At 37.6% G+C, this 61,154-nt stretch overlaps 4 protein-coding genes, 1 long non-coding RNA gene and 2 pseudogenes across 29 annotated transcripts; all 7 read right to left on the bottom strand.

The window, feature by feature from the left end:
• Positions 1-16,344: 16,344 nt before the first annotated feature.
• On the bottom strand, positions 16,345-19,575 carry LOC112170568 (disease resistance protein RUN1). The gene is made up of 3 exons (XM_024307903.1): positions 19,562-19,575; positions 18,298-18,910; positions 16,345-16,767 (listed from the first exon to the last, which is right to left on the bottom strand). Exons 1-3 carry the CDS (start codon positions 19,573-19,575, stop codon positions 16,345-16,347), a joined length of 1,050 nt encoding a protein of 349 aa, XP_024163671.1.
• Positions 19,576-23,243: 3,668 nt separating this feature from the next.
• LOC112174164 (TMV resistance protein N-like) lies at positions 23,244-26,126 on the bottom strand. Its single transcript, XM_024311894.2, has 4 exons — positions 26,046-26,126; positions 25,221-25,705; positions 24,087-24,731; positions 23,244-23,880 (listed from the first exon to the last, which is right to left on the bottom strand). Exons 3-4 carry the CDS (start codon positions 24,278-24,280, stop codon positions 23,292-23,294), a joined length of 783 nt encoding a protein of 260 aa, XP_024167662.1. The 5' UTR covers positions 24,281-24,731; positions 25,221-25,705; positions 26,046-26,126; the 3' UTR covers positions 23,244-23,291.
• A 246-nt stretch (positions 26,127-26,372) lies between these two features.
• On the bottom strand, positions 26,373-28,859 carry LOC112169057. Of its 21 annotated transcripts, none has more exons than XR_005801945.1 (4): positions 28,433-28,847; positions 28,300-28,346; positions 27,324-27,370; positions 26,373-27,095 (listed from the first exon to the last, which is right to left on the bottom strand). XR_005801945.1 is itself a non-coding variant. In XM_024305999.2 (3 exons), the coding sequence occupies exons 1-3, from the start codon at positions 28,743-28,745 to the stop codon at positions 26,873-26,875; spliced, it is 384 nt and encodes a 127-aa protein (XP_024161767.1). In that variant the 5' UTR covers positions 28,746-28,852; the 3' UTR covers positions 26,373-26,872. The 21 variants fall into 21 exon arrangements, 2 of the variants coding, with proteins under 2 accessions (XP_024161767.1, XP_024161766.1); XR_005801943.1 differs by having other exon boundaries at positions 26,373-27,090; XR_002924521.2 differs by having other exon boundaries at positions 28,304-28,346.
• Positions 28,860-30,545: 1,686 nt separating this feature from the next.
• LOC121048884 lies at positions 30,546-30,983 on the bottom strand. The gene is made up of 2 exons (XR_005801948.1): positions 30,902-30,983; positions 30,546-30,802 (listed from the first exon to the last, which is right to left on the bottom strand). It is a non-coding gene; the product is annotated as an uncharacterized LOC121048884 (long non-coding RNA).
• A 589-nt stretch (positions 30,984-31,572) lies between these two features.
• LOC112170567 lies at positions 31,573-39,174 on the bottom strand (annotated as a pseudogene).
• Positions 39,175-41,192: 2,018 nt separating this feature from the next.
• LOC112169507 (TMV resistance protein N-like) lies at positions 41,193-48,577 on the bottom strand. 5 transcript variants are annotated; one of them, XM_024306544.2, is made up of 7 exons: positions 48,054-48,577; positions 47,841-47,933; positions 46,755-47,403; positions 45,041-45,685; positions 43,745-44,834; positions 43,357-43,635; positions 41,193-43,256 (listed from the first exon to the last, which is right to left on the bottom strand). In XM_024306544.2, exons 4-7 carry the CDS (start codon positions 45,532-45,534, stop codon positions 41,304-41,306), a joined length of 3,816 nt encoding a protein of 1,271 aa, XP_024162312.1. In that variant the 5' UTR covers positions 45,535-45,685; positions 46,755-47,403; positions 47,841-47,933; positions 48,054-48,577; the 3' UTR covers positions 41,193-41,303. The 5 variants fall into 5 exon arrangements, with proteins under 5 accessions (XP_024162312.1, XP_040363844.1, XP_040363845.1 ...); XM_040507910.1 differs by having other exon boundaries at positions 45,041-45,682; XM_040507911.1 differs by having other exon boundaries at positions 46,755-47,400.
• Positions 48,578-55,717: 7,140 nt separating this feature from the next.
• LOC112168720 lies at positions 55,718-56,814 on the bottom strand (annotated as a pseudogene).
• Positions 56,815-61,154: the final 4,340 nt, after the last annotated feature.

Genomic DNA, 61,154 nt, shown 5'->3' with positions numbered 1-61,154 from the left:
GAAACATTGGTTATGGTAGAGCAAGTTGCATACAATATAATGTGTACGTTAGTAATTTCTAAACGGATGTACAGAATAACATAAATAAATTTGAATTTCAAACCTCATTTAATATTCTTTAAAAAAAAAAAATTATAAAAAGAACTCCTAAACAACCATACTAGTTAGTGCACTGTTTGTCTTATGCCAAGTGATCTAGAGAGTTTCCGTTGTTATCATTGTTTTCTTATGAAAAAGAAAAGTTACCATTTCAATGATAAAAATAGGGTCTTCGAGGACGAGGAGCATGACCCATACGTCCCTGTGTTTTTCTGTTATAATTTTAATGCAGTGATGAGTGCATGCCTGCATGGTAAGAGTGATGTCTACGTACACATGCCAATGAATTTAAAATTCCAGTCAAAAGAGTTGCACTGCTGCCACTGAAGCTTAGCTAGCTAGGGTTTACCAGCTCTCCATTTGCGACTAATTTTGGTCAAACAAGCCTTCCCTGCATACGTTGTCGTTGTCGTTGTCGTTGTCGTTGTCTGTTGTCATTCCATTTCCAAGCAAGTCAACCATACCAACCAACCAACTAGGGCATTCTCTTTCCAGGTTTTGAAAAACCGTGGGAATCGAAATAACCGGGAGCTCTTCCTCTGATTCTTTCCCTACCTTTAAATTACGAAAACTCAGATATTCATAAATAAATACGAAGCTCTTATATTTTAAGCTGGGAAACAAAATATGGAGGACTATATTTTAAGTTAAATTAACGCTTCTGTGTTCTGAAATTTCAAATTTCATTGTTTTGCAGTACTATAAACAACTTCAAAATGTAAACTGAAAATGGAACTTGTAAAACAGCATACAAGAGAACATAAATACAATATCAATCAAACTATATATAATAAACACACAATGATACATATATGCATACGATGTGTGTTCTTTAGAAAATCAACAAACCTGAAGAGGCCATTGATCTCAAGACACTGATCTTCTGCACTGCTCACTTCTCTTAGCTCTCTATGGGACGAGTATGAATGTATGATGATGAAATGAGAGTGCAGGGACCAGGGTTAAATATGATTCAATCTAGGCTTTGACCCCCTCCCATAAAGGAGGTCATTCAATACAGAATCACTTGATTGTAGGTGTATATCATTAACATTTGGTTTTGTTACCAAGTTTATCAGATTCCATGCCTTACACATTTCGATACTTAAATGGATAGGCAATCTGGATTTAAGCCACATGATTTCCATTGCTTATTCTGCGAGTAGATTGACAAGTTGTTAAATGCTTGATTGAACTTAAATGATGATGTCCATATTAATCTTACACAAAATTCATAAAAAAAATACGGAGCTCTTATATTTTAAGTTTAGAAAACAACCGATGGAAGAGCCAGACTTGTGGCATAGAGTGAAACTGAGGAGTAAGGGGCAGCGTGGAGGTTGGGTCAAGTCGTCATCGCTATGGAGCAATACCTTGTCAAATCCTCGATCTTTATCAGATCAGATATCTATTATACCTTGACTCTTTTTTCTATTTGGCTTTGTGTTTGTCTTTTTCAGATAGTTATACCAACCACTATAAGATAGCTAGGTTTAGTAAACTCTCATTGTCCTTTCTATTATATTAATCACACTAACGTATTCCATATATTAATTGTTATAGATAAACAAGTTATATTTTGGGTCCAAACATGCACATTGTTGTTAATTTTGATATGTTGAAGTTTCATGTTAATAATTTGATATGGAAGATATAATTTTATTTTCTTTTGGATCGGTTTTTTAAAAGCATTGATTGCATGCGTAAGATATTGATGCATGTGATAAACTTTCTTCTCAATTTGTTATGCATCTAATTAAGTTATGGAAACAGCAAAGAAAATGACAATGGCAGCAATTTTTTTATTTTTTTTTATTTTTATCTTTTATTAATTTCTGTCAACAATGGCAGCAAAGAAAATGACAATGACAGTGGATATATGGAGTGTAAAAGCCATCATCATTTCTCAATTTGAAAGCAAATTCCACAAAACCTAATTCAAACAAGAAAAGCCAAGTCAATAATGTACATCATAGATGTAAGGGGGAAAAAATATTTTTTGGCTACTTGTATTTAAAAAAAAAAAAAAAAAAAAAAAAAGAGGATCAAAGGATTTCACTCCTACCTCCATGATGAATTGAATCCATGACTTCGTACATAGGTAGTGGGTGCTCTAACTACTAAGCTAACACCACATCGTCACGTGTATGTTTCTTCCAAAGTTTTAAATTTCTCCAAAACTATCAAAATTTCCATTAAAATTTCTGTAATTTGGAAGTACCGAAACGAAATTCATATGCTATATCATTTTCGTCAGGAGTTTTCCGAAATTTTTGAAATTTTCCGTACATTTCTGCGAAATTCTTAGTTTTAGAAGTATGTACTCACACAAAATATATTTAAAAGTTCACACCAAAATTTTGTCCAAAATTTCTCTAAATTTATGTGAAATTTGTATGCCACCGACAACGAAGTTTTTCACTCATATTTTCATTTTTTGTAGAGCAAATAAGAAAATATGAAATTTTGATTTTTTTTTCCCAATCAAGTTGAATACATAAAACCTTTTTGCTTTTATCTGCTACCAAAATCGTAGTTCAACCATATGATACTAAATGGAAGCAGTTCAACCATATGGATCGAACCACATCGGAGTATAACATTTATTCTTAATACTTTATATTGCTTTTATTCTACTTGTTCATTTTCATTCACGGGGTTTTGGTATTGCATCCCCTCTGATTACATGCATTTTTATATGTGTAATTATATATAAAATACTAGAATTAAGCTAATCCTCAAGTTAATTAATATATAGTTAATGCATTTTTATTTATTTTGTAGGAAATAAACGGAGTTACAGAAATCGTGAAAAAGTGGTGCAAAAAGTGGAGCAAATTGGAGTTTCGACAAGATGACAAATTCTCGACATGGTCAACTATGATCAATGCCAAGAAAGAAAAGAAATGATGATAATAGAAATGGGATTAAAGCTGCATGGCTTAATTAACCTAAACTTTGGTTAGTTAATGCAAACATGCACATGCAATTGGGTTTAATTGATTGGTGCCCCATGATTGGAATAGAGCAAAAGAGAAAGAAATAAGCATTAATTAAACAAATATTTAATTATTTAAACATTTTGTTTAATTACTCATGGTGGCACGTGGGTTGTGTGAGAAATGGCAAGGGCTTGATTAACATTAATCATCTCCACCATCCATCATGTGACACGTGGCAGAAAAAAGAAAAAATCATAGTTTCCTCTTAAATCCCAGCAATACGTCACTGACCATATTTTTTCCTCTTGAATTTGAGACATCAATTCCTCATCCGTTTTTCTTCCTTGTCGCTCAGCCAACCACAATTAAAAAACCCATAGCATTGGCATAGAACAGTGGCCGCACACCCATATATATAGATCTACCTACTGTAGCCGCAGCTGATTCTCCACCGCCACAACCCACCTCCCCACACTCTCTCCTCCATTTTTAAATCTCTTATCATTTTCTCTCAAAAATTGGAAGGAGCAATTAAGAGTCTTTCACTTCACATCATCAAGGCTTCATCACCACAAGGGATTTTGGTTTTGGTAAAGAATGGGGGCTTCATTTCAAGTTGGGTTCATATTTGCCTATAGCAAATTGTGAGCTTAGCTTGTGTTCCCTCTCTCATTTATCATTTCTCTTAATTTCTTATGTATTTGATGATGTATTTGATAATGGGTTGTGAGTAGTTCAATTTTGGAGTTAGGGTTGTGAAGCCCTAACTCATTTTGTATAAATATTGATGTTTTACTCTTAATAAGTGCAATTTCCATTGTGTATGCTTTAAATCCGAATTTATTGGTCCTTAGAAGCATGTTTCTAGGCTTTGTCACCCTTTGAAATTATGTTGTGGGAAATTGTGATGAATAGATTGATAAATTGACAACTTATTAGTCTTGTGGCATCTAGGATTTAAGTGTGGTAACCATTAGCTAGCTTAATTGTAGCTAAGCTTGCTTGGGTCTCTATTATCTTGCTCTCTAGGCCTCTAATTTTGGATTTTAAGGCCTTAACCGGCGTAATGCTCAAATTAGAGAGTTGATTGTGGCCTTAACCGGCATAATCAATACACCGAAAGGATAATTGGTTTAGTAGCCTTAACCGGTACTAGATACGGGACTTGACACATAGGAAATGCATGCATTTGTGAAATTGACATCGATATTTGCAAGAGAGTTAGTGTGAATCACCCGACACTCCCATGTTCCCATTAATTTAAAAATCCAAATTTAATTTCTTGCTTGATAATTAGTTGTTTGCTTTTATTTTAGTTTGCATTTAATTTAGTTAATTCTCAATTCAAAACTCCAAAACAAAATTCTATCTTCCATTGTGATAACTCATTTGGACTACAAGTTAGTGGCTTTGATTAGGCTTAGTGTGAGCTAAGCTGAGCATTGCAGAGGTTTGGTGCCTTGTGAATATTACTTTATTTTATTGTTATTTTTATTTTTCATTGTATGCTTTTGAGTTATTCTAGCGCCAATTACCTCGCTTAGGTTCAACACCTAATCCCCGAGGTACGATAATCAAGGTTTTAATACTTCCCTTACTTGACAACGATTCGTACGCTTGCGAGAGTTTATGAGTCAAGCCACCCCCTCCCCCCGGCCGAGGTTGTATTTTTTTAATTATTAGTGAAAAAGGTGTGATGGTCAAGCCTCCCACTAGATTCCAGCCATAAAAAAAATTTAAATAAATAAATCACACTCACATTATCAATATACATCACAATTATAATTACATACAGATAAAAACACTAGTTTGGCAACCTACTACAGTACTAGCTAGTTAATTACTCAGACATATTAAATATCACAATTCTATTATAAATGTATAAATTTAGAGAGGCTATATGGTAAATAGGTTTATTATAGGTTTTTTGTTTTGGTGAATAGGTTTATTATAGGTTGCTTTAGTATATGTAAAAGTTTTATTTAAAAATATTGTTTCATAAATACAATTAATATGATTTCTTTATTTTTAAGGGAAATGATGGAAAATGTCACATTAGGGTGTGAAATGATAAAAATGTCCATTATGAATTGTTAGTAACATTAATTTAGTCCTTATGAATAATGAGGTTGTAATGACCTGGCCCGAAACTTGAACCAAAACATCATTAACTACTAATAAAGCAAGTAAGAAGTTTACTGTAACAAGATTACCGACCAAACCACAACTAGTACTCAAAAAGATATTTACAACCCAAATCAAAATGGTTTTGTTTTTACAAAAGAAAACGATAAAGATATCCTACTCTCGACTATACTCAGCCCAAACTCATCTCAATGGAAATCTAATATGACCTACAAACACAAATAAAAGAGTAGTGAGCAAAAACACACTCAGTGAATGACTTGAATAATAAAGAAACAATCTCAGTGTCAAATGCAGCCACAAAATTCACAAACTTTTCAAGTACGCACTTATATAAGAAAAATCATCCCACAACATAACACCGAACTATAATCAGTTAGCAACCAAACACTCTCACTTGAAGCATGATCAACACAATGATCAAAACAATTCACCGAAAGGAACCAAGCTGCCACTGCAAGCTCATAAATCAATTCGAGATGTCACTGCATACCCACCGTTTATTATATGGGAATGCCACTGCAAACCGGTTAACTAAACTAATATTGAGAATGCCACTGCAAACCCGTTAACTAAAAAAATATTAGGAATCTCATTGCAAACCTGTTAGCTAAAATGGGTTACCACAACCCAAATGATCGTGCCACACATGTCACGTTATAATATTAATGTGCACATTGCCAGTACCACTCTCCTACTAACTAGAGGATTCCAAAATAATATATAGTTTTTGTGCTCCCACCGCGCAAATCGGGAAATCAAAAGTAGACATCGTTTCACCACACACACATCGAAAACACAATATGACGAACACTAGCATAGTAACTAAATTCGAAACATAAATACTTTTATGTAAACTGACAAGTCCAAGGGCATAAGAATGGAATTCTAACACATGGAGCTTTCACTCAATATCCAAAGACATAAATCATATAATCTCTTTCTCACTTATTTAAGAAACGAACTTATCACAACCATCACAAACAACCTAATAACAAAGACTAAAGATGTACCCAAGAATGTAATAGTTATATTCATAAAACCACATCTAGAACAATGTATTATAGTATCAAGTATATAACAAAAAGTAAGACTTACGAAATACATGTAAAAGGCATCATAAAATAAGGGGAGGGGGGGGGGGGGGTGAAATTTACACACCCAAAATTTCAAACCACACACCCTTTCATTTTTTAAATAATATTTCATGTCACCACTTTGTGCACTTCCTAAAACACCCTCAAAGTCATATATATATATATATATATATATATATATTTTTTTTTTTTTTTGGGTCTTTTCTTCTCTCTCTCTCTCTCTCTCTCTCTCTCTCTTTCTCCCCCTCTCTCTTCTAGACCACGGCCAAAACTCTCACTTTTCTCCCTTTCTTCTCTAAACAACATACCAGAAAGTAATAGGCCTAGGATCAGTTCTGATCTAGTTGAAATGTCAAGGAAAAATAACCGAAATCATTTTATGAAATCTGTTGTTTGACGCTAAAAATTTCCGGAATCGAACCGAAGCTAATCGGTTCAGTTGTTGCCATTTTCCAGTTCCTAACAGCCACCACCAAGACGGTAGCAGGGCGCTCCAACGACAACCTTCTCTCTCTGCCCGTTCTAGCTGTTAGGATCCCAAATGTTCGTCTTCCTCTTCGACTCAGAGATTTCGATCCTACAGACCGACGTGGACAGAGATTGCTACTCGTCTCTAAGAAGCTGGGAACCAATGGTGTTGATGAGTAGGCGGCAGTGGCGTAGGTGACAGAGGCATCTTAGACTAAGATGATGTCGAAGCAAGTACATCGATGTAGGAGGCTTTACACTTTTACAGCAATTTGGGGTGTTTGTCACGAGATAGGGTTTTTGGGTTTCAGTCTTTGAGAGATGAGTTTGAGAGAGTTCATTAGTTTTAGGCATTTCATTGAAGGGAGGAGTCCAATTCTATTTGCACTTCAAATTTTGTCGTGGTTTTGGAAGAGAGAGAGAGAGAGAGAGAGAGAGAGAGAGAGAGAGAGAGAGAGAGAGAGAGAGAGAGGACCCAAAAAAAAAATCTGACTTTGAGGGTGTTTTAGGAAGTGCAAAAAAAGGTGATATGAAATATTATTAAAAAAAAAAAGGGTGTATAGTTTGCAATTTTGGGTGTGTAAATTTCACCCCCCTAAAATAAACTACCCAAACTGAACAACAATAACTTCACATGATATCAAGCACCCAATATAATCCTTAATTAATACCAGACTCTCAATTTCCAAAGTAACATCAGTGGGGAAATTGATATAATGAAAAGAAAATATCAAAGCAGAGAAGTCCTTTGCATCAATCCTAAGAAGAAGAAAAATAGGAACAACTAAGAACAATCCGTAAAACTTCTAGAGACCTATAAATTTCAGAAACTTTACCTTGCACTAGAACCCCCAAAAATCTTCCTTCCAAACACACTTACCTCCCAAACCTCATAGTTTACCAACCCTAATCAAGCTTTAGAGATTTAACTGAGAGTGATGCAGGAGCATATGTGGCAATATCAAATGATGCATTTGATATTTAATTATGGATATGTAATCGTCGATAATTATTGTCTAGACAATTTTAGGGCATCTTTTTTGCATCTAATTTGAGATTTACTTTTAATTCTCTTTCCAATTTAGTTTAAATCTATTTATTATCCAAGAATTGTGAACCCTATAAATATGGGTATTGTAATTGTTGTCAGACAGCTTATAGTTTATGAATAATATCAGTTTATTTGCGGCATGGATTTGCCATACTCTACGAGTTTACTACTCCTTATTTCTGGTGTCTGTTGAGTGATTATTGGAGGCCTTTGTTCGATACCATTTCCCCATCAATTGGTATCAGAGCTTTGGCAAGAGCTTGGTGGATTCCATGTCTCAGGTCGGGCGAAGAAGGGGAGGTTTTCGAATGGAGGATCGTGACATCAACAACGACATGGCTGAAATTAAAAGGTTGCTTCAGCAACTTGCAGTACATATTGATAGCATCGAAGCTCGACGACGGAGTCGTAAGAGTTCCGACAGGGAGAGAAACGTTACCACCTATAATCAACGTGTTGCTCGCATCGAAACTTTCTACCAAGATGGTGACGGTTCCGACGGGGAGATATATATGCGTTGGCCCAATTCATAATTGTGCTCCGTTGTGTGAGTCAAATGAAGAGGGACATAGTACTTTCAACTATTCCGGTTGTAAGTCCACTATCTTTAATTTTCCATTTGTTGAGGAAGTATTTTTAGAAAAAGAAAAAAAAAAATTTCATGAGTTTTGATATACCACCGAAGTATGATTGTTATGAAGATTCTGAAGTTTGTGATGGTGGTGTGGAGGACCAAAGGAAGAATGAATTAGTTCCTAGAAATTGTGATGATGAAGACAACAATAAAGCCGCAATCAAGTCAATATTGTGGAAAGATATTGAGCATAAATTTGTTGATTTTGTTGGAGTTAATGCATTCATTATGCATATTCCCAAAGAATTAGTTAATCTTGTCACTCAAATAAAAGATGGCGAGAAAAATTTTGGGATTGCGAAGTTAATGTCGAAGAGAAAATTTATGGGGTCAAGGTTAATCATTTATTCCAAATATCTATTTGTTTGGAAAGGAAGAATTCAATTACAAGTTAAAGGTTCAACAAAAGATCTGAAGTAATGGAAGACTTTGTCAGATTTCTTCAATCAATGACTCGAATTCGAGGGCGAATTCTTTCCTACCAGGGGAGTCTGATGCAGGAGCATATATGGCAATATCAAAAGATGCATTTGATATTTAATTATGGATATATAATCGTCGATAATTATTGTCTAGACAATTTTAGGGCATCTTTTTTGCATCTAATTTGGGATTTACTTTTAATTCTCTTTCCAATTTAGTTTAAATCTACTTAATAACCAAGAATTGTGAGCCCTATAAATATGGGTATTGTAATCATTGTCAGACAGCTTATAGTTTATAAATAATATCAATTTATTTGAGGCATGCATTTGCCATACTCTACGAGTTTGCTACTCCTTATTTCTGGTGTCTGTTGAGTGATTATTGGAGGCCTTTGTTCGATACCATTTCCCCATCAGAGAGACAAACCATGATACCAAAGAGGAAAACAACTTTCTCATGTAAACAAATAGGTAACCGAATAAAGAAATACGTACTAGAAAAATAGGTTTTTAAAACTATCCGATTCAAAATCAAACCTCCACAAGCAAAGAAACCACATCACCGATCATATACTCGATCGCCACAAATGAAATACTAACAGAACACATCGTTGTTCATCATCTACAGATTTTAAAAACTACGGTCGTCCGTAACTGAGCAACGTTGTATATATATATATATATATATATATATATATATATATATATATATATATGCTACAACATAAGTTCTAAATAAAGAAAAATATGACAATAAAAGATCTAACTCAGACAATAAATCAAAATCGGGTGCAGGATATCACAATTCTTGCCCTGGGCTTTAACAATATCCATGTGTTGCTGGTGGTTCTCCTGAGTTTGGCAAGCCATGTGATCTATCTACTCTTTAGTTTGCCGAGCAGCTCGGTCAATTTTCTGAGTAAGTTCACGCTTCGTCTCTGCAATCGATTCCAGAATCTATCATTGTTAATCTTCAAGATGGCCAACTTTTCCTCCACGCTCACATCTTCGGGGATAGGGAAAGGAACATACTCATCATTGCTGACAGTATCGCCCGCGGCGACTGCATCGACAATAGTAGAAGTGGCAACAACCTTAGTAGGTTGGACACCGGCCTTCTTGCCCTCAGTGACGGGCTGGGGATTTCCTCCCAATACGGAACTCGACATCATAGATGAGGGAGGTTGAGAGAAAATCTTTGAATAACCTGTTCTTCCGAAAGACCACGACAGTCAGCACAAAGGTGTGGCTTATAACTGGAGGTCTCGTGTTTTGGACAATTCACATAAACCTTTTGATAAGGATTACTGCCTGACTTCCCAATGGTTGCTAATGTGAAGAAACTCTAATTCAAGTCCCACTAGGCATGCCAAAATGTTTGGCTCCAAAACCAATATGGCTAGCAAATAGTCTCTTTTGAGTGCGCAAGCATGCCAATACCGTGTGGTGTAGTCGTCGGGGCGTCCCTTATCCTGACTTCTTACCAAATGTTGTGGACGAGGAGAGCATCAACCTCGTCATAAGGTTCTTTTCTCTGCCTTATAGATAAGGACTTCTGCCTTACGAATAAGGACTTTAGGTGTGATCTTTTAAGTCACCAAACTGATACTTAGTGTTGTATGCTAAGCACAACAATCACTGGGAAGTAGGAGAAAACACGAGTTTTACTAAAGCGTGACTTTAGCTTCGCTAGGTTACGAGGGTGTTACCCTTACTTCGCTGGTTTCAACTAGGTTGAAGGTAGGTTGCTTCAAAGAGACTTTTGATAACTTGAGAGATTAGTTGATTGAGGAGTTGTTGTCTGTTTACCCTTGAAACCTGGTATTTATACTCAGGGTTTTGGCAGTTCCTTGGCATAGAAGGATTATTGATTGAAGATTCATATTCGGTCTCTGATACTTGAATCCCATAAGGGCTCATTTTCCTTATAGACTCCGGAATAGGCGAAGCTATAACCCAAAACCAAGTAGACTCATTTTTAGGCCACAGGTATCGGCCCGCTATGGTAAATCCTCTAAAGGATATTACCAAAAATAACAAATTCAATTGAAACTCACACAATTCTATAGGTTCACTCTCCTCCAATTTAGAAATACCCAAAAATCACAGCCTTTTAGAAAAGCCCCAAATTCTTCAATTCTCTCTTCTCATTCACTCTCTTGTCCCTCTTTCTTTTTCCTTTAGTCATGCTCCCCTCCCCGTTGTTTTCTTTCTTCCTCTTTTTTTTTTTTCTTTGCATCTTCCCTCTGATCTGCCCCTTATTTTTTCTTTCTTTCTTTCTTTTCCTCTCCTCATCTCCCTCTTCTTCCCGTCTCCTCCTCTCTTCTTTCTTTTCTTTTTGTCGGCAACCATTAGCGCTTCTTGACTCAAATTAAAAAAAAAAAACCCAATAATAAAACAATAAATGAATAAAAAAAACAAATGTCTGATAACCAAATAAAAATTAATATGTGTGTGTGTGTGTGAATACGGGCCGAATCAAAAGCAGACGTCCTCACAGATGCAAAAGTGCGGGCATCCATCCTTAGGCCTCGATCAACACTACTTAGAAATCAACCAAGGAAAGATACCACAATAGAAAAAGAAAAATAAGAATAAATCAACAAAAGGTCACGGGGTGGCCGTGGCGGCTCGTTTTGCTGGGTGTGAGCGGGTGTTTGCACTGGTTGGACTGGGCTGGGCCATGGGTTGGACCTTAGGCTAAGGTTCATTTTTGAGCCTTAGGGTTTTTAAGGTTTAGTTTTTAAGTTCCAATAACTCCCTAATGTGTTTGGGGAAGACAATGGATTTAGGCCCAATTTTAGGCTTGCTATTTTAGCGGGCTTTAGTTTACATCGTTATGATTTCTTTTTACACCAAATTAATGAATCTCTTGGAGTATCACATTTGAGTGCATTAACGAAGAGAGATTCAAGATTGTCTTCTTAGTTTACGTTGAGATTTGTAGTTGTGTAGGCTCTGGAATATTTGAGCGAAAATGTATTAGTGGATGGTACACTTTTTTCTTATGTGCTTGACCACTGATGTAGGGTACAAGCATATGGAGATTATTTGTAACTACCATTTTAGATTTGGGATTGAATGGATCTCTATTACTATGTCAAAGAAAAAAAAAATCAATAAAAGGTCTAACTCAAAAAAAAAAAATATATATATATATAAATCAAAATCAGATGCGGGGTATCATACTAGATCTCATATATTACACACATGTTGAAATTACTTTGATGCAATTGTTATGCAGCTGTATCCCACAGAGCCATTACATGTTCAATTTCCCACTTTGATATGTGTGAGTGAGTGTGTACTACTAGAAAGAAGGTTCTTTTGATTCTCTATGTCATAAACAAACCATGTGCAAATTGTATGATTTTATAATACTACAATTTGATGATGGATAACTTAACTTACGTACATATCCATGGTTTATGGAATTTCTAGTTATTAAAGACTTAAAGTTGTATTGGGTAGATAAATGTATTTAGAAATTGAGAAAAATTTAGTCATCGTCTCTAAACTATGCTGGCAAGACCAATTTGATACCCGAACTCTAAAAAGTATCAATGTGATACCCAAACACGTATTTTGACATCAACGTGATACTTCCGTCAAAAATCTCTAACGGCTCCGTTTGTTTGCTGACGTGGCAAGCATGTGAGTCCCCTGTGATATTTTTATCAAGGGCAGAATGGTCTTTCACTAGAACTAATTAAAAAAAAAAAAACTGGATCGGTTCAACTACACACTCTCTCGACTCTCATTTTCCCCAAATCATCTGAGAGAGAGAGAGTGAGAGAGTCAATTCAATGTCAGACTTCAACCCCTGATGAGATGATCCTCCAAATTCGCTCAATCCCACTTCAAATCGGCCTATATGAACCAAACCCTAACCTGCTCACTCCTCCTTTCAATCTCCACTGAAACCGATATGGGGTTTCTTGAATTCGATCTGGGGAGGGTGCTGTTCGGTATATGTAACACTCACCCATGGCTCGGCGATGGCGGTCCGGCAGCGGTCTGCAGATACTGGCGGGGCAGAACACTTGGCGGTCAAGCGACGGTGGCCGTGGTGGGGATGGGCCAGGCATGGCTGGAGGCTTATGGTCTTCCTCTTTCCTTGCAGCTATCATCCCTAGAACTGGATCGGCTTCCTTTCGGAGACAGTAATTCCGCCGTAAAGCTCACCTCCCCTTTAACCCGACCCGACTGCAACGTCTTGCTATTAGGCTCCTGCAATGGGCTCCGTTTCTCCCAAAAAGAAGATCGGTGAAAGAACGTGTTCAAGTTCGAGCATAGATTTGCCGAGATAGGCACAATTATGTATTATTCGATGTGAAAGGTAATTAAGCAAGGGGAGAAACAGAATGCTGGGTCGCCGGAAAGAAGTGAATCCGAATAAAGTCCAAGCATCCCTGTCGACAATGATGCTAACGAACGGTGGGCAAGAGGTGTTGTTTTGCACTGATGCTACGCTGGGGGATTTGAGGAGGAGTTGGTGTTGTCATTGTTGTTATTTTTTTTCCTTTTTTTTTTTGCAATCTGAGATTGGTGCTCACCGGATTGGAGTGCGTTGATGTCCGGATTGGGTGATTGAGGTATCAAGGTCTTATTGTAAACGAGAAGCTGCATTGGGAAATTGAGGACTACAATCTCAAGTTTGATGATGATGAGGATCCTATTGTTGTCTTTGATTTGGAGATGGAGGAGTTTCGGAGACTGCGGCTTCCGTTTCCTAAGGTTGAAGGAGGTGACAATGTGAATTTCAGTGTTGCGGTTTTTGCAGTGAAGGGTGTCTGTGTCTATGGCATTATAGAAGTTTTGCTGCCTCTAGTTCTGTTGATTTTTGGGTCATGGAAAGGTATAGAAACAATGACTCGTGAGATGTTCTGCTACAGAGCTGGAGTTGGTAAGGATTCGTGGACAAGAAGAGGAGGAGCGTGGTACCTATATGAATGAAGCCGAGCAAATGTTATGGACATGAATGTATGATGATTTTATATGACCACAGTCTACTTTTGCTTGGGATGGGGAGAGAGATTGAAAGTCTGGAAAATAGAAAACTAGATCGATCGGCTTTATCGGCTCGGGCAGTAATAATGAAAGTAATATTGAAAAAAAAAAATTAATTAACAAAAGAAAAGGGTAAATTGGTCATTTAACCTTTTTTGGGACCCATGTGCTTGCCACGTCAGCAAACAAACGGAGTCGTTAGAGATTTTTGACAGAAGTATCACGTTGATGTGAAAATACATGTTTGGGTATCATATTGATACTTTTGAGAGAGTTCGGGTATCAAATTGGCCTTGGCAGCATAGTTTGGGGACGGTGACTGAATTTTTCTCTTAGAAATTTGATTGACCTTCTTTTTCTTGTAAAGCAAGATGAATGGCTTTTTCATTTATAGTAATGACTAATTCTATGCCAATTTATTTTTGGGAAAATGATCATTTACCCAATTTTAGCTTAAAAATTGCCCACTTACCCAAACACTCTAAGAGATTGTCCACTTACCCAAACATTCTAAGAGATTGCCCACTTACCCAAACACTCTAAGAGATTATTTATCTAACGAAAATGTTCACCTGGTCAGTTATTGACCAAGAAAATAATGCTCAACCACCCTTGGATGTAAATCCAATGGCAGAGAGAATTATTATTAAGTTGAAGTGTTTTGTTTTCCACCCTTTGATGTAAAACTAAGGGTTATTGAACATAAATTCTTTGGTCAGCAATTGACCAAGTGAACACCATTAATTTCACCCAATTAAGTATTTTTTTATTCTTTTTTATTTATTTTTGGGACAAGTTTGCCCTATCCTTCTTTGTCACTTAGTGAGAGTAGTCATTGGAGACCTTGCCGGACTCCGGTGACCAATGGCCGACCCCAGACTCCGGTGACCGGTGACCGGAATCCGGCAATCGGTGACCGGATTCCGGAGTCTGATTTTATTGCCCCTAGTAATATCTAATAATCATATTATTACTCCCCAATAAACATATTATTGCCCCCCCAATAACAAGTTTATTAGGGATCAATAATTAGTGAAAAATGAAGATGTTTTTAATTTTGAAAGTTTTAGTAGGTTTATCCAAATAAATAATCTTATTACTGCCCCCTAATAATCTTATTATTGCTCCATAATAACCATATTATTGCCCAATAAATATTTTATTGCCCCCCAATAATCTTTTTACTGCCCCCAATAATCTCATTATTATCTTCCAATAATCATTTCCACACATTTAATCAAACGCCTTCTAGTTTATGCTTATCTTAATTTTTCTTGAATGAAAAGTACATGTGCTCTGCTTCCACCCCAAGTTCCCAAACTAAGATTTGATTCAGGAGTTCCATATTGAATTTCATGGCGGAGATGAGCTCAAAAGCACATGCGTTGCTAGTCCCAAGCCCCGACATGGGCCACCTCATCCCCTTAATGGAGCTTGCCAGCTCCCTGGTCACCCACCACAACTGCCACGCCACACTTGTCGTCGTCGTTTCATCCAACACCTCTCCAGCACAATCCCAACTCATCTGATCAGCCATGACCTAGAAGCTCTACGACATAGTTGAGCTCCCAGCACCCTTCGGCCACGACTCGCCCAACATGATAAAGCTGATGACGTGGTCGAAAATTCCACCGGCTCGCCGCCTTCTCCCACTCTCAACCTCCCTCCGGTCCGCAAAGGCGATCACCCGCCGCCAAATCCTCCTCCCCACACCACCTCTCCCACCTCCACTTCCACTCGTCGTCTCGCTCCACCATTTCGACCACTCCTCACCTCTGCACCTCCACGGTGGCATGGACTACATGGACGGCGGTGGCCAAGACTTCGAGGCTGACGGTGGTTGCTGAGTTGACTAGGCCGGGAAGGAAGAGAGAGAGAGAGAGAGAGAGATCAGTTCCTTTGGAAGGCTGGGGTTCCGGGGCTTCAGCAGCGGTGGTATGTTTGCTAATGTCAACACCACTAGGCAACAATGCTATCTGATCCAATCCGATTGTTTGGAGGCGACTCGGTGGAGGAGTTGCTTTGGTGGATCAATATTGGGGGGAGCAAGAGGCTGCACGGTGATGATGAATCACGAGGAGGGGGGAGGAAAGAGAGAATAGATCGGAGAGGGGAGGGGAGAGAGAGAGATGAGTGTAATTTATTAATTAAAAAGGGGGCAATACTGTCAATAGATGTTAGATTAGGCAAATGAGAGTAAAAAACTCTTAGTGGAGTAAGTGAGGAATTTTTATGCTAAAATTGTGTAAATGGTCATTATCATTTTTCATGATATATAGCAATAAAATAAAACAGACATTCAAAATGTTGGACTAACTAAATACTGCTGCTTCATCGAGCCACCAGTAGGCAGGATTTTACAATCAAGTTTTCCCTTCTTTTAAAGAAAAAAAAAACACTAACCATGTTTCTGGACCTTTTGGTCAAGAATATAAGGGGTTCCACTGGGTCTAGCACCGTCAAGGTGGTGATGTTAAATTGTTTTTGGATAAGCTTGACATGCACTACTAGATGTTGCATCATCATCATCATATTGTTGAAGGCCTCGCTTGGTATTAAAGCCAACATTGCTCTGCTTCAATAATGTTTCCCAAAGCTCCTCTGAATCTTCCTCATATACGATGCGGACCCCACACTTCTTCAATTGCACAGTTTCCTCATTTAGCCGGTAATGGAAATGAAATGAGAATACAAGCTGACAGTAGATATCCTGCCACTCATATTTACCGCAATAATCATGGGGCACATACGAGAACCAAATGTGATCTGACATAGGTTGACCCCAGTCTTCCGTAAACCTTAGACCAAGGCCGGGCACCTGGTTTCCATCGGCCCAACGTTGACACTTCATTTCCAACCCAACCCCAGGCATGACTGCATGAGTGGTTTGCGGAGTCTAAAAACGAGACACAAGGCGAATCCCATAAACTTGGAATTAAACCAACCTGGATGCAGATTTACAGTTATATCAGACCCCACATTTTGGTGACTATACCACTCATTTCCAGGAGCAACATAGTAATATCTTTTATGGCCAGGAAATGCTTTACTCTTTTAAGGTAGCGTGTTAGCAGTGAAAGTGCTACACTCCCACAGCTTTCATTCTCCACCATTTTCAAAACAATTAACAAAATATCCTTCTAGCACCTGATTGCATTTTTTGCTTTGATTGGCCAATGTATCTATTGAAATGCAGTTGCTAACGTCTACATAAACATGAGTTGTAAGCTCTGGTAATGTCTGAAGTTTGTAGCACCAATTCAACATAAGTAGTTGAAGTCTAGAGAGTTGGCCGATGCACTAGTGTAGTCTAATGAACTGATTTATGCTGAGATCTAACTCACGTAATGAAGACAAGCATCCAAAATCACTGGGCAATTCAGAAAGATTGCAGTCACTTAGATTCAGCTTAGTTAATGAATGCAAACCAGATAAACAAGGCAATGACAATCTGCTGGAAAGTGACTTCTTTTTTGCAATAACTGAAAGGGGTTGAATATCATATTCCATGGTTTAGGTGACTCTGCTTTACATCTAGCAAGAGAGAATTCTTTGAGGTTTTCAAAAGACCAATAGAGGAGGGCAATTCTCTTATGTCACTTCCACTCACATCAAGCTTCTCCAAACAGGCAACATGACCCAGTGGCGGACCCAGGGGGGGGCAAGTGGGGGCATATGCGCCCACTCAAATTTTGTGCACAATGTACTTCATTGATGATCTAATTAAGGTAGGAGACAAATGTTAACATATAAGCCCCGCTTAGCGTCTTAGCCTAATATTTTAATAACATATATACAATTGATAATTCATATAGATGAAATTGGTGTCAAACGTGTAGCAGCCTAACAGGCTTTTTATGGGACAGGGTGCAATTAAATGAAAAAGAAACTGAAACATTTAATGAAAGAATGAGACATGTCTCAGAGTAACCAAAATAATATTAGTTATATGACCAACACGTGATTAAACCAGGCTCCAATTGTTTTTTTTTTTTTAAGAATTTTTTTTTTTTTTTTTTTTTTTAAAAGGAGGTACTGGGAAGGACCACAAGGAGGCACGCAATGGCCTTTTTTACCCGAAGTCCAGCACAGTGTCGCGCCAAAGACGCAGCGACACCCCCCCTCCGGGCATCGAGTACACCAAATAGGTGGGCTTGCCCTCCCCGCATAGTCTTTTCCATACACAAGGCTCGAACTTGAGACCTCTGCCTCAAGTCCCTCAACTTGTTTAAGGAGCACAGTCAACTTGCCAACTGAACTGGACCATGTGGGTTTTTTTTTTTTTTTTTTTTTTTTTTTTTTTAAGAATTTTTTGCTAAGTACTCATTCGAATTGTTACGATAAACAACAAATTGTTTTCAAGTTTATTGTTTAATTTTTTTTTTTTACGCCCCCAGACAAATAAAATTCTGGGTCCACCACTGACATGACCCAACTCATCCAGCAATTTGTCAAGCTTTAAGCAACCAGAAAGACTGAGATTTTTGAGAGATTTTAAGCCACCCACACTTCTTGGAAGACACACAAGATGTTTGCAATCTCTCAAGGACATAGAAACAAGTCCTTCAAGCATCCCAATAGAGCAAGGCAGTTCTCGTATAGAAGTTCTACTCACATCAACTTCTACCAACCACTCTATATTGCCCAACTCCTCTGGCAATTTTTCAAGATTTGAGCAACCAGAAATATTAACAACCTTGAGAGATTTTAAGCCACCTAGATTAATTGGAAGACACGCAAGATCTTTGCAATCTTCTATTTTCAGTAGAGGAAGTCTTTCTAGCATTCCAATAGAGGAAGGTAGTTCTCTTATGCCCGTGCCATTCACATGAAGCTCCTCCAAACTTTCTAAGTGACCCATGTCATTCGGTAGTTTTTTAATCTTTGAACAACCAGAAAGATTCAGAACTTTAAGAGATTTTAAGCCACGTACACTGCTTGCAAAATCCATGAGACTCTTGCAATCTTTCAAGTTCAGCACAACAAGTCTTTCAAGCACTTCAATTGTCAGGTCAACCTCATACACAATCTTATACAACCTTTAAGAAACAGGAACTCGAGATATGGCATACCTTTAAAGTTTGGGGTGTTGACAAGATTTAGAGAGTGACTCAGATTAATGGTTTTCAAATTGTATAATGGCTGCATGTCAAGTGAAAAGCATACAAAAATTAGCTTCCATTATAAGTAATAAAAGAATGATATAGTAATTATAGTATACCTCCGATCCGATCCGAACATGTTTAATACAACTATGACACAAGTTCATGGTTTTCTTATTTTCAATTCTGGCTTTCTGATGCTTTGGTCTGTATTTATATCCCAGTTAATTTGATTGAAATTTGGTTTTGTTATGATTGGATTTGCATGTCAGATCTGAAATTCAAAATTGTTGAAAACAAAAATCAGGTTGCATAGATTCCCTATTAAGTGGTATAGTTCCTTCGAAGCACCTCTTTTTGTTTTTTTTTTCTCTTTCCATTCTGTGTCTGGTTTAGGTTTTGTTCTTTTAGAAATCGACATGTAAATGCAGTTATCAACCTATATCCTACAAATACTGTCAATCATCTTCTTCTCCGTCAACTTTTCTCGTAATAAACTCTGTTCCCATTTGGTCGTTTCCATTTTCCTCTGCCTTGGTTTCGTCGACTTTTCCGATACACACACACATCAAGATAATTTACTCGTACCTGGTACCAACCATCTCTAATATCATCAAAACATATTCTTGATTCATTTTGCATTGGATTCTGGGCCTTTTAGTAACTGAGTTTCTCTCTGATTTTGCTAAGGAGGTTTGTTCTTTTTCTTTCTTGACTTTGATTTGAATGTGATTGAACATAGAAAGCAGAGATCTTTCAATGTTCCTTTTTAAAAGCAAGTATTGTTTGGGATTCCTTAAAAATAGTTCTGTTATTACTAATTTTCTTTGTAAATTATGATTATGATGCATGAGGTTGATGAACATGTTTATCTGAGATGTATTAGCTTGTTGTTTCCCCTAGCAATGTATAAGTTTGTGGGTTGTTAGGAAAGTGAATGATTAACATTCATCTAATGTGGAAATGACTTAGACATTTGAAACGATAAAAATCATTGAGAGAGAAATGTTATTATTCCCCAAAGCTTTGATTGACATTTCTTTGTTCTCATTTGTATAATCGTTGTACTTTTCTCATTTATGATTGTTCAGAATGGCTACTGATGTGTTTCACCAAACCATTGGAACTCACCAGTCCCATGGTCATCTCTATAACTCTGGCATGGTGAATCATTGTGGAATGAAAATAACTTGTTCACTGACTGTGTTGATGTGCCTCTGAGCAAGAAGGTGTAGAAGAGGAATCAAAGCTGGCAAGAGAATCAGCAACATACCTATCGGCATGATCTATACATCTGCACAGATGACTGCCATGACACAGCATTTTTGTAAGAAGGTAATTTAAGGAAAAAAATAATTGTTTGTGTCATAAGATACCACACCATGTAGCTATTTGGAGGCATTGTGATGGTCGTAACTTGAAACTTATGTGGATAGATGATCAAATTGGTTTTATACCATTGATCATCTGTGCAGTAGTTAGTTGGTGCAGATAAAAAATATGTATTAAAGGGGAAAGGAAAATGCAAAAGATACCTATTAACTCAAACTCATGGTTTTACTGCTGTATTAATGCCTGAACTCTTATTAAGTCTGTTAATTTGTTAGTTTGTTATGGCTGCTTCAGATTGCAAGGTGAAATGAAATACCTTTTTGGTTAGATCACCTATTTCACCCTTATTCTCTGTTGTAAATAACCAATGTATTGGTGCAGGCACACATTATTCAAAGGGGTGTAGTACAACCATTAATTAAGATGCTCTAGTCGCCTGATTCACAGGTCAGGGAGATGTTGCCTTTTGCAATTGGGAGGTCGGCACAGGTTATTATCTGTCTCATTATCCAATTTTATATTTAGCTGTTGGAATATATTAAGAGAGTTTGAACTATCATGTGAGAGACTGGTTGCCATTGTTAATTTTATTCTATAAACTGCCTTTAGTATACATGATGGGAATCCTCATGGTATTCTGAGCTTCTATTGTGTTTATTGCGGCCCTATTTGCTTTACTGACCCTGCGGTTTGCTCCACAGGCCCCGCATCGATTTGGAACTAAACTTTGCATTCAATGGTGATAAGGATAATCTTGTAACCACCAGGAATATATATAATCTGGCTTGAGACCTTACAACCAAGATGTTGCTTATGGCCACATTACTAAGTCATACGAATCTGCACTGGGTAAGCTTTCTTCAAGTTGTGTGACTAGCATCTAGTATCTAGAAAGCTACAACTCTTTCATTTTGATATGTAGAACTGTTTTCTTTTCAACTTTTAATTCTCTTGAGATATGGACACTTGTGCTACTTTATTTTTATATATTACGTGTGTGTGTGTGTGTTTTGATTTGTATAGGGGACTGACCAATTAGACTTAGTCTAGTCTAGCCTTTCTTTCATTTCACTTCTGTAAATTAATTGTGCCTTATGTTGGTTTACTTATCTTGTTAAAGACTTTCTTCACTGTTTCTTCAAATTGAAATATGGGTACTTCGTTATAGTTAAATCAGTGCAGTGTTTGCTATTCAAAGCATGAAACTAGTACTTGACAATACAGTAGAAGACATCTCAATTTCAGTACTAACATCTAGGATATTAAAGGGCTAAATACAAATTACTACCCTGTGGTTTAGGTTCAAAATCAATTCAGTCCCTGAACTTCTAATTTCATCAAAAACACCCCTGCACTTTCAATTTTGATCTAATAGGTCCAATTTATTAGTTTTCCGACAATTGAATTATTTAACTTGTTAATGTAGCTCATATATGGCCTATGTTTTATGATGTCGTGTCGAGGTGGTCTACATAGTCAATTTAGGAGTGAGTCCTACTATTAAAAATAAATAGTTTTCAACAAATAATCCAACTATAACTTGAACCCATAACAGAATATTAATGAATTGGACCTAATAGATCAAAATTGAAAGTGCAGGCTAGGGGTGTTTTTGATGAAATTAGAAGTCCAGGGACTGAATTGATTTTGGACCTAAACCACAGGGTACTAACTAGTATTTAGCCCTAAATTATAATCTAATTTTTGTATCTCAGGGTGGAATTGCAACGTTCTCATAAAAGTTATGAAATTGACAGAAAGCATAGTTGCTGGAGGTAGCTACAGGTAGCTAGATGCAGCTAGAGAAGAACATGAAGAGATTTATGTTTTTTAATGTTGCATTTTATTTGACATTGTATACGAATTGTACAATATATTTTAGAAATACATGGTTGTAGCTAGACCAAATTGTTTTTTTTTTTATAAATACTCCCAATTTTGCCACTGATGTTGGTGGTATTGTGAAAACACACTGATTCAATAACAGTGGGAAAGAAAAATGTATTTTGCTGCATTGGGTTTTGGTATGCCACTAATGTTTTATCAGTGTGGATTGCCCCAATAGCACCTGCAATAGAGGGGATTGATCCCTCATTAGTGGCTGCATAGTGGCCAATGGTATTAGGCACTGTTATTAGTGTGTATTGGGACAAATGGGACTAATTTTCATCAGTGTGGAATGAGGAAATTTCTAGTAGTGCAGATATTTTGACGGATACATCGTCCAATCAAGAATCCGTAAACTATTGGGAAGATAATCAAGCCCCTCAGGTACGTAGGTTCCCATTCTGAATCTTCAGATATCTCAATTTGTTCATCATTGAAAATGATTTCGGAGTCACATCCACCTCTACTCCTGACTTGATTGAGTCAACAAATATGCCTTCTATTGCTTCAGTTCCCTGTCAACCCAATATTATCATACCATAAAAAGCAGATTTAGTAGACTGACTTGTCATATAATGTACTAGCAAATAACAGTTAGATATAAAATTGTACTAAATATCTTACAGTGTTATTAGTCAAGACATGTTTTACGTCTTCAAGAAGCCACAACCTACTGCACCTACCAAGCTCGTTAGGAGATTCCAGGTGGACAATTTCGTGACCAAAGTCTTTCATCTGGAAGAGTTAGGAGAGATCTTTCCATGAGGACTTTTATTCCAATAATTGCAGAAAAATCGCAGCTGGTTAGTACTTCTGTTATTCGATCTTTGTCCTGTCCATTAAAGAAACATGCAATGTCTAGGAATATTTTCTTCTCTTCAGAATCTAGACCGTCGTAACTTACTTTAAGTATGTCAAAGATTTCCGAGTTACAAACTCTTCCCAGTTTTCTCAATGCACTGTTCCATTCACTTGGATCTCTTCCATACAAAAAAGAGCCCAGTACTTCAAAAGATAAAGGAAGACCTCTGGCATAACTTATAACAGATTATGACAAACCAAGAAAATCTTCTTCAGGGTATCCTCTTTTGAATGCTTTCTAGCTAAAAAGCTGAAGAGAATCATCATCATTTAATTCTTCAGCCTTCAATCCTCTCACCACTACATGTTCAATCAACAAATGCTCATTTCTAGTTGTCATAAGAACTCTACTCCCCGAACCAAACCACTCTTGGTTTCCTGCCAAATATTTTAAATGGCTTGAATGGTTCACATCATCAAGAATGAGAAGAACTTTTTTGTGACCTAACAACCTCCTTAGTATGGTGGCTCCTTCATGAAGGTCTGATATGTCAGCCTTTTTTGTCCAAATACTAGAGATAAGTTGCTTTTCTAGATTAAGTAGACCACCTTTTTCAACGGAGTTTCCAACATCGGAAAGAAGGAAACTAAATTCAAATTCATGAGAGATTCTCTCATACACCGCTCTTACCATAGTAGTCTTACCAATCCCGCCCATTCCCCATATCCCAATGAAGCGGACGTCATCCACCCCTACAGCTAAAAGGAAATTGACTGGCTGCAATCTTGAGTAAATTCCAACTAGATTTTCTGCATAACTGAATGATGTATGTAACAATTTTGTCCATATAACTTCAATAATATCTCTTATCAGCTTTGATTTGTACCTACAACATAGAATAGATTAAACTTATCAGGCATTTAGTTTATGAAAATGTCTCTGCACTGTACTTGATTTCTTTTATGTTCCTGTAATGGCATTTAAAAAGCCTCATGAGCTCAATTGAGTATCTGCCTGTATTATTTGTGAATAACATAATGAACAGCGCAAAACTTAACCATGAGTAAATTAGACGAAAGAGTATATGCATACCATTCATTTGAATTCCACCCTGAGAAACTTGCCACTTCAGTTAATGCAGATCTCCACCTCCACACTTTCTCCTTGTCATCGCTGAACCTTTCTTCATGATTAGCAATGGCTTCACCAAAACTACCTGTTTGGTTTCGTACAACAGAGGGATCAACATCATAAAAAATTCGCAGCACAGTTTTTCTTGCTTTCATGCATTCAAGAATTCTCACAAGTTCATCCAAGCACTATGTTGACGATGCATAATTTTGTGAGAGAACAATGAGGGCAAATCTCGATTCTTCAATTGCAGCAAAAAGTGCTGGAGAAATAGCTTCCCCCTTTTGAAGTTCAGGATCATCCCTGAAAGTTATGATTCCTTGATGTTCCAATGCAGTGAATAAGTGGTCTGTAAAAGTCTTCCGAGTGTCGTCACCTCTAAAGCTCAGAAAAACATCATATTTCCACTGAGGAGTTAACAGGGGGAAAGATGCATAGGTTCTTTGTGTGCTCATTTCCGATGAAACCTACTTCCCTACTTGTGGAAGAGTACGTGTCCAAGGACTATATATATGAATAACCGGAGAAGCTTTCAACACAATTTCAAGGCTTGGAAGTAACTATCATGGAAAACATGCAATTGTGTTTCCTGGTTTCCCTTCCCTACTGCATAAAACGTAGAAAAGATGAATAATTTCCTAGTCAGTCCACTATAAATAAATATTCATTCTAAAAAGAGTTGTATAATTAACTAGGGAAGCAGCAAACATTAGCTGGTTTGGCTTCAGTGGTTGTTTATTATTCTGCTTTCTCTTGTTCAGGTATCTAAATAATCAGACACACAAAACAGTGAAACACTAGATGCAGCTGCAAATGAATATTCTATTTCATTACACATCTTCATATATCCTATTTGACGAAAAGTTATGATCACAATTGATGAGTGGCCAAGTTATGTTCCAAAATTTCATAAGAAATGTTGAATTAAATCCTTGAACAATTAGACACTGTTGCCTCTTTTACAATAATAAATCACGAGCAGAGCTGCAGAAATACTAATTAGAGAAGATGACCAAAAAAAAAAAAGTTGATGTTGATACAGAGAACAGAAACATAGCAACACAAAAATGGGATAGAAATGAGTTGGAGCTTAACTTGGGTTTCGTGGGAATTTGAAGCTGGGATCAGATCAACTTCAAATATAGCAGTTTTAAAAGATCAAGAATGAAGAGAAGCAGAGTGGTGAGAGACTTGAATCGTGAGAGAGAAATAAATTATCATCATGTGGTGGGTGAAGACTTTAGCAGGAGGAAACTTATAAGAGCAACTCCACCGTTGTCTTTGCAGCCCGGCCGCCACACCATTCCAGCATTCCTGCCCAAAAGTCTCCAAAAAAAAAAAGAAGTCAATTTCGGCGGTTGAAAAGAGCCCAGTCAATGTAAGCTGGGTGCCACGCATTTGATGGTTTTCCTATTTGGGAGCAGAGAGGCTTGTTGCATAGGATGATGGCAGTGGGACTGTGGGAGTAAGCAAGATTTTGGTTCTGTTGATGGTCAAGGCCACGACCATGATTTGAGAGATGGGCGTGAGACTCCGTACTTAGCTGATGATTAGGAGTTAGGCAAGTGATGGACGTAGTACTGGTCTGTTAGGGTAAGACCCAGCGAAGAAAAGAAATGCAGAAGGAAAAATATGCAAAAGAGAAATTCTGATATATTGATCGATAATGGTTACAGGATACAAGATGAGGCTTTATACCTAGACCAGCTAATAGATGAGGACACTTAAGCATATAGATGAGGACACATGTCGCTCATGAGAACGTTGCATTAAACAACCCCTAATTACCAAATTAACTCTAATTAACTCTACCCAGCTTAATTAAGAAATGTTCGTGCTAATCACATGCAATATTAAGACCATAATCAACCCATGTTTCCTACTGTCACTACGACAACTAGAAATGAATAAAATCATAACATGGTCTGTTGGCATATGAACTTGGGGAGTTGGCTATGGAAAATGAGCTTTGGTGCAGAACCTGGCGCTTTAGTGAGATAATGCAGTTATGGCAGTATGTCGTGTAAATAAGTATCATTGTTGATGTCTTTTCCTTTTAATTAAAATAAGCTAGTTGAATAATATTATTTCTTTTGGATTTTAAATATAGTACTTCAAAAGACGGGTGTGTGTTTTTGGTGGGGTGGTAATGCTTTGGTCTCATATATAAGTGTTGAAATGAAAAAAATACATACCCAATTACATTAAGTTTCGTCCACTGAAAGAAAATAAGAGTGCTTTAATTTATGTAATATTAAAAGCCTTTTATCTCAAGAAAAATAGCGGACGAGTTTGACAGCTAGTGAAGCTTTAAACAAAAGAAACAATTAAGCTGCTGACTTCTAGCTTGTTTCAAAGTCTAGACAAGCAATTGAAAAAGAAGCTGCAGTCTTCACGCCAAAAGAAAAAGGAGATAAAATGTCCAGCTAGTTCACTCCGAGTTGAACTCTAAAACTCCATGTCTTATACAAATCAAACTCATGATCGGTGCAATATAAAAGCACTACATGAAAAGAAGAAAAGGGGGGCCGCAACGTGAGGAGGGAACGGAGGACAAAAACGTCAGGAGCACAGCAGCGTGGAATTGCAGAGGGAGGAAGCAGCGAAGGCAAGAAAGCAACTTAGAAGACAAAGTTCAGAGGAGATATTCAAGACACCACAAAGGTTGAGATCTCCTCCCTTCCATGCTCCACCTTCTCTTTGAATGTTCACAGGCTCCACCACCTCTTCGGATGTTCACAGGCCTCTCAACGATGCCATACCAAAGTAAAAACAAAAGAACAAAAATACCATGCCGGGCAGCGACCAGATGACCATGCCGGGCAGCGACCAGATGACCATGCCGGGCAGCGACCCGATGACCATGCCGGGCAGCGTCCCGATGAATATGTCGGAGCTCTGTCTCCACAAGCCTTGCCGGAGCTCCGTCTCTGAAGCCATATCGGAGTGACATGCTTTACCGAACCTGCTCTAAAAGAAAACAAACAAAACAAAGCCAAGCGGATGTTAAACTTCTGGCTAAAGGCCACAAGCTCTGAGACTCAAAGCAAGCTCACTGAGTCTTTCTTCCAAAATAAAGGGGAAAACAAATGACCAAAGAGCTACAAGCATGCAGTTCATAGCAAATGGAAAAGAAAAGGAATGTGTGATCTAGTTTGTTCTACATTAGTAAAGATGATGAAAGATGACAAAACTCACCTCTTGGAGAGCCACGTAATCGGCAAAAGCAAAGCATATAATCCGGTCTTTACAACACACCAAAACAACCAAAACATAAAAAGTATGATTATAAAAGAATAAACCAACTTTTGGTTTTGGGGTTGTTGTGTTACGAAAAAAAAACAAAGAAGCCTTAATTACCATGCACAAGCCAAAACAACTAAGGCTTGGTTACTTGGTGTGCTGGAGCTTTGTAAGTTGAAAGAAAATGATGAGGCAAAGTGAACAGGACAAATTGGCACTCTATTTGTCAAAGATGTGTTAAAAGTGCAGGGGATACGTTAAAGCCACTCTCAACTTATTCCAAAAGGCTGCAGCGTGTTTTGATGCAAGTAATTGAAGCGGTGCCGACATGAAAACTAAAGAAGTCTTCGGCGGTGGCATCTTTGTGTCTAGCATGAAACCTTGATCTAAATGGGCCAACATCATCAAAACCACTCCAGAGATTGACAGAAGCACAAAGCAATATATATATAAAGAAAGAAGAAGAGGAATGAATGTTATGGTGGTGTTGCAGACTAAGAGATTATATTAATTAAGCTATGCATAAGACAAAAGAGCTTAATTAACAAGGTGCCCGTGTTGGTCATTGTCAACAAAGCAATTCTAGAACTTCACAAAAGCACAAAGCAATATATAAAAAAAAAAGGTGTGTTCTGGTAATATTGCAGGCCATGTGGGGAAGTTTAATTAAGCTATGCACAATTCAAAAAGCTTAATTAACAATGATATGAGACAACCAAGTGATGAAGTGCCGTCATAGAAAAAAAACAAGAATAGTCTGGTATTGGTTTTATAATCAAGATTGAAGAGTCAAAGAAAGCTTGGCGGTGGCTCCAGTTTGAGCATGCAGGTTTCAATTAATTGAAATCAATGTAAGTAAGACAATTGCAGAAATTGACAAAAGCACAAAACAAAAAGAAAGAGAGGAAAGTGAGTATTCTGATAGCAAAACCTACTCTCAATGTCAGCAATAGTCTATGTGTGTCTTCCTTATAGCACCTGCGAAGGGAAAAAAGAGGAAAAGGAAGAGAATTAATTGAAGCTCGTCAGTGGAAACAAATGATCTCTCTGGCTCAGACACGTACCTGGAGTCAAAGACAGGAGCCTTGCTTTCAATGCAAACAACGCACTTTTGCCTTGTTTGAACTCACCGCGATTAAATTTCAACACCAGAAAACAACAATTCAATTCCCCGAGTCGCCGATGGGAAGAACCCAGAAGAAAATTTTAGTTTTGTTGTACACAGATCAAACAAAGGAGTGAAATGAAGGATGAAATCCTCACCCAATTTGTGTGCAGAAATCTCAATTGCAGGCTCTGAAATCCTTTCTGGATAAGAATATAGTTGCGGCCCATCTTCAATTCCATCGCCAAATTGATTGCTGTCTCCAAATCCATCCCTGCTTCGACTTGCAAAAATGACGAAACAAGCTCGTGTTCATCGGTTTTTGTTTCTTTGTGACAGTGGAAATTGAAGTAAAGCAGCTGTGAGAAAAGGAAAACAAAAAGCATAAGTAAAAAAATTGTAACGGAGCACGTGTGAGGCTTTGGGCCTCTAAGAAGTCTTTGTTGGGTGTCCATATCAAAATTCGATGCCCAAAATAAAAGGTTGAAGCATGCCTCCGAATTCTATGCAAGAAAAATTAAGACTCAGAGTTCACTCGATACACCGAAGGTCCCTGTATTAAATTTGGGGGCCGTGAAAGCTTCATGGATCGAGGAACATGACTCGCGAGAATACAAAAGAAGCCCATGTCCAAATTTGGGCCCATTTGAAGAATTCGGCAAAGCATGACGCTACGGGTGTCCATTGCAAAACACCCGGGCTTTGGGTTTCGTTAAAAATACCTCGGAACCTTAAAAATATCCTTTTGGTACAAAACCAAGAAAGCTCAAAGTTGTCATTTAGAACTACAATGATTTGATCCCTTCACAGGGTATGTAGGCAATCTAGCGACCCACTAGATGCAACCACAAATTCAAATCGAATCCCTGACTCCCCTAGTCAAATTCAGCAAATCCGAATCTCTGACTCCACCAGTCAAATTCACCCAAACACCAGAAAAATCAAATCATTCCCAAATCACCCAAAAGCAAATTCAAGGGCTCTAAACCCTCACAAATATCTCAAACACAAATCCAAAAATAAATGGGTCATCTACCCATCTAAATCCCAAATGCCTGGAACTACATGTGGTTTGATCCCGCAAGGGTATGTAGGCAATCTGGAATCAAATAATCTAGATGCAACCGCATCCTAAACACTATTCCTATCCCAAAAATCCAAGCCTTCCAATGGGTCATTCACCTATTGGAACTCTTGAACTACGAGTGGCTTGATCCCTTCCCGGGTACGTAGGCAACCCATTCCAAAATTCGGGTGCAGCCGCAAAAACAAACAACCACACACTGGTTTCTTTATAAATGGAATCAAAGGGTGTTTCTCTTGTAACAAGAGATTGTAATTAAGAGACACATTCTGTCTTGAATGGGTCGAACCCGAAATAATTAAAACTCTATTCTGTTAATGAATACGAGTGAAATTACGTTGGGTGACATTTTACACTCTGTGCAATTTTTAACCTAACAATAAGAGGTCAGGAGTTCGAGCCCCATCAGAGGCGGCCCTGAGGGTTGCCAACTGAGGCAGCCGCCTTAGGCCACCGGCTGTCGGAGGGCCTCGGGAGATCTGAGTATCAATATAGTTCATGTATATATATAACTTTGCACATTATTTTAAGGAAGTTTGCATTGGTATAGTGGTGGCACTACTACAAAAATTGAATCAGACGACGGCTAAAAACCGTCGTCTGATATGGAGGTAAAGCATTGTCTATCGAGGCGCCGTCTGATGAAGATCAATTGTAGGGAACCGTCGTGTGAAGGGCTCGGCAGCATGGGGCGCAGCATGTCGGCAGCATGCCTGCAGCTGTTGCGTGACTATTCTTCAGACGACGGGCGACTTTAGAAACTGTCGTGTGAAGGCAATTCAGAGGTCACTTTATTTTATGCCCGTTGTGTGACTTTCATTCAGACGACAGTTTTTCAAAGTATCCAGTATCTATTTTACATTCAGACGACAGTTTTTATTTTTGGGCCATTGTGACTATTGTGCACATACGACAGTTTTTTTTTGTGGTTATTATTGTCCTAATAGAATAATTCAATGCATTGCATATTCTAAAACTGAAATAAAAATGATCAAATTAACAGTAGTTGATCAATATATAGAAGAAATTGTTATATATAATCCACATCATGCACCAAAATAGATTGTGCAAAGGCAACCTTTCATCCACAAAATGAGTACATCTAATACTACTTTCCTAGCAATATACATCCACAAATCTACTTAAGGAGTCTAGCTTTGCAAGCTTTGCTGCTCTCATGGCCTCATTGGAGTCTAGCTTTGGAAGCTTGTGTAGGAGCTTTTGGCTCTCTTTCTGTAGTTCCAGCTGCATACAGATCAATAGTTCAGCGAGGGGCACACATGCCAGAACAGAAACTGAATCGATATGGGCAGGACACTAGTTACATCTGCAATTCAGCCATACCCTTTCTCACCAATCAATGCTAGGATCATGTACCTGAGATTAGAAAAAAAGAAACAACAGACTTAAGCTAAAGATCTTTTATCCGCATGCATCCAAGACCTATCTTCCATCTAAATAAAGAAGACAACAAACAGCAAACTATATCATTACGTTGTTCCACTACACATACAAATACACAACATTCAAAATCCAAATCCATCATTAACCAAGCAAAAAAACAAGTTGTAACTACAGTACTAATACTTTGCACAACATATATATAAAGAATTCTTATCAACAACCCATATTATATCCTTCCACAAAGTCTAAGCATTCAACAAAACAACTTATCAACCCCATTAAATTAAGCAAGTTCAAAGAATCAATTGTGGGGTTGATGACCAACCTTCTTTTGCTATTAAAATTTTCCAGCAGCTTTTTGAGCTCCCTTTCTCTCTCACCCTTGCAATCACCACAAGTTTCCTGCCAAAATATAACAAAAGAGGTACTTTAGTACATAACCAATGGCAAAACAAATGCTTACAAGATCTTAGCATTTAAATAAACCACACTTAGTGGACTGGAAGACAGTAATGGCACTCATAGATCAATAAAATCTCTAAACTTCTCGAGTTTACTTATAATAAAATCATTACTTAGTAAGAGCAATATGCAAAACTGATGCAAATCACTATAAAATTGAACCAATATCAAGATTTAATAAGCAAGTTCTACCAGTAAGTGCAATGAATACATAGGGGTTGATGTATCCTCATCAACTTCTCATTGTTCAATCAGAAAATTGAGGGAAGTTTTTGGATTGGAACCAGATAAACTTGTCTCAATTTACTTTTGTTATGATGCAGTCACAAGATCCCATCCATTTCTCCATTTGTGTCTCAAATCCTATAACCTACAAATTCGAAAGATGTAAATATGTTTTCCCCAATGCGGAAGTGTGTCAAAGCCATCCATTTCTCCATTTGTGTCTCAAATCCTATAACCTACAAATTCGAAAGATGTAAATATGTTTTCCCCAATGCGGAAGTGTGTCAAAGTTTTATAGACAGTAGGTCTTAACATGCAAGGCTAGAAAAATTTACCTTGACTGGGATGTTCCACTCATCAGATTCAAGCGTGGAGACAAGATTTTTATTGCGGCCACAAATAATGAGTTGATCCTGTGGAACCAAGGTTTTTATTCAGGGTCCATTTCGAGTTCTCCTCTGAGTTGATCCTGTGGAACCAAGAATTAGTAAAAGGCCACAATAAAAAAACTCAATCACTAAAGTGACTAAACACATTGAACCATAATACAAACATAATCTCAGAAGCAAAGTACCTTGGAGATAACCGCTCGGGCAAAAGAGGGCCTGATGGGCAAGCCAAAAACACGTATTTGGGACTCTTCAAGGCCATATACTAGAGCTCTTTTAGCTACCTCCTCCGATGGGCAGTAACACCTATTGACCCTCGGATAAAACCTGCATGATGATTTTACAATATTAGATACTGTATGGTATTTCCTGAGGCTAATTAGCATGCATGAAACAAAAACTCTAATCAAACTGACCATGTAGGATGGCAAGTGTTGAGAGCAGTAATCACTGTCACAAAAATCACTTTCTTCTGAAGTCCTTGCCATTTGAGAAAAGAGGAATATGTTGCATCAAAGGATGAACACTAATTATGATGTCTGTCTTTTACTCCATTAGACCAGCCTCCACCTCCCTTCAATCACAACACAGCACCATTAGTATGCTTAACAAGTCCCACTACTATACTGAAAATATGTAAGTCAACCGAAATCAGCTTCTCCAGCTAGAATAATAATTCATTGCTTTTCCAAAAGCGACAACCATACGTTCAGAAATATATTTAATCTCTCACAACTGATTAGGAGACAAGTGGATGATTAAGAATCATTTTAAGGAAGAAAAAAAAATAGAAACTTAAAGCATAAGTAATCAAAGTGGTAAAGTGACACTTTGATTGATTACAACTTTGATGGGCTATTTGTGACAAAACCAGAAGTATCCAATAAACAATCACTGCTGAATTATCTATGAGTTTGAGGTTGCATTGAAAGAGAAAAGCGGAAGAAGGTGAGAGATTTTACTTGGCATAGTAGGCTGCAATGGCAGCAAGATAGACACTGTGGATCCATCTAGGAGAAGTACTGTGAAATGCAACCTTCCATAGCTGAACATGTTTCACCATGAACTTGTAAGACCTCTCCATATTATTTAAAGGCCAACCTGTGTATTCTTTCCACACATCCTTCACAAATACCTGAAGCATCACATAAACAACTCATTAAACAAGGAAATCACAGAAACAGGAAAAAAAAAACTAGAAAACTTCAAGAACAAAGAATCAAGCTTTAAAGCTATTCTCCATAGAAAGTTCAAAAATTTGAATCAAAACCACTGTATCATTCACCAAAATCACATAAAAGAAAAGGACAAATGCTAGCTCAACACAGAACAAAAAGTCAGCTACAAGATTTCAGCTCTCAAAAAGCTCAAAACTTTGAAATCAAAACCATCACATCATTCTCCAAAACCTCAGAAAAGACACAAAAGCAAATTAAAAACCCAGATGTGTAATCCAAAACCCAATTTAGAATCATACCCTGTATTCGTCTCCAAACGAAACGCATCGCTGATCGCCTCCGCGTAAGCTCTATACCTTACTTTGTATAAAATATGAAGCTAGGTAGCAGACATATATAAAGAGACACTGATGCAAGAACAATAAGCTTGACATATATAAAGAGACACTGATGCAAGAACAATAACAGAGAGATATTTACTTAAAAGAAACAAAGAGAAAACTGCAGAAACCATTATAAGAGCACTGAGGCATAGTTTCAAAGTCAAAAATTCAAAACCAAAGAGAAAATTATAACAACAGAGAGGAAAATTCCATCTTGATCCTACTTTCTTTCTTTTGTTTTTTTGTTCCCAACCAAATAATCCTGAGAAGATTGAAACCAAAACAATCCTATTTTTCTTTTCAGTAGATTAAAAACATCTAAGGCAATTACTTCCGACTGCAATCATAAAACATATTTGCAAGTTCTGTAAGACAGTAAAAGTAATTAACTGCACTATGCCACTACGGGAACGATATAACAACACTTTTTACATGAACTTTACTTCTCCTCTTACCTTTCGTGATTTTGGAATGAATCAACTTCTCTTACTTTGATATTCTAGGACCATGCTTTTCAAAAGTACAGAAAACATCACAGACATAAACTAATGATATGGTTGGTACCAAGATGATTATATGCACCAAAGTAAAGCTCCCTAATAAGTGACAAAGACCTCAATATGCTAGATACAATTGATTACACTGCCTTTCTATTCACCACCATAATCTTAAAAATAAATAAGAAAGACCAATTTTTTCCCTATCAGAAGTTCCTATATATACTTGCAGGATATAAAGTAATATATATATATATATATATATATATATATAAGCAGCTGTATAAAAAAACCATGATCAAATAATTCCTTAACAGTGCTGATATCAATGGTATATGAACAGATCTACAACCGATTCATATTTATATGTTCAATTGAGCAATATTCCCTACAACCTACGTACAAAACAAAATGTCTGATACACCAAGGCAAGAATATATACTTCAAGAAATCAAATATTGCAAAACTTAAAACTTAAAATAGTACCTATATTGGAATGTACAAAAATGAGATAACATCAAGTTTCAGTATCTCCAAAACGGAAGTGCTAGCTTCTCTAAGCAGCTGAAACTTAATTCCAAAAATCGTTGTCGTGTAAAGGCCAAAATAACGATGAAAATAAATAAGATCACCAAAACCAATATAGAATTCAGTTGTGGCACAATACATGAATCTCACTGAATTCCAGTTGAACCAAACACCAAAAGATGAACTAAAGATTACACAAATTAACAAAACAACTCAAGATTAAACAAACAAAACAGACACCCAGAAGGCCAAGAACCAAGGCATCATCTATTCACATCCTCATCAGTGAGATTAAATCAACTTAGCAGTAAGAATAGCAGAGATAATCCCTAAATATGACTACAAATTAAAGAGTGTTTAACCCTAAAATTTTCCCCATACTGTATCCAATTGAAGAAGAGAATTGAAATGGATACTCATGCTTTAAGGAGAATCGAAGATGCGCAAACTTGTGTGGAGATTGGCCTGAAAATGGGAGGAAGAAGAAGAAGAGTCGCTAGCTTTTCAAATGCCCAGAAAGGCAGAAATTACCCAAATCTCTTTCTCTTTCACTTTGTACAAAGCAAAAAACACACAGCCGATCTCGAAAACTACAAGAGAGAGGGGGGTTGTTACCGGAGATTGTTGGATTTGATGTTGGCCTGAGAGCGGTTGGAATAGAGCTCGGAGTTGTTGAGGTCAACATCAATGAAGGGCTTCACTATTTCCCAAATTGAATAACCCATTAAGTTTTGGTCTGGGTTTGTCGAGAAGAGAGAGAGAGAGAGAGAGAGAGAGAGAGAGCTTTGGTTGGGGTTTGTAGAAGAAGAGATAGGGTTTGACGAGAAAAGGTTTGTCGAGGGGGAGAGAGGTCGGGTTTTGCCAAGCAGAGGGAGTGTTGGGGTTGCCAGTGAGTGCCAAGTGTGAGGCAAGTCAAGAGAGGGTTTTGGTTTTGAGTTTGGGTCTGTCAAGAATGAGGCGAGTCGAGAGTGAGGCGCTGTCGAGAGAGGGTTTTGATTTTGGTTTTTTGGGTATGTTTGTTCTTTTTGTCATTTTTTTTACTCAAGTGTTAGGGTTTCAAGCTCGACCCTATCAATTTGGACAAGGAATGACACAACAGATTTGTGTAAAAATGTGGTCTGAATACAACCGTTTAAATTTGTGGGTTTTCTCGTCGAATGTTTAATACCTATTAGGGGGGAATGTAGAGTTTGAGATGAGATTTGGCACCACATACATGGTGGAAAATTTGCCGCTCAATTTTTTTAGGGTCATACAACGGTTTTATCCTTAAACGTCTTCTGAACTCATTCGAAATTCCTTATCAAATGACGGATTTTATAAAAACGACATCTAAAAAAATAAAAATCAATCAGACGACGGAAAACTATGATGCGTCATCTGAGAGGTGTCGTCTGATTCAATTTTTGTAGTAGTGCGGTCTGATAATTATAGAAATCACCTCAACCATCACTATTACAAAATTGAATCAGACGACGGCTAAAAACCGTCGTCTGATATGGAGGTAAAGCGTCGTCTATCGAGGCGCCGTCTGATGAAGATCGATTGTAGGGAACCGTTGTGTGAAGGGCTCGGCAGCATGCCGGCAGCATGTCGACAGTATGTTGGCAGCCTGTCGACAACATTAGCTGTTGTGTGACTATTATTCAGACAACGGGTACCCTTAGCAGCTGTTGTGTGATTGCAAATTACACGTCGCTTTATTTTGTGGCCATTGTGTGAGTTTAAGTCACACAACGCTCTTTACAAGGCAGCTGTTATCTGTTTTGAATTCAGACGACGGTTGTTTATTTTTGTGCTCGTTGTGGGACTTTTATTCACACCACTCTTTTTGCTTGTAAGCATCTATTGTCTGTTTTGTTTTGAATTCAGACGACAGTTGTTTATTTTTGTGAGCGTTGTCGGACTTTTATTCACACCACTCTTTTTGTTTGTAAGCATCCATTGTCTGTTTTGAACTCAGATAATAGAAAATTAGCTAGATGTAGGAATCGACTAGATCTAGAGAGGCTAAACTGGCGTCATCTCAGATCACCGTTCAATCTCAGTTCACCGACTCAATCTCATTCTCAGAGAGATGAGATTGGTTAGAGAGAAGAATGAGGGTTTGGGAGAGTGAGGTCTAGGCTACAGAGTGAGGAATTTCGTTTGGCTTTGGGTATGTTGAGATAGAGAGGATTCCGGTTTTGGATTAGGTGTGTCGAGAGTGAGGCCACTGGGCGAGAGCTAGCTAGGTCTTGTTTTTGGATCTGTTGACAGTGAGGTGAGTCAATTAACATAGAGCAAGGGATAGCTGTCGAAAGAGGGGTACGTTTTGCTATTATCTATTTCTTTTTGTTATGTTTTTTTCTCCAAGTGTTGGGGTTTCAGCCGGATTTGTGAGGCCCTATCAATTTGGACAAGGAATCACACAATGGGTTTACGTAAGAACGTCGTCTGAATACAACCATTTAAATTTGAGCCTCGACTCTTATTAATTGGACTTCCCGCCTTGAGGAGTTGGAGAAAGATGGAGGAGGGAAATTTCCCTCCTTTCTATCAGACATATTTATTAGACGACAGGTTTTTTGTTTATCGTCGTATGACTGACACATGTTGGGGAAAATTTAGGGCTTCAGATGGGTTTGGCACCACATAACTTGGTGGCAAACTTGGCGCTCAAATTTTTTTAGAGTCATACAACGGTTCTGTCCTTATACGTCTTCTGAATTAATTCATAATTCCATATCAGACGACGGATTTTCTAAAAACAATGTCTAAAAAAATAAAAATCAATCACACGACGGAAAACTCTAGTGTGTCGTCTGATTCAATTTTTCTAGTAGTGCATGGTTCAAATCCTTAAGGCCCTTTTTTTCCTTCTTTTTGTATGTTTTAAGTCTATAATTTTTTTCCTTTATAAAAAATATTTAAATTTTATATAGGCCACATTTTAATTCTTTGCCTCAGGCCTTTTCAATCTCAGGACCGGCTCTGAGCCCCATCAAGGGTGGGAATGGGGTGGGGTTTTTTTAAAAAAAAAAAAATAAAAAAATAAATAATACTTCAAAAGACCATTATGTTAAGACATGGAATCATTCGGTGATAAAACATGATATTGGAATTACTCATTTGGATTTTAATACAATCGGTCAATACACCATGATCTTATGGACACCATTAATATTGAGTTAGGAATGCAAGACCTCACTTGATTACTTTTTTTTTTTTTTTTGATGACAGAAATAAAACAAGAACACAAACTACAAAGAGAAACCTCAAGGCACTCCCCTACCCAGTTGATCCAAATGGAACGCGTGGGACACAAAAAGGGGAAGACAATTATGCTAAACTACCGTAAAACGATCCTAAACATCAAAGTTTGCTAATTTGTCTACCACAAATTTTATTTTATTTTTGATGACAGAAATAAAACAAGAACACAAACTACAAAGAGAAACCTCTAGGCACTCCCCTACCCAGTTGATCCAAATGGAACGCGTGGGACACAGAAAGGGGAAGACAATTATGCTAAACTGCCGCAAAACGATCCTAAAGATCAAAGTTTGCTAATCTGTCTACCACAAAATTGGCCTTTCTGAAAATATTCTTAAACCTTATGAAAGAGAAAGAAGACGCAATATGCCAAATGTCTTCCACCAAAGTCCAAATCCGCCAAGGAGTAGCTACCTTCTTGAGGATGCAATCCATAAGCACTTTAGAATCTCCTTCAACTAAAATTGTGGAAAAGTTATAATGTTGATCAGCATGTAAACCATTCCTGAGAGCTGTAGCTTCTGCAATGAGAACTGAAGCAGGTCCCAGATTCTTAGAAGCAGCAAAAATAGGTTGACCATCTGCATTCCTAAAAACAAAGCCAAGAGTAGCATTACCTTGTTGGACAAAACCATCAAAATTTATCTTAATTTTATCATGATCTGGTGGATTCCATTTAATATGAAAGTACTTAGAAACCTTAATATTACACACTTTAGGATTAGCTTTACAATAGTTAGCTCACAAAGTAGCAGCCCCAAAGAAGGTTTGAGAAGGCGAGGGAGCTTACTGTTTAAAAACTACCTAATTTCTGGTATTCGAAATTGACCAAGAAATGAGAAGAACTTGTGATATAGCATCTGCATTAATATTAGGATTATCAAACAAAGATTCTATCCAAGAGTTAAAGGTACCAAGCCAATTATTAGGAATAGGAATGTTAGTTGGAAATCTCCAAACAGCCTGAGCAAAGTTACAATGCATAAAAAGATGGTCTAAATTTTCAATGCCGTTTTGGCACAGAGGACAACAAGACAGAATATTAGGATTATAATGAGAGAGCTTATCTCTTGTCTTCAGGCTATTTCTCAAAAGAGTCCAAGCAAAAATCTTAATTTTAGGAGGCATATTCAATTTTTAAATTTTATCCAAAAACTTGGATATAGATGAGATTGAGCCTTCTGTGCAAGTAACCAAGAAGTACTCTTGATTGAAAACTTTACCTGAGCCTGAAGGTCCCCACACAAATTCATCCGCCATATCATTCACAAGAATAGGAACATCAAGAATGTACATAACAATAACATGAGGAAACAATAAAGAAAGAGCATCTTTATTCTACTGAAAATTCTGAATAAAAGAAGAAACTGTAATAGTCCAATCTAAATGGTTCCTTTCATCTTCAGGGATTACCAAATAAAGAGGATAAGGTAGAGTCCAATTAAAAGCCCAGAATAAAATGTCCTTACCATTCCCAATAGTCCATCTCATCCCTTCCATTACTAAAGACCTGGCGTCAAGAATTCCTTTTCAGGCTAAAGAATTAGAAGCCTTTATACTAACAGACAACAAGTGCGAATTTCTAAGGTACTTGGCAGTAACCAACTGAACCCACAAATTATGAGGTTGAGTGAGAATCTTCCAAACTAATTTAGCTAAAGCAGCTTTATTAAACCACTCAGTAGACCTAATTCTAAACCTCTCATTTCCTTAGGAAGACAAACCTGCTCCCAACCCACAGGAGGGGTCTTAACACCCCAAAATAAATTTCTACATTGGTTATCAAGAGCGGTAGTAATTTTTTTTAGGACATTTAAAACAACATAGAACATGGTTACGCATACCTAAAAGATTTGCTTTAATGAGAGTTAATTTTCCACCTCTAGACAAAGTATTAGTTTTCCATCCAGCCATTTTTTTCTACATTTTCAAAAGTAAATAAGACGTTTTGATAGGATCCTTCCAAAAAATAATGTTATGAATTCCTAGATATTTACTAATAGAAGATTTATGAGTAATGCCTAACATAGCAGAAATATCTCTTTTAACAACATTGGAAACATTGGAGGAAAAGTAAATAATAGACTTATTAAAATTTATCTGTTGTCCACAAGCTTATGAAAACCTAGCTAGAGTCCGAGTAATATTGGCAGCTGCAGAATGAGAAACCTTGGCAAAGATTAAATAGTCATCTGCAAACATGAAATTAGAAATTTTTAAACCATGTTTAGAAGATAAAATACCAACATGAGTTCTAGGAGAACGTGTCAATAGACGAAGTTGTCTAATGAAAGGTTCCATAGCTATAATAAAAAGATACGGAGAAAGAGGATCTCCTTGTCCAAGGCCTCTATTTGGTCAGAAATTACCCTCATGAGAACCATTGGGCAAAATAGAAAAAGAAACAGAAGTAATACAAGATTTAATAAGACAAATCCAAGTAGGAGCAAAGCCAAAAGCTGAGAGACAAGTAGTAAGATAGTCTCAATTAAGATAATCATAAGCTTTCTCTAGATCAAGCTTGAGAGCCATAGAACCTTGCTTACCCTTCTTTTGGTCAAAAGTAGAGAACAATTCATGAGCAATAAGAATATTATCTTGAATTGATCTGCCAGGTGCAAAGGCACCTTGATTCTAAGAAATGCATTTATTCAATAAAGGATGTAGCCGATGGATAATAATTTTAGAGATTATCTTATAAGAAACATTACATAAACTAATAGGTCTATAATGGTCGACCATTTCAGGAACCACAGTTTTTGGAATAAGAACAATGGTAGTTCGATTTATCAAATTAAGATCCAAATTCGAAGAAAAGAAAGAAGAGACTAAATGATATAGAGAGTCCTTAACCTGATTCCAAAAGGAGTGATAGAAAATGGCATGAATGTCATCAGGACTTGGTGCATTAAGAGGTCCAATGCTATGAGTTTTGACAACTTAAATATTTTCGAATTCCACAATGCTAGGGATTCTGGTTCATGAAACTGAAATAATTGGATGGCCGGAATAATTATTGACTTTATGGAAACACATACGAGGCATAAGAGCTTAACGACATTTTAAATGTTCCATCAAAAGTTAATAAGTGCAGAAAAAAAAAATTAGCTAAATTCCAAGTTGGATAGATAATTTGATTCGCAAGATCGGAAGACACCAAAAAATGTACAGCATACTTAAATATTTGATCGGCCCTCCTTTTCTTGTACAGCAAGATGAGTAACTTTTTTGTTTATCGTAATTACTAATTATGTGCCAACTTATTTTTCATGATATATAGCAATAAAATAAAAGAGACATTCAAAATTTTGAACTAACTAAATATTGCTGCTTCATCGAGCCACCAGCAGGCATAAACCATGAATTTACAATCAGGTTTCCGTTCTTTATAACAAAAAAAAAAAAACATAACAAAAAAAAAACCATTAACCATGTTTCTGGTCATGAATATAAGGGGTTCTACTGGGTTCTGCCCCATCAAGGTGGAGTTGTTTCATTCTTTTTGGATGAGCCTGACTTGTACTACCAGATGATGCATCATCACCATCATAGTGTTGAAGGCCTCGCTTGGTATTAATGCTAACATTGCTCTGCTTCAACAATGTTTCCCAAAGCTCCTTTGCATCTTCCTCATATACCATACGGACCCCACACTTCTTCACTTGCAAAATTTCCTCATCGATTCCATAAGATTCAAATGAGAATACAAGCTGATAGTAGATGTCCTGCCATTCTTCAGTGACTCTACCCCAGGTTGACCCCACATAGAAGAACCAAATGTGATCTGACACAGGTTGACCCCACTTTTTATTAAACAACAGAACAGGGGATGAACCAAAGTATTGTCCATTGGCCCTTGGTTCCAAACTAATGTCAATCTCAACCCCAGGCGGGAGTGGTTTGAGGAGTCTAAAAACGACACAGAAGGCAAATCCCATAAACGTGTTACTAAACCAACCTGGATGCAGCTCTACAGTTATCAAAGACCCCTCACTTTGGTTATTGTACCACTCTGGTATTTCATTTCCAGGAGCAATAAAGTCAAATCTATCATGTATAGAATGTTGAAACTTCAGGAAGCGTGTTAGCAATGAAATTGCTATCCTCTGACAGCTTTCATTCTCCACCATTTTGAAACAGTTAACAAAATATCCTTCTAGTACCGAATTGCAATGTTCTCTTTGATTGGCCAATGTATCTAATGAAATGCAGTTGCTAGCCTCTACCCATACATTGTTCTCTTGGAGAAACTCTGGTAATGTCTGAAGTTTGCCGCACAAATTCAACTCAAGTACTTCAAGTCTAGAGAGTTGGCCGATGCTCTCGGGTAGTCTAATGAATTGATTTCTGCTGAGATTTAATTCTCTTAATGAAGACAAGCATCCAAAATCACTGGGCATTGCTTCTTCAGAAAGATTGCAGTCACTTAGATCCAGTTCGGTTAATGAATGCAAACCAGATAAACAAGGCAACGACAATCCTGCCGGAATGTGACTTCTTTTTCGCAATAACTGAAAGGGGTTGAACATCATATTCCATGATTTAGGGGCCTGCGCCTTACATCTAGCAAGAGATAAATGTTTAAGGTTCTTCAAAAGACCAATAGAGGAGGGGAGTTCTCTTATGCCACTTCCACTCACATCAAGCTTCTCCAAACATGCAACATGACCCAACTCATCCGGCAATTTGTCAAGCTTTGAGCAACCAGAAAGATTGAGATCTTTGAGAGATTTTAAGCCACCCACACTGCTTGGAAGACACACAAGATGTTTGCAATCTCTCAAGGACATAGAAACAAGTCCTTCAAGCATCCCAATAGAGCAAGGTAGTTCTTGTATAGAAGTTCCACTCACATCAACCTCTACCAAACACTCTATATGGCCCAACTCCTCTGGCAATGTGTCAAGCTTTGAGCAACCAGAAATATTAACAACTTTGAGAGATTTTAAGCCACTGACACTAATTGGAAGAGACACGAGATCTCTGCAATCTTTCATTTTTAGCAGAGGAAGTCTTTCGAGCATTCCAATAGAGGAAGGTAGTTCTCTTATGGCGGTGCCGTTCACATGAAGCTCCTCCAAACTTTCTAAAAGACCCATGTCATTCGGTAGTTTTTTAAGCTTTGAGCAACCAGAAAGATTAAGAACTTTGAGAGATTTTAAGCCACCTACACTGCTTGCAAAAAGCACAAGATTCTTGCAATCTTTCAAGTTCAGCACAGTAAGTCTTTCAAGCACTTCAATTGTTGGGTCAACCTCATACAATCTTATACAACCTTCAAGAAACAGAAACTTGAGATATGGCATACCTTCAAAGTTTGGGGTGTTGACAAGATTCAGAGAGTGACTCAGATTAATGGTTTTCAAATTGTATAAAGGCTGCATGACAAGTAAAAAGCAAAGAAAAAAAATTAGCTTCCATGATATATTTAACAATTAGTATAAGTAATAAAAGAATGATATGGTGATTATAGTGTACCTCAGTTCCTATCTGAACATGTTTAATACAACTATGACACAAGCTAAGTTCGAGCAGCTTCTGAGGGTTGAAATGTGATGGCAGAGATTTTGACGGATACCTCATCCAATCAAGAATCCGTAAACTATTGGGAAGATATTCAAGCCCCTTAGGCAGGTTCCCATTCTTAATCTTCAGGTATCTCAATTTGTTCATCATTGAAAATGATTTCGGAGCCACGTCCACCTCGATTCCTGATTCAGCTGAGTCCACAAATATGCCTTCTATTGCTTCAGTTCCCTATCAACCAAATTTTATCATACCATAAAAAGAAGATTTAGTAGACTGACTTGTCATATAATGTACTAGCAAATAACAATTAAAATTATTCTTGTACTAAATTTCTTACAGTATTTTTGGTCAAGACATGTTTGACATCTTCAAGAAGCCACAACCTACTGCACCTGCCGTGCTCAGTAGGAGATTCCAGGCGGACAATTTCGTGACCCATTTCTCTGAGCAAATCATGCATCCATAGTCTTCCATCTGAAAGAGTTAGGAGGGATCGTTCCATGAGAACTTTTATTCCAATAATTGCAGAAAAATCGCAACTGTTTAGTACTTCTGTTACTCGATCTCTGTCCTGTCCATTAAAGAAACATGCAATGTCTAAGAATATTTTCTTCTCTTCAGAATCCAGATCATTGTAACTTATTTTAAGTATATCAAAAATTTCCAAGTTACAAACTCTTCCCAGTTTTCTCAGTGCACTTCTCCATTCACTTAGATCTCTTCCATGCAAAAAAGAACCCAGTACTTCAAGAGCTAAAGGAACACCTTTTGCATAACTTATAACATATTCTGACAAACCAAGAAAATCTCCTTCAGGGTAAACTCTTTTGAATGCTTTCCGGCTAAAAACCTGAAGAGAATCAGCATCATTTAATTCTTCGACCTTCAATCTTCTCTCCACTCCATGTCCAATCAACAAATGCTCATTTCTAGTTGTGATAAGAACTCTACTCCCTGAACCAAACCACTCTGGGTTTCCTGCCAAATATTCTAAATGACTTGAATGGTTCACATCATCAAGAATGAGAAGAACTTTTTTGTCACCAAACAACCTCCTTATAATCATGGCTCCTTCATGAAGGTCTGATATGTTGGACTTCTTTGTCCAAATCCCAGACAGAAGTTGCTTTTGTAAATTAAGTAGACCACTTTTTTCAACAAAGTTTCTAACATCAGTAAGAAGGAAACTAAATTCAAATTCACGAGAGATTCTCTCATACACTGCTCTTACCATAGTAGTCTTACCAATCCCGCCCATTCCCCATATACCAATGAAGCGGACGTCATCCACCCCTACATCTAAAAGCAAATTGACTGGCTGCAATCTTGAGTAAATTCCAACTAGATTTTCTGCATAACTGAATGATGTAGGTTGCAATTTTGTCCATATAACTTCAATAATATCTCTTATCAGCTTTGATTCGTACCTACAACATAGAATAGATTAAACTTATCAGGCATTTAGTTTATGAAAATGTCTCTGCATTGTACTTGATTTCTTTTATATTCTTGTAATGGCATTTAAAAAGCCTCATAAACTCAATTGAATATCTGCTTATATTATTTGTGAATAGCATAATGAAGAGCGCAAAACTTAACTATGTGTAAATTAGACAAAAGAGGACATGCATACCATTCCTTTGAATTCCACCCTGAGAAACTTGCCACTTCGGTTAAAGCATATCTCCACCTTCTCACTTTCTCTTTGTCATCCCTAAACCTTTCTTCATGATTATCAAAGACTTCTCTAAAACTCCCTGTTTGCTTTCGTACAACAGAGGGATCAACATCATAGAAAATTGGCAGCACAGTTTTTCTTGCTTTCATGCATTCAAGAATTCTCACAAGTTCTTCCAAGCACCATGTTGACGATGCATAATTTTGTGAGAGAACAATGAGAGCAAATCTCGATTCTTCAATTGCTGCAAAAAGTTCTGGAGAAATAGCTTTCCCTTTTTGAAGTTCAGGATCATCCCTAAAAGTTATGACTCCTTGATGTTTCAATGCAGTGTATAAGTGGTCTGTAAAAGCCTTGCGAGTGTCACTGCCTTTAAAGCTCAGAAAAACATCATATTTCCACTGACGAGTTAAAGGGGGCAAAGATGTAGAGGTTCTTTGTATGCTCATTTCCGATGAAACCTACTTTTCTACTTGTAGAAGAGTACGTGTCCAAGGACTATCGATATGAATAACCCGAGAAGCTTTCAGCACAATTTCAAGGCTTGGAAGTTACTATGATGGAAAACATGCAATTGTGTTTCCTGGTTTGCCTTCCCTACTGCAAAAAACATTGAAAAGATGAATAATTTCCTAGTCAATCCACTATAAATAAATATGCATTCTAAAAATAGTTGTATAATTGACTAGGGAAGAAGCAAACATTAGCTGGTTTGGTTTCAGTGGTTGTTTATTACTCTGCTTTCTCTTGTTCAGGTATCTAAATAAACAGAGACACAAAACAGTGAAACACAAGCAGCAGCTGCAAATGCATATTCTATTCCATAATATATCATGAGCAAAGCTGCAGAAATACTAACTAGAGAAAAAGACCAAAAAAAGAAGAAGAAGAAAGTTGATGTTGAAACAGAGAACAGAAACATAGCAACACAAAAATGGGATAGAAATGAGTTGGAGCTTAACTTGGGTTTCGTGGGAATTTGAAGCTGGGATCAGATCAACTTCAAATATAGCAGTTTGAAAAGATCAAGAATGAAGAGAAGCAAAGTGGTGAGAGACTTGAATCTTGAGAGAGAAATAAATTATCATCATTTGGTGGGTGAAGACTTTAGCAGGAGGAAACTTATAAGAGCAACTCCACTGTTGCCTTTTCAGCCCGGCCGCTACACCATTACTGCCCAAAAGTCTCCAAAAAAACAGTCAATTTCAGCAGTTGAAAAGAGCCCAGTCAATGTTAGCTGGGTGCCACGCATTTGAGTGTTTTCTTATTTGGGATCAGAGAGGCTTGCATAGGATGATGGCAGTGGGAGTAACCAAGATTTTGGTTCTGTAGATGGTATAGGTCATGGCCAAGGTTTGCGAGATGGGCATGAGACTCTTTACATAAAATCAGCTGATGAATAGGGGTTAGGCAGGTATGATGGACGTATTGGTCTGTTGGCATATGAACTCGGGAGTTGGCTATGGAAAATGAGCTTTAGTTTATGAAAATGTCTCTGCATTGCACTCGATTTCTTTCATTTTCTTGTAATGTCATTTAAAAAGCATCAGATGCTCAATTTATTAGCTGCCTATATTATTTGTGAATAACATAATGAAGAGCTAGAGCAAAATTAACTGTTGTAAAGCAATGGAAAGAGAAAAAAAAAAAAAAAAGAGTATATGCATACCATTGCTTTGAATTCCACCCTGAGAAACTTGCCACTTCAGTTAAAGCATATCTCCACCTTCGCACTTTCTCTTTGTCATCCCTAAACCTTTCTTCATGATTAGCAAAGGCTTCTCTAAAGCTCCCTGTTTGCTTTCGTACATAAGAGGGATCAACATCATAGAAAATTGGCAGCACAGTTTTTCTTGCTTTCATGCATTCAAGAATCGTCACAAGTTCATCCAAGCACCATGTTGACGATGCATAATTTTATGAGAGAACAATGAGAGCAAATCTCAATTCTTCAATTGCAGCAAAAAGTGCTGGAGAAATAGCTTCCCCTTTTTGAAGTTCAGGATCGTCCTTGAAAGTTATGATTCCTTGATGTTCCAATGCAGTGTATAAGTGGTCTGTAAAAGCCTAGTGAGTGTCATCACCTCCAAACCTCAGAAAAACATCATATTTCCACTGAGGAGTTGAAGGGGGGAAGATGTAGAGATTCTTTGTATGCTCATTTCCAATGAAACCTACTTATTCTACTTATAGAAGAGTAAGCGTTCAAGTACTACAGATATGAGTAACCCAAGAAGCTTTCAACACTTGCTATTTCAAGGCTTGGAATAAACTATCATGGAAAACATGCATTTGTGTTTTCTGGTTTCTCTTCCCTACTGCATAAAACGTAGAAAAGATTAATAATTTCCTAGTCAATCGACTATAAATAAATATTCATTCTAACAAGAGTTGTGCAATTGACTATGAAGCAACAAAAAATTGGCTGGTTTGGTTTCTGTGGTCGATTTTTATTCCTTTGTTTTCTGTTGCTCAGGTATCTAAATACAGAGACACAAAACACTAGCTCCTTTTAAACTAGAAAGAAATATAATTGAGAAAACGATTGGTGTCAGAATGATTCATTGACAGACAGTTAAACAAATTCTTCTTTTTCTTATTTTTGGCTGAAACCCCTCGACAGAGCAATAGACAGTTAAAGATTAGCAGCAGCAGCAAATGCATATACTCTTCCATAACAGATCTCCATACATCCTATTTGACCAAAAGTTATGATTAAAACTAATGAGTGCCAACTATACCGTATCTTCCATACCTTCATAAGAAATTCGGCATATAAATCCATGATCAATTAGGGAGTGATGCCTCTTTTAGAATAAATCATGAGCAGAGCTGCAAAAATACTAACCTAAAAAAAGACAACCAAAAAAAAAGAAAAACAGAGAATAGAAACAGAGCAACATATGTAAGCAAATTAAAATTGTAAAAACAAGAACAAAAATGAGATAGAAATCAGCTGGAGCTTAACCTGGGGTTCGTGGGAATTTGAAGTTCGGATCGGATCGACTTCAAATATAGCAGTTTTTGATCAATGGATGTTCATGTCATTCGTGCCAGTAACAAAAAAGATCAAGAATGAATAAAAGTATAGCGGTGAGAGACTCGACTCTTGATAGAGAATTTGGCAACTAGGCGAGCATTGTACCGCTCCACCGAACCAAACCAGTTGAGAGGAGGAAGAATGGGGTTGGGAGTTGGCGAGCTGGAGGGGGGGCATTTGGGGAGCGTCATTTGGTGAGAGAGCCGGCGGCGGCAAGGGTTGTGAAGATGACGAGATGGCCGTATTGGAGAGATCGGGTGAAAGAGGATTTGGGTTTGGTTGAAGTGGTGCTGCTGCTAATGTTTGGGCAAGAAGAGTGAATGTTGTTTCAACAGGATGGCGATATTTACGTTCTGCTAAACCATTCTGCTCAGGATGGTGTGTATAAGAGAGTCTACGATGAATGACTTTTTGAAGCAAAAATTATTTGAAGGCACGACTAGTGTATTCACCTCCAGCGTCTGTTTGGATAGTTTTTATTTTTGTGGAGAATTGATTTTCAATGTAGGTGATAAATGCGCCAAAGGTGGTAAGTACTTCATATTTGGTTTTCATGGGAAACAACCACGCAAATCATGTAAAATCATCTACAAACACAACATAATATTTGAATATCAATTCAAGATGAGTGGGAGAGGACCATACATCACTATGAATTAATTCAAAAGGAAATGTAGTAACAGACTTAGACAAATTAAAGGGCAATTTAGTGGACTTGCCTAATGGACACGAATGACAGTGTCATGAATGATGAGTGTCTAACAAAGAAATCCTAGATGCAAGACAACAAAGAATTTGTGTCGATGGATGCCCCAACCGAGAGTGCCACACATCCGCAGCAACTTTATCTGTTGATAAAGTATGAAAAAGACTCGATTTATTGGATGATGATGGACCATTATTGACGGGATAAAATCCATTTTTACTCCGAGCCTCCAAAAGCGTCCTCCCTGAGCTCAGATCCTTGACATAAAAAGCACTGGGAAACATTAGAATATAGCAGGAGTTATCAAAAAGTAATTTATGAGCAGATAAGATATTGGCAGAAGCATGTGTGGGCAATAAAGAATATCATAAAGAGTGATAGGAGAGTGGGAAGAAGGTAAGGATGTATTTCTAATTTTTGAAATATGCCAACCTTGACCTGAGACAACGCCGCCAATTATGTTGGAACCATGGTATTCTCTAGGATCGGTTAATGTATGAGGATCATTGGTGATGTGGGTGTTGGAGCCGGTGTCAAGAAGCCAAGCAGAGGGATCATGGCAAGAAGTTGTGGCAGCAGCCATGGCAGTGTGAGGGTCCTTTTTGAATTAAACATTGACTAGGCCAAAATCGACCCAATAATCCGATTCAGATAATGAATGGGGCTTGGTAGCATGAAGCATGGTGTGGGAGCTAGAAACACACTACGGTGAGAGAATTTGGGGGTTTTCTGGATTTGGTTTCTAGAAGATGGGTTTGAAGGTGGTTTTTGGGAGAAAATGGCTAAGAGTTGGGTGTTCTTAAAGGCTTGAGAGCTTTATTTTGTGTTTCTAAGTATTTTGGGTATTGCTCGATTATGCAGGATTGTTTCTTTACATTGGCAAACCTCTCTTCCTCATTACAGTCCCAAATCTCCCTTTATATAGGCTTTATTGGGAACACATGATTTCTGGATAAAGCATTTCTTCTTCAACCTAGACACGATTTATGCCTTAAAATCTGGGAAAAGAAAGCTTACTTGAGAGATGAAGCTTTAGGAGAGGGAGAAGGACATTGTCGCCGTCGACAAAGATTGCAGCAAAAACAGCTGCGGTGGCACAAAACCTGGAACGAGGCTGATGAGGAAGTTTGAGAATTGTGCCCTCATGGTTTAAGGAAGAAGATAATATTCTTTAACTGGTCACAAGGTTTGCCTTTCACTACCTAGCAGAAGGAATTGGTTGTTCTTGAGGATTTTAGTTCGATCTATGTATAGGTAATTGCTGCGGGGGAAGAAGGCAATATTAGAATAAAGAGGAAGAAAGCTAGGCTTTCTGTCTTGGGATTTCTGTTTAGGAGAAAGGTTGGCCCAAATCTCATATACACCAATTCGCTATCAATTTAAGTCATTGGGCTTCGATCTCAGGCCCAAGATCGAGATCACTAACAACGCTAAATCAATAGATGAGCATTATGTATTTCCGTAACCTTCCACACCACACCCACTTCTGCAAGCCCCAAGAGAGTAGTTGTGTCTTGGGTCCACATGCGTGGCATGATGGTTAGAGAAGATATGTAATTTTTGTATTTTCGAATGCGGTTTGCATGTGTATTTCCTTATCAGGGTTGAAATGTGCGTAGGGCATGCTTTGTGCTTTTTTGGGTATCAACAGGCAGACAAACGGGTGCTTGGTGTTCGACCTTCATAAGCCATGTTGAGTCTATGGAAGCAATCAATTGTCGTATGACCATTGCGTTTGCAGATTTGGCATGGGCCACAGGTAGAAGGAGGTTGAGTAGATAGAGCTGAACTAAGAATAGAACGTCCATGATATGGAAACCGAGAGCTGGAACCACGGCTATAGGTGGAGGGACCAGAAAAGGATCCACGACCATAGGTGTTTCGACGGCCTCTTTGAGATCCAAAGAATGTGCCACATCCACAAGAGCCACTAATCTGATGTTTGTGAGTTAGAAGTGCAATGGGAGTTCAGACCAACAAAAGCCTAATTTTTCAGACAACCTTCAGCTCCCAAAAGCAATGCTTCAAGAGCATCATAAGTAATTGGTATGTCACGAGCTTGGGCAGAGCTAATAGTGTTCTCATATAGAGGACCAACATTGTTCATAATGATAGAAATCAAGTCGGAGTCATCAACCGGGTGCCCAAATAAAGCAAGTGTACCAGCAATCTGATTAACTTTATCCAAGCAATCGGAGATGGAAAGATCACCTCTAGTAGTACGGAGGAGGTTGCCACGAAGTTGGAGAATACAATTGTGATTCTAGGAAGCATATCGCCATGTAAGAGAGGTCCAGGTGGTGGGTGAATCAATGGACCGAGAAACGGTGGCTAGGACAAAAGGTGTGAGGGAGCCATTGATCCATCCTAGGATCATTTGATTAGTAGCTATCCATTCCTCATCTGCTGGGTTCACGGTGTTAGTTAGCTCACCAACCTCATTCCAAAGAAAGCCCGAAGGACAAGGCTTTGTTTCGTCAACAAAACCCATGAGATTTCGGCTTTTCAGGAGAGGAGTTATCTGAGCAAACCATAAGGAATAGTTGTTTCATTCTAGTTTGATGGTGAGAAAGTTTGATGTGGTGGTGGTGGTGGTGTTGGTGGGGGTAGCCATGGGAGGGGAAGAAACAAGAAAGAGATAAGGAAAGAGGTTGTCGTTTAGACAGAGGTCTTTGATACCATAAAGCATATTTGAGTAAAGTGTTTTTCACACTTCCTCATTGATGTATTTCAATCTTATATACAAGATTGCTGATCAGTTTCGATCCTGGAGAGCAGCTATTACAATAAATACAATAAAGGATTGCTGATCAGTATAGATCCTGGAGATTTGCAATTAAACCTTAAGGATCAAGCAATGTACAATCAATACAATCAAAGATCAATGTACAATCAATATAGTAAAAGAAATCAAGGTGAATCATATTCATTGCTTATCACATAAACTGATCAAATTCCAAGCTAGGTGGAAAATTTGATTTCCAGGATTGGAAGACGTCGAAAAATGTAAAATGTCTTAGAAATTTTTTTGGCCCTCATTTTCTTGGAGGGATAATACTTAACTGACCATATATGGTCAGCAATTCGTATCCAACCCTATCGTGTCTTTCCAACCGCTCAACACGTGTCTATTTTTTTTTTCCTTCTCTTTTCTAAACATCTCATTGTGTTCCTTTCTTTCCCATCAACTACTTCCAATTCTTCAATTTCTTAGAAGCCATGCCTCTTTTCCATTGATCCTTCAATATATGTGGACCTCCCTGATGACCCACTACAGGTGAAGACAGAGAGCTCCTCCTCGTCGCCGAAGAAGGCAGATACCTATCTTTCTACACCCTCGCCAATGAAGGCAGTTTCAGTGTTGCTTGAGAGAGACGAAGCCTAGAGCTTTTTTTGGTTTGTGTTGCTTCAATTGATCGGTTCTTCAATTGAAGGTTTAATTGGATTGTGGAACTACATCGTAGAAGTGGAACTGATAGAGAGAAGAAGAGTACCTTTATCAGATGCTTAAGTTAAAAAAAAAAAAAATCAAAAACCAAAAAGTACACGTGTTGCACAATGAGAGAGGTTGGTTAAGAATAGTCAGCTAAGTATTATCCTTCTTGAAGATGAGTGACATTTTCATTTATTGTAATTGCCATCTATATGCTAATTTGTTTTTCAAATATATTGCAATAAAATAAATATTGCTGCATCATCGAGCCACCAGTAGGCATAATTAACTATCAGGACACAAGACACATGTGTTCATTCGAAGAAAATAATTATTTTTCACAAAAAAGGGAAGAAAAAAAAAACATTAACCATGTTTCTGGACCATTTTGGTCATGAATAAAAGGGCTTCCACTAGGTCCTGCGCCATGAAGGTGGACTTTGTTTAATTCTTTTTGGATGAGCCTGACTTGCACTACTAGATGCTGTATCATCATATTCATCATTAGAGTGTTGAAGACCTCGCTTGGTATTGCTCTGCTTCAATAATGTTTCCCAAAGCTCCTCCACATCTTCCTCATATACCACACAGACCCCACACTTCTTCACTTGCACATTTTCCACTACTTCACCAGACAAAATGTTGATGGGTACAAATGAGAATACAAGCTGATAGTAGATATCTTGCCTGCCACTCATGTTGTTGGGGGGCCCATACAGGTTGTTGGGGGTGGGGGGGGGGGGCACATAGAAGAACCAAATGTGATCCGACATTGGTTGACCCCCGTTCCTATCAAACAAATGTACCCCGCCACCGAAGGGTATTCTGTTGGTTGTCATTTCGCAAAAAATGCCAATGACATTCAAAGGCAGGTCTGGTTGGAGGAATCTAAAAACGAAACAGAAGGTGAATCCCATCAACTTTTCACTAAACCAACCTGGCTGCAGCTCTACATTTATCAAAGACCCCACACTTTGGTGATTGTACGACTCTGGAATTTCATTCCCAGGGACAATAAATTGAAATCCTTTATGGTCTAAAAATGCTTCACTTTTAAGGTAGCGTGTTAGCAATGAAAGTGTTATACTCTTATAGCTTTCATTCTCCCCCATTTGGAAACAGTTAACAAATCTTCCTACTAGCACCGAATTACATCATGTCCTATTTGATTGGCCAATGTATCTAATGAAATGCAGTTGTCAGCGTTTACCCATACATGAGATGGAAGCTCTGGTAATGTCTGAAGTTTGACGCACCAATTCAACTCAAGTACTTCAAGTCTAGAGAGTTGGCTGATGCTCTCGAGTAGTCTAATGAATTGATTTCTGCTGAGAATTAATTCTCTTAATAAAGACAAGCATCCTAAATTATTGGGCATTGTTTCTTCATAAAGATTGCAGTCACTCAGATCCAGTTTGGTTAATGAATGTAAACCAGGCAAACAAGCCAACGACAATCCTGTCGGAATGCGATTTCTTCGCAATAACTGAAAAAGATGGAAGATCATATTCCATGATTTAGGCGATTGTCCTTTACATCCACCAAGGGATAATACTTTGGGGTTTTTCAAAAGACCAATAGAGGATGACACATCTCTTATGCCAATTCCACTCGCATCAAGCTTCTCCCAACAGTCAGCATGACCCAACTCATCCGGCAATTTGTTAACCTTTGAGCAACCAGAAAGATTGAGATCTTTGAGAGATTTTAAGCCACCTACACTGCTTGGAAGACACACAAGATTCTTGCAATCTTTCAAGTTCAGCACAGTAAGTCTTTCAAGCACTTCGATTGTCGGGTCAACCTCATTCAATCTTATACAACCTTTAAGAAACAGAAACTCGAGATATGGCATACCTTTGAAGTTTGTTGTGTTGACAAGATTCAGAGAGTGACTCAGATTCATGGTTTTCAAATTGTATAAAGGCTGCATGTCAAGTAAAATAAAGCATAGAAAAAAATTAGCTTCCATGATATATTCCACAATTAGTATAAGTAATAAAAGAATGATATAGTGTACCTCAGTTCCTATCTGAACATGTTTAATACAACTATGACAGAAGCTAAGTTTAAGCAGCTTCTGAGGGTTGAAATGTGATGGTAGAGATTTTGACGGATACCTTATCCAATCAAGAATCCGTAAACTATTGGGAAGATATTCAAGCCCTTTAGGCAGGTTCCCATTCTTAATCTTCAGGTATCTCAATTTGTTCATCATAGAAAATGATTTCGGAGTCATTTCCACCTCGATTCCTGATTTGGCTTACTCCACAACTATGCCTTCTATTGCTTCAGTTCCCTATCAACCAAATTTTATCATACCATAAAAAGCAGATTTAGTAGACTGAATTGTCATATAATGTATTGGCAAATACCAGTTAAAATTATTCTTGCACTAAATTTCTTACAGTATTTTTGGTCAAGACATGTTTGATGTCTTCAAGAAGCCATAACCTACTGCACTTCCCCGGCTCGTTAGGAGATTCCCGGTGGACAATTTCCCATCCCATTTCTTGGAGCAAATCATGCATCCTTAGTGTTGGGCAAATCCCTCCTTAAATGGAGGAGATAAAGAAAGAAGAAAGATGAATGCATGTGGAAGACAAAGTGACTGGAAAACATGTAGAAGACAAGGAAAGTGAAAGCATAAAAGAAGGAAAAGTGGAGGTGAGAAACCATGGTTTGTTGATTTGGTTATGCTGAAACACCTTGTCGGTAGGAAGGAACAAATAGTATGGTGGTTGAAGTCTTTGTCATTAATTAATAAAGGAAACATGCAAACATTGTGGCATACAAACACACCGTAAGAAATGGAAAAGCATGACTTTGCTTTTCATGTGTTCATACCTACAAGCTTGACTTTGCTTCCACTTGCATGTGATGTGCTGCATGTGCATGAAGTGCACTGCCTATATATTGGCATGAAAGGTTGCAGCAAGAAGAGAGAGAAGGCAGAGAGCCCAAACTCCAGATAGGGAGAGAAAAGAGCAACTCTAAGGGTCTTCATGTATAGAAGCAAAGTGAGTTGTGTTCAAGGGTGTGTATAGCTCTTGGGGTAGAGTAATCTTCTAGGATTGAGAGAGGGTGTACAAAGGGTATCCGATTGGATACAAGGCTTGGGTTGGGTATAAACTTGAGTGCTCTAGTTGTGTATAAACTTGAGTGCTGTATCTTGTACTTGTGTTATTCTCTCATAGTGAAGATGAAAACTCTCTGAGGACGTAGGCATGGATTTTGGTCAAACCTCGTTAAAACTTGTTGTCTTCTTGGCTTGCTTATTTCTTCTTTCCATCTCTACTAGTAGTACTTGCGTGACAGGGGATTAATTTCCTTACACTTAGTGTTCCATGCGAAACAGTCAAGAGAGGACTTTCCATGAGCACTTTTATTCCAATAATTGCAGAAAAATCGCGACTATTTAGAACTTCTGTTACTCGATCCTTGTCCTGTCCATTAAAAAAAACATGCAATGTCTAGGAATATTTTCTTCTCTTTGGAATCTAGGTCATTGTAACTTATTTTAAGTATGTCAAAAATTTTCGGGTTATTATCACAAATGGTACCTGAACTATACCTCAATTTTATCGATGGTACCTGAGCTTCAATTTTGATCACAACTAGTACCTGAACTTTTCGATTTCATTTTAAATGGTACCTAGAGTCACCTCCGGTCACTATTCTGACTAAAAACGACATGGGAGGTGATCATAGTGATGATTTTTGATGATTTCAAGGGTTGCGATCATATATAGTGATGATTTTTTGGTAATAGACTTGCCTTGAACTTGTTTTATTTATTTTTTTTTTCTCTTAGATTTGGCTTTTTTGCCGGAATAGTGACCGAAGGTGGTCTTAGGTACCATTTAAAATGAAATTGAAAAGTTCAGGTACCGGTGGTGATTAAAATTGAAGTTTAGGTACCATCGATAAAATAGAGGATAAGTTCAGGTACCATTTGTGATAATAACCCAAAATTTTCAAATGACAAACTCTTCCCAATTTTCTCAGTGCACTGTTCCATTCACTAAGATCTCTTCCGTGCAAAAACGAACCCAGTACTTCAAGAGCTAAAGGAAGACCTTTGGCATATAACTTATAAAAGATTCTGACAAAATAAGAAAATCTTCTTCAGGGTAACCTCTTTTGAATGCTTTCCAGCTAAAAAGCTGAAGAGAATCATCATCATTTAATTCTTCAACCTTCAATCTTCTCTCCACTCCATGTTCAATTAACAAATGCTCATTTCTAGTTGTGATAAGAACTCTACTGCCTGAACCAAACCACTCGCCATTTCCTACCAAATATTTTAAATGACTTGAATCATTCACATCATCAAGAATGAGAAGAACTTTTTTGTGGCCTAACAACCTCCTTATAATCGTGGCTCCTTCATGAAGGTCTGATATGTTGCCATCCTTTGTCCAAATCACAGAGAGAAGTTGCTTTTGTAAATTAAGTAGACCACTTTTTTCAACAGAGTTTCTAACATCGGTAAGAAGGAAACTGAATTCGAATTCATGAGAGATTCTCTCATACACTGCTCTTACCATAGAAGTCTTACCAATCCCGCCCATTCCCCATATACCAATGAAGCAAACGTCATCCACCCCTACATCTAAAAGGAAATTGACTGGCTGCAATTGAGTAAATTCCAACTAGATTTTCTGCATAACTGAAAGATGTAGGTTGCGATTTTGTCCATATAACTTCAACAATATCTCTTATGAGCTTTGATTCATACCTACAACATAGAATAGACCAAACATATCAGGAATTTAGTTTATGAAAATGTCTCTGCATTGGACTTGATTTCTGTATATACTTGTAATGACATTTAAAAAGCCTCATAAGCTAAATGATTATCTGCCTATATTATTTGTGAATAACATAATGAAGAGCGCAAAACTTAACTATGTGTAAATTAGAGAAAAGAGTATATGCATACCATTCCTTTGAATTCCACCCTGAGAAACTTGCCACTTTAGTTAATGCAGATCTCCACCTCTGCACTTTCTCTTTGTTATCGCTAAACCCTTCTTCATGATTAGTGAAGGCTTCTCCAAAACTCCCTGTTTGCTTTCGTACAACAGAGGGAACAACATCATAAAAAATTGGCAGCACAGTTCCTCTTGCTTTCATGCACTCAAGAATTTTTACAAGTTCATCCATGCACCATGTTGACGATGCATAATTTTTTGAGAGAACAATGAGGGCAAATCTTGATTCTCCAATTGCAACAAAAAGTGCCAGAGAAATAGCCTCCCCTTTTCGAAGTTCAGGATCATCCCTGAAAGTGTTGATTCCTTGATGTTCCAATGTAGTGTATAAGTGGTCTGTAAAAGCCTTGCAAGTGTCATCACCTCTAAAGCTCAGAAAAACATCATATTTCCACTGAGGAGTTGAAGGGGGGAAGATGAAGAGGTTCTTTCTGCACTCATTTCCGATAAAACCTACTTTCTTACTTGTGGAAGAGTACATGTCCAAGGACTTATAGAGGAGTAACCCGAGAAGCTTTCAACACAATTTCAAGGCTTGGAATTAACTATCATGGAAAACATGCAATTGTGTTTCTTGGTTTCCCTTCCCTACTGCATAAAACATAGAAGAGATGAATAATTTCCTAGTCAATCCACTATAAATAAATATTCATTCCAAAAAGAGTTGTATAATTAACTAGGGAAGCAGCAAACATTAACTGGTTTGGTTTAAGTGGTTGTTTATTCCTCTGCTTTCTCTTGTTCAGGTATCTAAATAAACAGAGACACAAAACAGTGAAACACTCTAGAAGCAGCTGCAAATGCATATACTATTCCATAACACTTCTCCATACACCTTATTTGACTAAAAGTTATGATTAAAATTAGTGAGTGCCTAAGTTATGCAAGTATATATGTTCCAAAATTACATAAGAACTTCTGAATATAAATCCACGATCAATTAGGAACTGGTGCCTCTTTTACAATAATAAATCATGAGCAGAGCTGCAGAAATACTAACCAGAGAAAAAGATGACAAAAAAAAAAAGTTGATGTTGAAACAGATAACAGAAACATAGCAACACATGCAAGCAAATTAAAATTGTAAAAACAAACACAAAAATAGGAGTTAGAATCAATTGGAGCTTAACTTGGGTTTCGTGGGAATTTGAAGTTGGGATGAAAATCGACTTCAAAATAAAATATCAAGAATGAATAGGAGTAATGTGGTGAGGAACTTGACTCTAGAGAGAAGTAGATATAGACCGTGAAGATTTCAGCACAAAGGCATAGCTACACATGGGCTCTGTTGGGCTACAGCCCACCCCAAATTTGAAAAAACATTAATTTATAGCTTAATATTAAAAAAAAACACTAAATATCAAAAAGTAGCAAATTTCTAAAGTTAGCCCATATGTTAATTTTTTTAGGGTCATATCTATGTAATTTCTTTGCTTGAAGTATTTGATTGTGTTTTATTTTCTATTCTACTTTAAGAGACATATTCGCATAAAAAGTTTGCTTTTTTTAGGTAAATTAGGTCAGAATAAGAGTTGGCTGAGAGTTATGATACAAATTCAATAATTAAAGATTTTTGGTTCTATTCAAGAGCACAACTTGAGTAGATATGTTCTTTTGTCTTAGACTTTTGTTATCGAATTTCTATCAAACGTTATAATGTTGATTTTTTTTTATCAGTTAGCTATTTGATTATTTAATATGTAATTAATATATGGTGTGGTTTAATGTAAGGAAAGAATAAAACATGTTATTAGTAAAACTTAGGAAAATAAATAAATTAAAGCATTAGTAAACTTTTATTAAAAAATTTTTTTAGCCCACCCTATTTTAAAATCCTAGCTCCAACATTGCTTCAGCAGGAGGAGACTCCGCTCTTCAGACTTTAAAAGTTTTAGCGGTCAATCAATGCTATCCAAGAAATATCGGATGTAGCTGATTCTTTCTCTTCTGTAAACTGGTCTTAGATCAGTAGGGAAGCAAATGTGGCAGCAGATGTTGCTGCTCACCTTGCTCCACGGCTGGAGAGTGTGTTGGATTGGTTTCTGAACCCACCTCCTTCCTTGCTTCATGTACTTCAATTAGATTGATATGCCCAAAATAGACGCTCAACTTAACCCTGCAAGATGTTGTCGTTAGCAATATAGAGTAAGCAGGGATCGTTCAAGCCGGGGATTAAGGGTAACTTTATAATTCACACAAAAAAAAAACTAAACTAAACTAACTAAAGCACAAAACAAATAACAAAACAAAAAAAGTCAAATACTAGAAAAGAGAGAAAAATATGGCAGGAAACAGAAGGGGATAGAAAGGTGGTCTGCAATCCTAAACAAGAACAATATTTTGGGGTTTTTGGTTTTTAACGAAAATAAAAGAAAATACAAAAGGAAAGCGATTTTGATTTTAGGTTTTGAGAAAATAAGATGGAGAACATGTTAGAGACTTGGAAATCCACCACCAATTACTTTCAAACAATGTTAAGTTAACCTAGATTCAATTACTAAGGTGTGAACAGAAACCAATCAAGAAACAAGTCGGAGCAGATCATGTCTCTTATTAATGTTTCCCTAAATACTTAGTCTACGTGAACGCACAATAGCTAAGCCTATCAAACATGCAATCAAGGTATAGAACGCTATCCTATCAACAACACATATAGTGTCAACACATTTGAAGCATTAAGATCTCATGGAAACGATTGATTATAGAGTTGCAGTCTAGTGTGGAACGCCTACCTAGCATGCTCTTCTAGTTGATTAAACATCAGCTTTTGTCCAAAGCCTTGCGTACTTGTGGATTAGAAAACAAGACGATTAGGTGAATTATTTTCTAAATCCTAGCTCCAATTACATGCTAAGTGTCGACCAAAGAACATAAACACATAAAAATTTTCAATCAAGCAGAAATAAACAACCAATTCACACCAAAGATCAAGAAACTAAATTTAAACAAACATATGTTCTACATAATTGGGGCTTCAAACCTAGCCCCTAACAAAAATTGACTAGCCACACATCGTCTGAAATTCAACAAAAAATAACATAAGTATTAGATTACAAGATGATAAAAACCGTAAAAGGGAGAGTATGAGAGCCACGAATTCACTTTTAGGCAGCCTTAGATGCAAGAACTCCTTCAAGATGGGTCACGGCTAAGCTTGATGGAAGATGGATGATGGATTGCACGGTTTTCCTTCTTGAAGACTTGGGAATTTTAGATTTTGTGTACTAGGGTTTGGGAGTAGAAGATGGCGCTGTAGCATCCTAATTTTCAACGTGTTCAGAGCCTTTATATATGTAGAATACACAGCCCAAGTTTCCTTTTCCAATTCTGCTTCGAAAACCTCCCCTAGTTGCTTGAGGATTACTCGAATTGGTGCACAATTAAATGATTTTCAAGCCTTAGTAATCTTCCCAAAATCTTGAGGAATCATTCTAGGACTCTCCTTCATATTTGCAGCAGCAATAACCTTCCAAAAATGCACCCAAAATCCGTCCAAAGAAGATTTCTGCCAAACTGTCCTGTTTTGACTAGGATTCAATTTCTGACTCTGAAGCTTCATTGTTGGACAAGGAACAACTTCGTCTCGCCATTTTTCTGGATGGTTCTTGACTCCCACGTGATCTATGACATCCCATATTCTATATTGATCAACAACCTTCTGGAAAAACTCCAAGAAAATCGCTGGAAAAGATCTCCCAAAAAGCTTCGTGAAAAGCTGACAGTTTCTGCCTTATCGGGAAGCCTACTTTGACTTTGATTTCCTGCTGTCTCATTGACCCTTATGACCAGTTATTTACCTTTAGTTGAAGTATAACATCATGTATTCAAGGATCCCTGGCCCTTTCTGCAAAGTTTCATCTGGAAGAGTGCAATAATTGCTCCTCAAAACCGTT

Source organism: Rosa chinensis, chromosome 6 (assembly GCF_002994745.2).
Source record: "Rosa chinensis cultivar Old Blush chromosome 6, RchiOBHm-V2, whole genome shotgun sequence".
NCBI lineage: Eukaryota > Viridiplantae > Streptophyta > Magnoliopsida > Rosales > Rosaceae > Rosa > Rosa chinensis.
Note: the sequence above shows the minus strand (reverse complement) of the source record. Positions and strands in the feature narration are given on the sequence as shown.

Bases quoted from the DNA above. Each gene is read 5' to 3' on its own strand.
- LOC112170568 (XM_024307903.1), bottom strand. The intron at 16,768-18,297 runs GTCAGTGGTGGA...TCTCGTTTTTAG, and splicing joins TGCTGGATGAGTTGGGTCAT to ACTCCGCAAACCACTCATGC.
- LOC112174164 (XM_024311894.2), bottom strand. From the start codon at position 24,280: ATGAAAGCAAGAAAAACTGTGCTGCGAATTTTTTATGATGTTGATCCC. The intron at 23,881-24,086 runs GTATGCATATAC...TCTATGTTGTAG, and splicing joins GGGTGGAATTCAAATGAATG to GTACAAATCAAAGCTGATAA.
- LOC112169507 (XM_024306544.2), bottom strand. From the start codon at position 45,534: ATGAGCATACAAAGAACCTCTACATCTTTGCCCCCTTTAACTCGTCAG. The intron at 43,636-43,744 runs GTAAGAAATTTA...TTTGGTTGATAG, and splicing joins ATGTCTTGACCAAAAATACT to GGAACTGAAGCAATAGAAGG. The intron at 43,257-43,356 runs GTACACTATAAT...CTTGTCATGCAG, and splicing joins ATGTTCAGATAGGAACTGAG to CCTTTATACAATTTGAAAAC.
- LOC112169057 (XM_024305998.2), bottom strand. From the start codon at position 28,745: ATGGATTTGGAGACAGCAATCAATTTGGCGATGGAATTGAAGATGGGC. The intron at 27,371-28,631 runs GTGAGGATTTCA...TGTGTTGTAAAG, and splicing joins GATTTCTGCACACAAATTGG to ACCGGATTATATGCTTTGCT. The intron at 27,091-27,323 runs GTGAGTTTTGTC...CTTTTAGAGCAG, and splicing joins ATTACGTGGCTCTCCAAGAG to GTTCGGTAAAGCATGTCACT.